The 72089-nt window shown below is 36.8% G+C and overlaps 1 protein-coding gene and 1 pseudogene across 6 annotated transcripts; one reads left to right on the top strand and one right to left on the bottom strand.

Moving 5' to 3' along the window:
- The first annotated feature begins 15447 nt into the window (after nt 1–15447).
- On the top strand, nt 15448–29758 carry LOC149793508 (uncharacterized). 6 transcript variants are annotated; one of them, XM_089967491.1, is made up of 4 exons: nt 15448–15565; nt 24224–24321; nt 24715–24831; nt 28217–29758. In XM_089967491.1, exons 2-4 carry the CDS (start codon nt 24303–24305, stop codon nt 28423–28425), a joined length of 345 nt encoding a protein of 114 aa, XP_089823617.1. In that variant the 5' UTR covers nt 15448–15565; nt 24224–24302; the 3' UTR covers nt 28426–29758. The 6 variants fall into 6 exon arrangements, with proteins under 6 accessions (XP_089823617.1, XP_089823618.1, XP_089823619.1 ...); XM_089967492.1 differs by lacking the exon at nt 15448–15565 and adding an exon at nt 15581–15726; XM_089967490.1 differs by lacking the exon at nt 15448–15565 and adding an exon at nt 22841–23049.
- LOC149793509 (uncharacterized) lies at nt 17046–21855 on the bottom strand (annotated as a pseudogene).
- Nucleotides 29759–72089: the final 42331 nt, after the last annotated feature.

The following is a 72089-nucleotide window of genomic DNA, read 5'->3' as shown; positions in this document are numbered from 1 at the left end:
TCACAGGAAAAAGTAAAGGGATAAACAATGAAACCCTCACTGCCAGACTCAAAGACAGTGGTACCCCCATAAATAGGGAGTATAAACTCAAAAATCATTTAGGATAGGAAACCAATACAGCGATGCTAGAATCAAACTCTCCACTCTCAACCATGATAAGACTAGGTCACTCTGGGGCACGCCGCCACCTTGAGACCTACATAAACAAACCCAGGTTCTGCAGCAACTGCCAACACTGGGGACATTTCTCTAACAGATGTATATATACCCAAATATGCTACAAATGCGGGGGAAACCACAAAGGTGTATGTCATAGAACCACACCCAAATGTACCAACTGAAGGGGCCTCCACCTACCTAAATCCCACAAATGCCCCAATACTATCAAGGAATATCAAACCATAGATATCATGAACAACAAGCAAATCCCGTATCATGTGGCGAAAAACCTAACCCCCAGTATTAAAAATCACTAACATATCATGACCCCAAACAAACCAGCAACTGAAGTAACCACAGCCCAAACACCCAACCAACCAAGGTCAAACAAGGTCAACCAAGACCAAACAAGATTAAATAAACAAGATACATTCTTGATCAAATCCCACAAAGACTCACAACTCCACCCCGACGAATCAGATAACACTAACACCAAAAACAAATCACTGTCAATCCCGACAATAGAAAAGTTACTCGTAGAGATCAAAACAGAACTTAACAACAATCACCACTCCATCGTGGATAAAATAACACAGATAATAAACAAAATCGAATCAAATTTAAAGTTAACATCATAACCATCAACACAAAACAATCAATAAAGGACCACCCCAATAATGGATTATACAACAAACCGCAACATTATAATATGGCAATGGAATGCTAGACGGCTAATAAGTAATATCAGTGAACTCAAAGCCAAATTACAAAACTTAGAACACAAACCAGATAGTATATGCATTCAAAAAAAAAAAATAACGAGTAGAACCAAACAAATACCCAAACTCCCAGGATACGCCCCAGGTCACTTCAAAAATCGAACCACGTGACAAGGAGGTGGGGGTTTAGCCATCTATATAGCAGATAACATCCCGAATGCAACAACAATAACCATAACACCAACCCCAGGTAGCAACGAAGCATTCGAAATTCAGTCCCTCATAATTCATACAGGCAAGGGTCAGATACAAATATTCAACATTTATGACCCAGGAGGAACATCAGGCACAGCCAACTTAATTACTTACAAACAAATAAATGATCACAGACTAGTAGATCAGATTGTCATCTGTGGAGATTTCAATGCTCATAACGAGCTGGGGGGGGGGCGGGGGGGCGGTGTGACGGACAAAAGAGGCAAATTGATTAAAGAGTGGACCGCAGAATCTAACTTAACCATTTTAAATGACGGTACAAAAACACGCCTAAACCCAGAAAACGGTCTCATGTCCGCCATCGACCTCACCATTTGCTCGCCATCAATAACCCAGATGGCGGACTGGACAGTGGATCAAACTGACCCCTTGGGCAGTGACCACTTTCCAGTAATAGTCACCCTGCAGATGACGGTCCAATACAACTCGCTAAAAAGAACCCCTAGATGGATATATTCAAAAGCAGATTGGACCACATTTAATGAAACACTAAGCAAAGTAGACACCAAAAACCTAGAAAATGATAATATTAATAAATATTACGAAAACCTAATTGATACCATACTAAAGGCAGCCACCACCAACATACCCAAAACTAGTGGTAACCCAAATAACATGCAGTCCCATGGTGGAATGATGAATGCAAACAAGCCATCACTGATAAGAAAAAAGCCCTCAATAAATTCAAACGCACTAAAAACTCTATTGATTTCACTATATATAAACAAAAGGAGAAAAACCTTGAAAACATAATTAAACAGGCAAAGGAATCAACCTGGCATATTTACTGCACGAATATCAATATCACAACTAGTACCAATCAAGTCGGGGCCCCGAGTGGCCGAGTGGTCTAAAGCGCTCTTCGTTACGGATCACTGCCGTCTCACCTCTGTCTGCGGCGGTTCGAGTCTAAGATTCAGCCAATGTGGGCATGTGAGAAAGCTTGCCAGTAGCTTCTCGTGGGTCGGTGGTTCTTTCCGGGGTTTTCCGGGTTCTTCCTCCACCATTAATACTGGCCGCCATGTATAGCCTATCGTGCTGAAAAATGGCGTTAAACCCCACAACAACAACAACAACCAAACAAGTCTGGGATAAGATTAGATCAATTAGAGGGAAGACAACTAACACCACCCCAAAAATAACTGGAGCCATTACTAATAAAGAAAAAGCTGACCGACTAGCTCAGCATTTCTCAGATAGGAGTAGCAACACCAACTACACCCCAGCATTTCAATTACATAGGGACAAAGTAGAAAGAACCCATAGTAATCTCTTTAAAGACCTTGGTCCCAAAGTTTCGAACCTAAATAAAGGCATTACAACTTACGAATGGAACTATGCATTGAAAACCAAAAACGAAACTAGCCATGGGGAAGATCAAATAGGATACACAATATACAAAAATATCCCAAATAACATTAAACAAACAATTATTAAATTACTAAACCAAATATGGACCTCAGGCAAACTACCCGATAAATGGAAGCATGCAATAGTAATTCCAATACCCAAGCAAGGAAAAGACCCTAACGATATTAGCTCCTACAGACCCATTTCCCTAACAAACAACATTTGTAAGATCATGGAAACCATAGTCACCAACCGACTCAAACACCACCTAGAGAGCAATAATTTAATCTCCGATAATCAATGCGGATTTAGAAACAAAAGATCCACCACGATCAACTAATACGATTCGAAAACGCAATCAAATTAGCTTTCAACTCCAAACGCAAAGCTGATAGGAATTTAATTGCAGTATTTATTGACCACGAAAAGGCATTCGACCTTGTATGGACCAAAGGCTTATTAGCCAAACTCAACCACTATGCCATCACAGGTCGAGTGTTTAAATTCATTGAAAACTTCCTCGCTGACCGTAAAATATCAACCAGAGTCGGCGACACCTACTCTGAACCAAACACACTTGAAAACGGTACACCACAAGGGAGCGTACTCAGCCCAACCCTTTTCAACATCATGATTAATGACTTGGACACCAACTTAACATCAAAACTAATTGAACTCTCACAATTTGCTGATGATAGTGGATTATGGAGAGAGGAAACCCCTCCAAACACAAAGTAATCAGCGATATTCAAACAAGTTTAAACAAAATAGGGAAATGGGCTGATAAATGGTGTTTCAAATTATCCCATGAAAAAACCATAGCAGTATTATTCACCACCAAACGTAAATTACAAAATCAGTTTCCAAAACTCACCATCCAAAATCAAGAAATTAAATTCGTAAAAGTAGCACGATTTTTAGGAATGCATTATGACTCCAAGCTAAACTGGGGACACCACATAAACGAACTAGTCAAAAGGTGCAATAAAGACCTTAACCTCCTTACAAACCTTAAAGGAACCACCTGGGGATCCAATCAAGAAATCTTACTAGCATTATATAAATCGTTAATTAGATCTAAACTAGACTACGGATGCCAAATTTACAACTCGGCACCCCAAAATAACCTCAAGAAACTAGATAGCATACAAAGAAAGGCCCTAATTATTAGCACTGGAGCACTACCATCCACATCACTAGTGGAGCTTCAAATCTTAACTGGAGAACTGCCGCTCCACCTTAGAAGACAAGAACTCACCCTCAGATATGCAGCCAGGCTAACAACACACCCCGACACACACCCCACCCGGCCAGCTATAAATAAATACAACATACCTTTTAGAACTAAATTAACACAAAACATACCAGCAGGGAAATTAGTCCATCAATTAGTTGAACAACTTCCTATAGACAACCCCCAAGCAGAAATTGCTGATCACTATGACAAAGAACCATGGATAAATATCAACCCCTCAGTTAACACCCTCATTACGAAATATGGCAATAAAAACGAACAGGAATTCAAACTAAGCACAATCTGTCCAGAAGAAATCAACTCAAAATATTGCAACTACATTAAGATTTACGCTGATGGATCCAAAATAACAGAACCACCCAGAACAGCAGCAGCTTACGTAATCCCCGAACTTAACATTAAAGTAGGATGAAGACTACCTAACCTCTGCTCCATATACACAGCTGAATTCTGGGCCATACCTGAAGCACTCAAATGGATCAAAGAGAACAAAATACCCCAAGCGGTAATAATAAGTGACCCGCTAAGTGTCATAAACTCAATACTTAATAACAACACCAAATCAAGAGAAAACTATCTTAGGCAAACCAATTTATTGTTAAAAATACTGAACAATAATAGCTTACAAGTAGAATTTCTGTGGATACCATCCCATATTAACATACCAGGTAACGATATGGCAGATATAACAGCTAAACAGAAACTAAACGAAACCACTCACATCAACCTAGATTATAGCATATGCGAACTCAATAGCATATCTAAAACCCTCATTGACAATAAATGGCAGGAATTATGGAACACAAGCACTCAAGGCAGGAAACTAAAAACCATCATTAAAGAAGTCTTTAGAAATAGGTAACCACCCGAAACAAAAGGCAATGAACAAAAATTCATAAATAGAATACTCACGGGCAAAACCAAGATGGCTAACAGCTTCGGACAGTACATAGGACCACAACCAGATAACCCTAACTGCTAACACTGCAGGGTCCCAGAAGACCTAGAGCATATTTTTAACAACTGCCACACACTTGAAAAAGAAAGGGCTAAGTTTAAAGTTAAACAGCATAATATTGGATTCCCTGCAACATACCCAGAATTCTTGATGAACACAAACGCCAATATTAATCTAACTTTCGAAAATATATGTTTTATACACGAATCCAATCTAATCAAAAATATCTAAGAAAGTAAATCAAAGACCAGTCAAAGATATTACAAATCACTCGTGGGTTCACAGACTGACACAGACGTCCATAGCCCAAATAATAAAAACCAGTTAAGGACGAATATTACAAAATCACTGTTTGGGAATTATGACGGCCTGCTAGGTCTCGTGGGGACACAGCCGTTCATAGCCCGAATAATAACAACCAAGTAAGGCCACAAAAATTAAAATAGGAAAATAGGAATCAATTAAAACAGGACTACATAATAACATACAAACAACCATAAAACAAGTTTTCACTCCAAACCAAAAGGATAAGGAATCAAAATAAATAAGGAATTCAAGACGAAATTTAAAAAAAAAAAAAAACAACAAAAAAAGTTTTTAAAAAACAACAATTTTTTATTTTATTTTTATCTATACTGCCTTCCTGATCTACTCTTAACCGTCTCCTTGTCTCTTAAACAACATCTGACATGAAAACTAACACCTCTACGAACTCACTCATGGAGCGAAAGCAGACCCAGTTACCACGTGACTCCAGTATTGCGACTCAAAAAGAGAACAAACTACAACAGTCTACCTCTCTACCTCTCACACAACTACAACACAATGGGCCGGGATTGAGAATAAGACTGTCTATACCAATACGAACCAAGATCCGTTAGTAACTCAACAACAACTGGCTGAAATTTTAAATCAAGCTTCACAAACTATTTCTACTAACATACTCAGCCAAATCCAGGCAATGTTGGCAGACGACCCCGAAGAATTTGAAACTTCCACGCTGGCAGCGGCCCTGGAAGTATCATCATCCAGCAGCGATGAAGCTGAGGAACCTGCACCACCTAAACAGAGTGGAAAAAAGGAAGGCTCTATCTACCGGAATATGGGACTGGGGAAGGCAATTGATGATATCAAAAAAGCAGGCCACTTCGTCAATGCAATCCAATACATTAATTGGCGCTCTCTTGGTACACAGAAACCACGACCGGCACAATGGCATTATGGAGTCAGAATTTTGAGCCAATTCTATTATGAAGCTTACTCAGAGTTCTCCTTGCGCCAGCTGACCGAGGCGGCTAAATACATCGCTAAACTTCATGGTTATGCCTTTCCTGGGGAAACTAACGAAGAAAGAGAAACAGCCCAGCTATGCAGGGAAGCAGAGGACAGACAGGGAACGTTTGCCTAAAAACAAAAAGCACCTCTTAGGGCTACTAAAATTGTCTGTAAATACCTAATAGAGATCCATTTTGGCTTGATATCCCTCCTAGATCAACTAATCTTACATCTGAATTGATCTGTTTTGGTACCGCCGTTTAAATTCTCACACTTACTCTTTTACCATGCATTACTCAACTGCTCTCAGTCGTTTAGACTTTACCGATTGGTTTTTAATTTCAATAAGTATGTACACTATGTACACTAAATTCAAACTTGTTCGGAAAATTTATTCAAAATTTATAACTCTTATGATTTGATTAATTGCAGAGGTGGTATTGTACACATTATTGGTATATTTTGTCCATTAGTAACACTGGACATGATTTGGAATAAGTACGGGCTGACGTTTTGGGGAGTACATGACATCCATGGCTGGCTTTCTGAGTACCTTTCCTCCTTTACCACGCTCGGACAACGTACACGTGGCAGTATGTGGAACGATTTCCACCTGCCACAAGACCAGGTGTTCTAATGTGACGTCATCGCTGCCGACCAATCGTAGCGGGCGTCACATACTGCTTGGGTTGACACCTGGGGCATTTCAATCCAACTAAGAAACACGAGTGTGTGGTGTGACTATTCCCACTCATGTTTATTCGCCTTTCATTCAGGTTGTTAAGGACTAGTTAGACCTACACCTGAGTGGCTAAATTAAAAAGTACTCTGTGAGTACATAAAAGCCTGGGCGCATGAGGCTCTTTTTCCTTCCCCCAGGAGTAATTAAAAATCACGCAGTGCATGAATAAACAAGTGGTACATGTTCAAAAGAACGAAAACCACTATAATCCAACTAACCAACCAACCATATCAAGCTAATCCAGCTGGTTACCGTATGGCCTCACCACCCAGACAATATACAATCCGACACATAAACACAATCTTTCCAGTAAACGGGATGCTCTGCAGCTGCGGATAGATGTATCCGCCGCTGTATTGGTCCCAACAATGCATGTATTATGCGTGTATTGTCAGCTAGTGACTCTAATAACTAAAACATCCAATTTGATAAGTTACAATAAACCTTAGTGGAGGGGTCTTACGTGTGGGGAGGTCACATGATGACACCCTAATGGACCCCAGCGTGGATCTGTCTGCTAATTCTTAACTACTAATAAACAAAACAGACACGATTTCATATTCAAATTAAATATTCCAATAAAAACAAATTATTCGTAAAAGACATACATAATATTTAAAATTCAAATGCTGGCGGGCCGGGGAGAGGGAAGTCATACTTTGACACCTATAGAGAACCCTATCCCTGGCTCTCCATTATAAAAGATATGTAAACACAGCTGTAACTCAAATATTTTAGTACAGAATCAATCATAACTAACCTTTTGGAATTAAAATAATATATATATATATATATATATATATATATATATATATATATATATAGTGGCGGGCTTTTGGATAGAGATGTCAAACTTGACCCCTTTTAAGGACTCTGCCCGAGAGCTCTCCACAACAATTAAAATGTATAATAAAAAATTACAATTCAAAACAATAAAAAGAAAAATCTTTTAAAAAATTATACAGAATCAAACATTCAAATTTTCAGAACTTTGACAAAACTATTACAAAATATTTTTTTTATTATTATACAAGTGTCCTCATAATTTAGGACAACACAAGCCCTAATACTTAAATAGCGACGGGCTCTTGGATAGTGATGTCAAATACTGACCCCTATTAAGGACACTAGCTGGGAGCTCTCCGCTATAACTATATAGCTAATAATATGCTAAACGTATGGTACAGAACATTAAACAAACTTCGTTCACTTTGGCTTATACACCATTACAAATGAGTAAAATAAAATGAGTGCAGGCACTGGAGAGAGAGGTCACTCCGTGACACATATAGAGGACTCTATCCAACTGCTCTCCATTATAACCATATATTTAAAAAAACTTACAAGATGAAATTTATTTAATGAAAATAATGTATCTGTACTGAAGAGAGAATTCTGGTGTACAACCAGCGACACCCCCGTGCATTAAGATACACACCATCAAAGTCCATGTAAAGTACTCTATATCCCTTAATCCAACACAAAATTATTCTTGTACTCCCTGCCAGAACCCTCGCCAGCTCCACATTCAGCTCCCAGGCCCTCCGACTGTATTGTGATCTTGTCAGTTCCCTGGGATAGAGACGTGATACCATCGATCCCACATACACATAATGGACACCCTGCTCTAATAACAGACGACTCAGTTGAAGAATCTGTCTCACAGTTGCATTCGGCTCCAATATACCAATATCGTTATCCCCCACTGTTAAGAACACTACATCTGGCAACGGATCCAAAATTACAGGATTAGAAATATAACTGGGCACACGTGCCCCAATGCGACCCTCCATTGTGACAGTAATATTATTTGGTTGCTGACAAATTTAAGGCAACCAGGTATATCTCATTAAACGAACAACAAAGCTGTGGCTAATAATGTGGATGAGCATCTTCACACGTCCAAGGTAAAAACTCAAATAAACCAATACCACTATGCCCAAACATTATCCCATGTACCAAAACCAATCCTAAAACAGGATACTCACAAACAGCAAGATTTTGGCGCTAAGGCACCATCAGGTAAAACAAAATACCTATATTTACAATAATTTGAAACAATCATCCTGTGCTAAGGCACAATCAATTAAAACCAAAATACCTGAATGTTTTCCATCACGTCCGCATGATGGAGAATTTCAATCCCGTTCAATCCATCAAATGTGAACATACTATGTGCCACGGCACAGGAAATCAGATAGTTAACTTCATGTGGATACCATCGCATATAGGGATAAAATCGCAAAAACCAAATTAGGAGACCCCAGCCCTATCCCATTAAAATATAGCACAACCGAAGCACAGAGCTTCGCTGTGAACTGTATAAACCAAAAATGGCAGGAACATGGAATACCTCCACCAAAGGAAGGAAACTATACTTTCTCCTACCAGAAGCTGACCCACCAATCGGACCACCTAAGGGCTCCATTGTAGACCAAAAACAGAATTATGATGGGGAAAAACAAGGCTAGCAGGGAGCTTCGGCAAATATATCAGCCCCAAACCAGCAAACATAAACTGTCATAACTGTCATACTGTAGAAGACATAAACCATACATTCAATGATTGCACAAAATACAGGAAATACAAGGAACAACTTCCAGAAAGCTCAGAAAGAAATCAGATCACCCTATAAATACCCAGACTTCCTACATACATCTAATCCAAATAAGCACTTAATTACTCAAAATATATTAAGATTTCTAGGAATAACAGGACTAAAAATTAAGATATAATCAATAATCAACAACTTAATTAAATAATCAGTTAAAACCCATATCAAACTCGGGTAAATAATTATGACGGCCAACTAGCTCTCATGGGTTCACAGACCGACACAGCTGTTCACATCAGACGGACACCGCTCTTCACATAGGTTCAATGACAAGCACTCCACTTCACATTGGTTCATTGAAATCGCCCACTCAAAACAATCTAGTAAAAAACACAAACAAAAATAATATTCAAATTTAGGAAAAAAAAAAAGAAAAATTTTTTTTTAAAACTATTATCTAATTCCCACCCTCTTAACCCCATTATATATCTCTCTTTTTAAATTAATAAAAAAACAGCACATGATATCCTTTCCATCTTTGGCAACAATAATTATCTAAATTGAAAATTCGACGCAACCATCAACCTGGATCCACAACAAGACATAATAATAATGGAGCTAGCGACGGATGTCATTCCTGCCCAAGCCTTAAATGCATATAGGGGCTTTGGCCTCTTAGGTGTAACAGGTTGGAGCCTCAGAGCACAGAAGAATAGAACGACTTTGTTACTAATATGGGCAAATAACGACGCAAACAAAATATTCGACCCATGAGACAACGTACGGGTGGAAGAACGTAACAGCAGAGGGAGCGTAATACAAATAAGCAGACCCAGCCAGCTAGCAGCCAACCCACTACACTCACCCAAGTGAATAAACTACAGCAGCCGGATAGACCACCACTACCAGCACCGATGGATAGGACTAAATCTCTGGCTGTCCAGGAGAAGGCGGACCACGCTCCAGCCCCGCAGAAAAAGGATAAAGAGACATTTGCCAACGTTGTCTCTAAACCTCCACCACCACCACCACAAAAACCTCCGACAGTGAAGAGCAGGACCCTTCCTAGAACAAGCACTCCAATTGCAGCTTCTAGAATGCAACAGGTACTACCAGGTCAAGTTCTAGCTGATATCAGATATCAGAGAAATCCTGCTATCACCACAATTCCCGTTAGACCCACCACCGGACAAAACCTTCAAAGTCACCGTACAGGAAGCAGAGGTAGTAGCAGCACAGGATGAAAGTGACCCAGTGACCCAGACATAACGCGACTAAAGGTACTGGGACTTCAAATGGTTCCAGCTGACATCAGGTTAGCTCATGATTTTATCAAATCCACTATATTTATAGTCTGGAGGTCAATTAAGGACAGAAAACCCACGTCGCAGCAGTGGCACACAGGACGTCGCATCCTTAAGAAAAGATTCAACGTTGCCTTCACTCAACAGCCGGTGAATACCCTGATAGAAGCCGCCGAACTTTTAATTGGGTTCCATGGCTTTGAAGGTTTTCCAGCCAGAAAGCGAAGGAAACACGGACAGCGGAAGCAGTATGCGAGCAATAAGATAACCGCAGCACCTTCCCGCCTGAGGAGAAATAACAGCCCTTCTTAGGGCTACAAATCGCCTGGCCATTTATCTAAAGGGACCAATTTGGCTTGGTTTCCCAATTCAATAAAACCACACAAAACTGACTTGATCTTTTCGGTTGCCTGCATCAAAATGTAAACCCAATTACCTGACAGTGACTAAACTTTTATTTGTCGCTTAGACAATTAGAAAATCAAAATTTTAGGGCATTTGATTAAGTACACTATGTACTAGTACTATTTCAATTGTTAGGAGTTAGGAAAATTATCAGACTTATTTGAATTTGACTCAATTGCACAGGTGGCTTACACAATATTGTTTGTTAGGATCCACTTACAAACAACGGGATAACATTTGATTAAGTACGGGCGGGTTGTACAGTTGTTCCATGCAGATAGCCTGCTACCGGAAATTCCCTTAACTTTCTACGTCCGGACATTTGTACAAAGGGCTGAGATGTGGAACAATTTCCACCCGCCTAAAATTGGTGTCCCAGTGTGACGTCATTGTGACTGATGTTACAACTGCATTGGTCGACACCACAGTGATTCGTAAACAGAAAATTTAATTTAGTATCATGAGTGCGTGGGTCCATTCCCACTCATGAAACAGCCCTTGAGTCGGACCGCAATGGATCCAAAAAGGACCCGCGGCTGAAGGCTATAATTACCAGTGTACCTTGTACACATAAAAGCCTGGGGGATGAGGCTCTTTTTCCTTCCCTCCAGGAACAATTATCAGGTCGCTGTGCGACCATTAAACAGTGGTACATGCACAACGTGCGCACACCACTATAATGAAATTAACCAATCAATCAATCAAGCAAACAAAACTTAAACTAAATAGGATGTTTTCCATCATGTCAGCGTGATGGATAATTTCAATCCTACTTTACTAGCAAAGAGTATCCAACACCCATTCATGTATGCTACGGCATACCTATTTTACAGACGCACAACATACACGCATATACAGAACATGCACGTAGACACATTACTGTTGTAATTAAAGGGATCTTATTGATAGGATAAATAAGGAATGATAACTCAAAGCATTTGATCTGAAAGGCCGTCCAACACAAACATGCGCACAACAACAAAGCATCAAACATATACATGCATGGGCAGTTGACTTTGGCAAAGTCACACAATACTAGAACAAAATCATTTTGGGAAATGGAAGGAACTTGTTCCAAAGCCGTAACTAGCTTATGGAATAACAGTACAACCCTATATCCAAGCTACCATGATGGAACACAGGCCCATTGTAAGCGCTGACATAGGGACGATAGTTCAGGTAGCTTTGTGGGATAAGAAAAGTCAATGACTTGATGGATAAAAAAATAAAGCAACCCTGCAAATTTTTTTACCGCATTATTGAGCTTAATACACTTCCAGTTACACATAAAAGGAAGGACAGGGGAAACCCACACCAAAAACAGAGTGTCTCTTCTAAGTTCTAGCCAGCTTTATATGTTGGGATGGAGCTAAGAGGTGTCAACAAATTATATGAGGGTACGAATATTTATAGTTCTTTAATCAAATTCTAGACATATATTTACATCGTTACATAGTTCATTAAGCAGGGTTTAAAATGTGTTTATATTGCTAAACATTGCTTTACAGTTTGCACTTTTACAGAAGCATACGATCACCTGAGTTGGAATGTTTGCAAGAACACATAAGTGGGGCAGAGTCCCTAGGGATCTATTCGGACTTTAGTAAACATGTTATTTTAAGCCAAACCTTCAGAAGAAAAGCACAAGTTTATTTGCACCTGTAGACGCTTTCAAAGTACTGAACCCAAATCTGCAATTCTCACTTATATGTTAGGCTTCTTTGCCAGTGTAAAAATGTTACTTGTTAACCATTATAAAGTTGCTGCACAGTTTGTTCTACAATGTAAGACTCGTCACATTTTTGTTTTGGTGTTACAGAAACATAAATAGCATGTGATATGTCTTACATTGTAAGACTACTGTACAGTGAATGTCACACATAGTTTTAATGCTTGACACCTTTTGCAGCAAATTAAAGAAGAAAGCAAGAAGAAGCTATTGATGAGACAGTGGAATCTGCTGGTAAAAAGGGTATTTACTTTCTTTGCACCGTCGCTACTATTTTATTATTCTATTTTCAGTTATAGTAAAAGTCGTACTGGTCATGTAGGCGTTCAACACCAAACTTTTCAGTAGTGAGTGTAATTATTTTAGAATTTTATTAAAGTACATTTAGATACAAGTTATTCACTATATTTGGAATGTTACAACCATATTCCTTTGAAAGGTCATTATTTAACGCCCCGAGAAGTACATATGGAAATATCACTGGTCAAGTACATCAACATATCTGGACAAGATCAAACTAAAGGTGTAATCAATTTATATCCTAATTGAATGGCACGTGCTTTGATGTCACAGTGAGAGCTATGCGTGTTGATCAACAAATACATACTACCCTATATTGTGATGATCTGTCTCGACATTCTCTTTTATTGTACCAGTTTACTACCTGGTCGACATAAAAGTCAAATTGTCAGCAAAATCAGCTTTTACTCTTCTGGCCTTCACGAACTAATCAAACGATTTTATATTCTCCAAATCTATACACATTCTGGTATGGGTGCATAAATTACATAACGAAAGTTCCTGCACATAGTTTGTCTTTAATAAATCGCTGATGAATAATACATTTTAACAGTACAATGTAAGTTTCTTTCATTTTCTTATCGAATATGCATTTTGTGTATCTATCTTATTGCAACATGCGGTGGGTGGGGCGAGCAAAAAATTCACCACAAATTTATTTTGTTTCTTAAATTTTGGGATATATGACCTAGTTGAAAAAAAGTTTCACCATACTTTCTAGGACAGGAAAAAAAATATTTTATTGTGTCCGAAGATATATGGTAAATACATTAGCAAGGAAGTACTTTTGGACCGTTTATCTTAAGCTTTTGTTACATAGAGTCTCGAGAGCATTTGTGTGTGTGTATGTGTTTGTGTGATTTAGATTTTTAACGTAGCTTTAACAATTTTCATTGTATTTACTTCAAGAGATGAATGGTAATAATAAATGATGCCAATGGAATTGAAACAAGAACTGCTTTTATCAGATCTCGTATTTTTTCCTTACCTAGGCTGATGCATGCTTCAAAGAATGTGAACAGCCACCAAATTTTTTCATGATGGTTTTACGAGGTGATAGAGTGGAATGGAAAGGTGATTTTATTTTATGCATTTCATATTCATCCCTCCTTAATAAGCCATTTCTGTCAAAAATTTCACTGTTAATAAACACCTTCATTCAGTAAAACTGCTTCTAATTATACTTCTTTGGCTTTTCTTAAGTGAATTGCTTTCGTGTCCCATGAGTTGATGTTTTAGCCAGGATGTGTCCATACATGGTTTACATAAAGTAGACACCAAGACGTGTAATAGAGTCATTTAAAAGCTGGCAGAAACCAATACATAATGTGTTTCATTACCTTGAATCAAATATAGGTGCATCAAGCACTCATTTAATCTCCATATGCTCAATTGTTGTTTTTATGGAGATAAACACAATCCATCATGCATTCTGTTTTGTATTGCACTGGTTGCCATGTTCTGACTATTTTCATATTTTCCTAATAACAAATATGGCAAGCATTGGATTACCTGAAAATAATCCTATACTCAGTAAATATCTCATAATATTTCTTAATTGCAAGGTTAAGAATAATTTAACACATTTCTGTAACATCAACTCCTGTTCTGTTTTCATATTTGACTACAAGTAAAATGTGCAAAGGTTCCAGTTACATATGTAGCTCCATTTATCATTTGTAAACTCTGTAAAGTTTCACAAAATATAGATACATAACAAATGATGACATTTTTTTACCCCAGTAAAAATAACTGTAGACATCATAACTATTGCACAGGATGGTAGCTAAAAGTACAGTAACTGAGAAAAAGGTAAAACCTAAGTAAATCTTCCAACAACAAAGAATTGTACAAAACATTATCACACCTTCAAGGTATCCAGTGAAAGCTGAAACGTTTGAAAGACTAATGATTGGCAGCATCATAGAGAGACTATTCCTATGGTAAATTTGTATGTTTATTTGGATTGTCATGAAATTATCATTTGAAAATGGTCCTAATGAATGATATCCCATTTTATTTTAAGGTTGGCACATGTCTCATCCATTTTGCCTACTTTATCAAACGAAGGGTACCATTTCTTGCTTTTTTGTCGCTCTAACTGTAACTGTCGCGTTTGCATATCGCTTTATAAACAGTTCATTAAATATTTTTGTTGTAATAAATTGTCAAAAAGTTATTTTATATAAAGCAGACCTGCCAAGCCTACATAAAAGATTGGGAAAATCCCGATTATGGACTTATCTCCCGATTACCCAATTTTTAAGATGAAATCCTGATTTTTTCCACTCCCTGAGAAAAAAATATCTTATATGTTTATACAAAAACATTATACTCCATTTCCCTGTTTCTGTTTCTGGCTTATCTGCATCTGGTATGTTTCTTAGTGCTTTACCATATCCGGCTTGATTTCGGTTTTCATCCGTCAATACCAAGAGATCGTTTCACAATGTGGTTCTCTTTATCCAACGTTATCAGCAAATCTCAGCATAATAACGGATAAATTTCTCAGCAAGAAGTGACAAAAGATGGAAAGGAAGTAACTGATGACGTTTAACCAGCTAAGAAAAAGAAATTGGATAAAAAATATAGGAGTGATTGGGAGAAGCAGTTTTGTAACATGCAACCCGGTCTAGATGTTCCAATCACAGGCACTTGATTCTGTGGAAACTAATGCGTATACTCGCTATATAACACAAGGTACCTAACTCTCGCCGGTCAAAATCTGACCCCTCGATGACTCCGATCTAAATTTCCAATACTATCTACGCATTCAGTCATTCATAACGTACACCACAGTAAAGAAGACAATCCCTACCTTTCATCCATTACCATTTAAGCAACCTTACTGATTCGGAAGGGCCAATTTTGCGAAAAGTGTATCCGTTGCTTCGTTTATTCCACACACAGACACAACTGCCTTGGCCCAACTTACGGTCTACTTCGGAGTGAATGTGACTATTGGGTATTACGTATACAAGCAATGAATTCCGAAAATAAGAACCATCCATATTAAAATTAAACTTTAGCTTTTATTTTCTTTAACGCTCATTGGAAAATAAAATTACGTACATTATCTCAACTAATCTACTAATTTACTATATTGTACGCGTATCGTAGCGGTCATGACCCTTATGCATTTACATAAAATAAGAAACATTCCAAATGAGATATTTCACGACAGGAGGGAAATTCGAAATAATTATTCTTGGCACAGACTTGACAATCCACTTAGCACCAATAAATTATAAGAAAAAAGAACAGTGTAATACTATCAAAAATGGCAGAAATTACAATTACTACGTGGTATGTTCTGGCTAGACATTTATATTTAGGTTCACCCCTCACCCATCCCTGCCAATGCCTATGGTACTTGATTCAGGAGGAAATGATAACACACTTAACCACTTAATTGGCTAATCTTTATCTCCCCCACCCCCAAATCTAATGCCAGTATACAAATGTTATTAATTTTGTGTTTAAAAATGGGTGGGGATAAGGTCCTCACATTTTTGTGAACGAAATATCAAGTTTTCTAACAGATTTAAAAAATATTTCTTGCCATGATATATAAACAATTTAATCTTCATTTCATTACTTTTGGACTGGGCCCTTTTTTTATACAAAGTATAATTATCATGATTGTGATAAAGTACATATTTGATATGGCTATTTCTATGTTTGCACTTGTGTTTTTCTTGAATAAATGCACTGTGTCCTTAATTTGGAATCACAAAAATGTATTTACATAAAACAACTGAATCATTATATCCATGGGTAAGTATAAAAATGTCTTAGTAATATTTAAAATAAATAGTTAATATTTGTAAAACATCACTAGAGTATTTCCATTACCCAAATATATATATATATATATATATATATATATATATATATATATATATATATATATATATATATATATATATATATATATATATATATATAACACCTATGTGACTTCATAATCAAAAATATTGTAAAATTAAAAGTAAATGTATGGGTCATGGAACCCTTGCTCTATTTTATACTGAATACAAGAGTGAGGTTTTGATGGTGGTAAGGATACCAAAAGTAACTGTCTCGGTCCAACAATATAAAATTAATCAAGACAAAAATTGACAAGAGGCTAAATTGTTTTGATACCATATTTTTAATTATTTACAAAGAATAAAAAACTAAGACACTGAGCTATATTCTACAAAATACTAACGTGGGAGGTTAATATAGAAAATCATTAATATTACAAAAATATATGGCATTGGATAACTGATTTTAAACTTCATGTTCACAATATGTAGTCATTCATCATACTACTGACTACTATCTTGTCATTTAAAAATGTCATATCCAAATAAGACAAATTCATTGGAAAATATATTTGTGTTTTTGTTATTTTCCTGAGATAGTGCAGTAGGGATTGGAAATATTTATAGCTTATGACAGATACAATGGGTGTCATTCTGACAAACTATTACACATAGGAGAGATATGATCATCTGTTTTTGTACCACTTCAGTAATCTTTCTCTTTCTCAATCTCATTTAATCTTTGTCGTATACCATGCATTGCTGGATTGTTACTTTTGAAAGGTAATGTCATTCTTCTATCATCTGTCCATGTACAACTCTTAATATTTGTAAAATATCACTAGAGTATTTGCATTAAACATAAACTAAAACAACTTAATATATTAGTACACTTAAGTCAATTCACAATCTCATCTTGTAAAATATATGAGAAAATACTATAAAGAAATGTATGAGCCAGGCAACCTTGCCCTATTCAATATGGAATAGAGGAGTGTGTCAATAATGGTGGTAAGGACAGCAAAAGTAATTAGCATGCTCAAATAATGTAAAAGGAATAAAGACACAAATTTAGGACAATATTGCCAAAACCTATGGTTTGGGCAAAATAAGAAGCACAAAAAATGATTTTCCTCTGACAAGTTATAGCTAACATTGATTCAACCAGTATCAGTTATAATTTTGTTATGAGGTATGGTATTCAAATAAATTAGTGAGCTAAGAAAAGCTGAATTGTGCACTTGGAACAAAGAAAATGCCATATTTAATTTGTTAATTACAGGGCTAATTTCAAACTTGGTAACAGTATACAGAACACCTAGCTTTCAAAATCCACATAGATATATCTATGTTTTATCACTGAACCATATATAATCGCTTAGATGTCGAGTCAAACTGCAAATAACTGCAGACCAGGGTCAATGTGGTTCTACTTACTATTCCTAATAAACTGCAAAAACCCAGATCTGACTGTATATTATGTGAAGGCATATATGGGTCAGTGAACTTAACATTTGGGCTCATCTTGTAAGCAAGTAAATGCAATGTTCATAAATATTCCAAAACATAAGAGTTACAAATAGCTGTATAATCATCTTAACTGATGCTATCTTTGTTATTGGGAGCAAATCTAGAGACATGAGACAAGGCAATCCTTACCATCACTGATCTATATGCTCCTACTGAAATCTAAAATCTGAATAATTATATGATGTAAACAAATTTACCTATGATCTGAAAAAATATTAATTGCAGATAATGTCGTGTTATATATTGGAAACATAAATACAGAAGTACAAAATTCTGTAAATGTGAGTTGGAAATGTGAAACTAAATCTGCCCTATAAATTGTTCCATTATTATGCCATCATCATTAGATAACCTGGTATTATCCCAGATCAGTTTTATAGGTGTGCAATAAGACAGTCCTTACAATAACCATTATATACCAGTCAAACCATTCATCACACAAATCACACTGAATCCACAACTCACCCTCTGCATAATGACGTTTACATACAGAGCAAATTGAATTATCAGTGTTACTTTTCTCATATTTTTCCATTTTCTTCTTTACTTTACCCTTTCCTTTTCCCATAATAGTTCCTTTTTCTGGTACATGGCTGACTTTTGCTGGAAGTGTCTTGATTAATGCTAGCTTTCGAAGAACTGGCAACAGGATTATTCTGTACTAAAAAATATGGCATTGGCATTTCGTTCAAAGTAGGTATTACTGTACATAGTTTATTAACTAGACCACTCTTCTGTACATTTCCTGCTTCTATGCCATAGGCTTTACATAGCAAAATCAGATCCGATTTCAAGAAGCTAGTAAATACTACAGCGTTCAGATCATAAATCTGTGATTTCAGTTTTAAGTGAGAATACAGTTTATTTTCTGACTGATCTTCCAAGATATATTTCATGTCCAAGGCTAATGCATCACTACTGTGTTTGTGCTTTGATCTCATGACCACCCTCTTTCTCAAACTGTCTGATTTCAATTTTCCAAGACTGGAAATGGTGTCTTTTCTGAATTGACTGTCACCTATTCTACTGTAACAACCTATCAAATCTTCATATAGATCTCTGATACATGAAGCAATCATGGTGTCGTCCACTTGTGTGACACTTATACTGGGATCAAACTTTATGTACAGCAGCTTCCAGTTTTCAAACAGTGTCTCGTCCTTAAGTAGTACAGTCTTACAATACTGTAAACTCCCTGCACCATGCCAGTGTAATGCATCTGCATGTTGATACTGCCTCCTTTTATAGTCAACATGCAAGAAAAAGTCAAATACAGAGTCCTTGATGTTAGTAAGACCATGGTTGATATTCTGTCTTCTTTGTGTCTCGTGCAAGGTCTGTTTATACTTGCTATTGTTTTCCAAATCAACAGCTGAAGTTGTAAGGTGATCTAACATTTTTACTTGTAAGAAACATTGGCTGACCAAGTTAAATTTGTCCTTTGTGTACAAGCTGTTCTGTCCTTTCTTCATATTATGGTATCTACTCTTTGCAATACATCTACCTGCAATATACCTTAATTTCCCTTGTCCTGGCTCTGATACAAGTATGGAAGGTGCACATGTAACTTGTGTGGTACTGAAAATGTCAGCAGTATTTTTGTCCAAAACAATTTCACAAATTCTGTCAAAAATCTTTCCAAATGCAAAAAAGTATCATCATTTGGCACAGAATTCAAGAAATTTTCAAGAATTTTGATGCATTCTTGAGACACTGAAAACTGGTAAACTTCAGAATAATATTCAGTCCATGTCTTTGAATCTGGTTTTCTGACCTGTATATTACCATATATTTTATTAAAGATGCTTTGAATTTTTTGGTACAATATTCCAAAAAATGTATTCAACTCTTCCAGTGGCTTTTTGAAGATTTCTGTTAGAGTTACTTTTAATCTCATTTGCTCTGGTGTTATTGCATCATATGGGATAAGTTGGGTCATTTTTGTATGCTCTAAAATGTCAGAGTCAACTGTGGTTAACCTACACTCTTGGTCACTAGATGAAGCAGGCATGTCTTCCCCAGTGGACAACATTTCATCAACTTCTAAAATTTCTCCATCAGAAAAGTCAGAGTTATCAGAATCAGAACATGTTTCAAAATCAATGTCCACACTGAGGTTTTCTAATAAAGAAACAGAATATCTACAGCATTCTAAACTTGAATCAAACTGTATAAACTTGTATTGTAAAATTCACATATGCAAGAGCTATGTGGAATCACAGAGTTGGAATTGAAACTGATAACCCTAAGTCCCTTTTTATTTCTTGTTCTCCCTATTGCCACACCTAACTGACCTGGTGCAAAAATATTTGAGGCATCAACTTCAACTCTGTCTAAAGTCAGTCCTTGTGCCTTGTGAATGGTAATGCTGAAAGACAGAATGAGTGGAATTTGATGCCTTGTGGCTACAATCTTTTTATCAATGGTACTGTAAACAGTAAATGTTTCTCTTCCCAACTGAATTAAATTATTTTCAAAATCAACTGTCACAGAGTCTTCTTTCATTGCCACATTTCCCTGTAAACCATTTACTAGTGCTGAGTTTAAGTTTTTGACCAGCATAACTGGACAGCCAATTTGCAAGTGTAACAGTTTTGGAACACACATCTTATTGCACCGATTATTGTCACCCTCGTCTGTTGACTGATAACACTTTGATACACCATCCATTTCCATAAGTTTGTATACATTGTATATTTTACAACCAAAGTTCCGTCCACAAAGTCTTATTGGGTCATCTCCAGGTGGGAGAGGTCTCTACAGCCTCAAGATCAAGTTTTTGGTATCATCAGGGATTTCTCCCTTTGAAACATCATTGATAGCTTTTATGAAATCCAATTCATCTTGTCTTATGACCTCATCAAGGACAATTTTATGCCCAAATACCATTGTGAAAATGGTGGATTTGAAACAATATTCACCCGAATCAGATGTCAATGGGTCAGGTACAGGTAGAAGCTGAAAAAAGTCCCCACTTGCGATAACCTGTATACCTCCAAAATATAAATCTGGATGTTTAATCATTCTACATACATATTCAATTTGTTCAAAAAGTTTCAGTGAAAGCATAGAAATTTCATCAATTATCAGACAGTCTGCTTTCAAACTATTTTGTTTATAGGAATCAAAATGTTCATCAGTGAGAAGTTTTCTACATAGTTCATCATTGTCATATCTGCCATCACCAATCCCAGACCAGGAATGTACTGTGCATCCTTTCACATTCAGTGCTGCAATGCCTGTTGTGCCTGTTACACTGACATTTTTACCTGCTGCTGACAATTTCTTTTGTATTTCCTTAACCACAAAACTTTTGCCAGTCCCACTTTGGCCTAACAAAATGATATTGTGGCCCTCAACAGCCTTTTCAACAGCAAATAGTTGTGCTTTATTCATTTTACATTCAAAACACATATACAGTGCTTAAACAAGTGAAGTTTACCAAAATAAAATAGCTTTCATTTACAAAGAGTAAGTTGTTACAGCACAGATCCACAATAAAAGTTTGATTAAGACACTCAAAATCCATTTTCTGTACATTTGAAAATCCAGAAGTGAAACTCAACATTTATTGTCTGTACCTTTGAAAATCCAGAGAAGTGAAACTCAATATTGTCTGTACATTTGATAAACCAGAGAAGTGTCACATGGTACTCCATATGATCATGCAATGTTACATAATATTATCTAATTTGGTTGGCTCTTTGAATTATACTGCCAATGCCAACGAACTAGAATAGTTCTGCTCTGCCCCCCCCCCCCAATCCTCCAACAAGCCCCATGAAGACAGCAAGTAAGAGTCTAATGACAGTCTCTTGCATAATTCCCTGTTTGCCTCTCAATTTCAGGGTACATATACAACAATCCTTTCCAAGTGTTAGCCAATGACTAAGCCTTATAATTTGGCATTACATCATCTTACCACTCCACCAATTCCTCCCTCAATGGTCATTAACAGACAAACCCCATTTGAACAATGGCAATATGCACCTACAATAACTCAAGATCATCAAGTTTTGCATAAACTAAAATTTAATAAATTATCATTTAATGCACACACAAAAAAATATACGAGAAATGCCTGTGAGTTAATCCTTTTTGTTTCTTCTTGACAATTTAAATTCTATATGATATTCAATTTTGTGTTTGGGTATGCAAATTAGTGACAAATAACTACACAAGAACTAACCAAGTTAATCCATGTCAGTTGAAATTCGGGTAATTACTTAACTATCAATTAAATAAGTCTACAATTATAAAGATAAAAAAATATTTCTTCAATTATAAAGATAATTTTTTTTTCTTAATTACAACCAGAGATCACCTTTATAGCTATTCTGAAAGCGCTATGAAAAAATTCAACACGTCAAGAAATATTGTTAAATATTTTCCTGGCAAGTGTCACATAGTTTTGAGCACATGTAAAGATCGGAACAGCGAAACGACTTAACATAAAATACCGTGGATATTCCGATTACATATTTGCCGGGTTAAGCCGAGATGTAGCGATTGACAGCGATGTTTGAAAAGACTCATTGAGTGAAAGAACCAATCACTGAAGCAATCACGATCATTTCGCATTTACTCCGAAGTGGACCGGAAGTTGGACCAAGGCAGTTGTGTCTGTGTGTGGAATAAACGAAGCAACGGATACACTTTTCGCAAAATTGGCCCTTCCGAATCAGTAAGGTTGCTTAAATGGTAATGGATGAAAGGTGGGGATTGTCTTCTTTACTGTTGTGTACGTTATGAATGACTGAATGCGTAGATAGTATTGGAAATTTAGATCTGAGTCATCGAGGGGTCAGATTTTGACCGGCGAGAGTTAGGTACCTTGTGTTATATAGTGAGTATACGCATTAGTTTCCACAGAATCAAGTGCCTGTGGTTACAATGGACTCTCTTATACTAACTTAACTTCTAGATTTTCTCAGATTTTTCTATCCACCCTATCACTGTTCATGACAGTGACATATTACAATCTTTTCCAAGATCACAAGGTCATTAACCTTACATCTGAAGCCTATAACAATATTACTGCCTAGAGAACACGCACCAGCCAGCCTCTGTCCTTATCAGATCACCTTTATAGCTATTCTATACGGCACCATTAGACAAACACACTGACCTAGTGTGACCTCTATCAATTGACAGGCTAGCTTTGGGAACTATTTACAAAGTCAGCAAAGATACCTTGCTACAGTTTGCTTTCATTCGTCCAATGACTTGCAGGGCCTCTCATGCATTCTTCCACTGATGATCGGCTCTTTCCACATTCAATTCTGCGTCAGAATTGTAGATTTGGTAAAGATGAAACTATCTATGCAGATTATCAGTATTGATCCTTCCATTCGGTTGGAGAAAAAGGCCAGGTCCTTAAATGAAAGTAAAGATTGTTCAGACACATCTGCAGTGTTCACATGAATACGTAAGTCATCCTCTAGTGGGTTGCTGTCAGGGAAATAAAGGATGGATCTGGCCAACTGTTGTTCCAACCCTTGGGAGAGTACTGCAGCAACAACAATGCCGAGGGAGCATTCTCAATGGTCAGAAAAAAACAACCAGCCAAAGAGCCAGCCTGTCGGCATTAACCCTGGAAAGTATTCTTGTTTGCAAAATTTGGCACCCAAGGACAAATAAATGATAAACTTTTGCAGAAATGCAAATCTGCAGCATACAATGGGTCGAAATAACACAAGTAAACATCTTTATCGTTTATTGAGTTTTGATTTAAATACATGATGTGATGCATTGTTTTCAATTTAGAAAAGATGCTAAAAGTACTTCAGTATAAAATCTAGCTTGAGATTTATATTATCATTTTTTTTTTTTTAAATTGATGATAAATTTTATTTCAGCACCTGATCACATGAGTGCTTTTGCTGATAGTCCTATCGTGGTGGACAAAGTCGAGGAGTTTCTTTGGGTCGGCTGTACATGCCCAGTCAACGAAATGGTTAGTTACCATAAATATTTTTACCATGCACAGTTATTTTAAAGATGTAAGAAAATCATGAAAATGATCTTTTAAATGTTGGTTGTAATTTAGTTTTTTTCATAAAATTTTTAGAAATTTGATTGCTCTGCACTAGGCATGACTGCAATTTAATCCATCATAGAGATGTAACTATTTTTATACTCCGTAAGTTTAAGAGTTTCATATTTTTTTAATGTGGTATTGGTGCAGATGTTTTTTGCTGGTTATTGTCAAAGCCGAGTACAGAGACTGTTGCTGAACAAGTTTAACAGTACTTAAATGTTCCTGTTGTTCAATCATGTTAACAGTATTTAATAGAGTGAGAATTGTCGGGTACAGCACTTATCAAACTTTTTTAATATATTTTCATAGATGTTGCAAGACAAACAGTGGAGCCTCTTGCATTGCCATATGCTGATTCAGTAATGTACAGGTGGGACATGACTGTTTTCCTAATACCAGCAATACTCAGGAGGAATGGAATTTATGGTGAGTATAAGGATATGTATTTTAACTTCCTGGAATAAATTTGTGTGCGATTGGTCCCCTTTTTGGCCATAAGAAATCATTTGTTTCTGTCATTCATAAGTTATTAATGACAAATACAGTAGTCCCCCTCTTATAAGGCCACCCCTAATGCAGCAGGGAAGTGGCCTTATAATGCGGGTGGCCTTTCTAGAGGGGGATGACAAATGCAAATAGTAAATACATATGAAGAAAGTCACAATTACATTTAATTTTAAATATTTAATATTTTCATTAAAAAATCAAAAAATGCATGATGTGAAATAAATGTAAAACAAACTGCGTCATCATTTTCAAAAGAATGTTATGTATAACCATGGATATAGTTTTAAAACTGTCTTTATAATTATGTTACAGATCACATCATCTGTCACTTTGTTGGTAACAGTCTAAAAAACAAACCAGTCTCGTCACATTAAAAATATCCTTGCTGTCATATCCCCTGCATATATCGTTTAGTCTTTTGTTCCAATCTTCTTCAACTTCATTATTAACATCAGCTGATTCTCCACTAAGGACAGAACACTTAATATTGTGTCGCACTTGAAATCTGTGCAACCATCCGTTACTTGCAGTAAAGTCGTCATATCCTAATTCAACTGACAAAATTGTTGTTTTTTCTTGTCATTCAAATCATGATGCAAATGCCTCCTGGCTCAAACAATCTTCCTTTCTCTGTCCATTTCACCTTCCCACTTCTGCAGAATTGTTTCATTATCTTTCACGATATTGTTTATTTGAGTCTTCCTGACATTAGTTTTCTGCAAGGATCCTTGACACCCCCCCCCCCCCCGTCAGTTGAATTACTTTCACTTTCTCTTCTAAACTGAGAACTTTTATTTTCCTGAATGACATGTTGATCTTTTTGCAGTAAGTTATTCATGTTGCCAACTACAATACTGATAAAACAATTTTGTATGCATCTAAACAAATTGCCGTGTGTTTCTAAAGGAAGTGATCTTATCACATGATTTGTTAGTCGCAGTCTGGTACCCTATTGTTTTTATACATTTCTTTACACTAAGTGAGAGAAGCCAAAACGGCTGCGATATGTACCATTAACATCACGCAGATTTGACCTCGCAGTCGTTAGGATTCATAATTTTGACAATTATTGTCAGTAGTAATAGCCGCTGATTATCAAAGTGAACAAGCTCAACATCTTACTAATGGAAGCCATAAAGGCTATCAAACCATTTTCCTGCTGACTTGGGTATTGTACATTGATACTGCCACTTCTCAGCTGTTACTACTGTTCAATAATTGTAATCTTAACAATTATCAGAGTGACTAATCCGGGCATCTTATGATAACACAACAGTAAGGCTAATTGGATTAAATGTACGTACCCTTTTGTATGGATTAAAATTTGAGTCTTTCTCGGTTTTTATGGAATAAATTTGGCTTCTCGTGAGGCATAAATGATATAATATTAACCTTAGTGGTAAATGTACTTCACTCAGCACTTCTTTCAGTAACGAAAACCTGAAATTGGAGAAACAGAAATCAGATTACTTAACACACGTTATGAATAAAATACTGGTTCTGGATACATATTCAAATAAAATGCGGCCGCTTGTGAGGGGCATATTTTATATGATTGCACTAATATGCTGGTCGTGTTAGCCGGGTGGCCTTTCGCGAGGGGTACTTTTGAACAAACTCGTCAGTGCCAACGGATTCTGGCCGTAAAGAGCAGGGGGCCGCTGGTCAGGGGGCCGTTCAAGAGGGGGACTCCTGTACATTGTCATATTGCAAACATGGATATCAAACCTTGACTATCTTCCACCTTGAATTTCCAGACTTTTTTCCACAGTTGGTTGAAAAATGAAGAGTGCATTCTTTTTTGTCAACATGCAAGAAAAAAAATTCTGTTCCATTATCAATGGCAATAGCTAGCAGGCTGTAACAGCATTGACTCTGATTTATCTACTACAGTTACCATGCTTACATGTTTACAGTATGCATATACATTAGGATGATGGTTTATTAAAGAATTTGTAATTAAAAGTTTGGTGTGATATGCAGGTGTTAATATTATAGGAGCAGCTGAATATATATGACATAATTTTGTATATATATTTTGTCTGCATCATAAAAAATATTATATATACTAGTGGTAGGTAAAGGATTTTCCCATATAACTTATTGGACCCGGTCTGTGTGTATGTTATGAACTTATTCAAGCTCAAAGTTCCTTCACATTTATATTACTGATGCCACCATTAGGAAAAAAAAGAAAGACCATTACACAACTTTATCAGAAAAAAATTGCAATGAATATTCAATCAAAAGCATTTAAAAGAGTATATACTGAAAGCATTTCATGAACTCCAGTTTGTTGCTTGTTACTATGGTAATATCAAGTCAGTGATGACCAGTCCGCTTTAGCCATTTTCTTTAACGTTTGCAACATATTTAAATGCCATGTAGGGTATCAGACTATCCAACCCTTACAATTTTGCCATAAGTCTTATGAAAATTGCCCTTAAAATACGGACTTAGAGCATCAAAGCAAAAATTATAGAAATATGATCAATGCTGAAAAATCCGGAAGATTTGTTCATCTGTATTTGATTTGGATCCAGGTTTTATATTAGAATTAGTGAAATTATTCAGCGAAACCGACTAACAGATGCTTTAAACTGTGTCATCATGATTAAACTGTTGATTTTATAATTTTTTTTAAAAATTGCATCCAGCAAGAGATGCATGTTTAAGACAAATCGGGAAAATAAGTCTCTTGAAAAGTGTTAATAATCAACACATATGAATAAAAAGGACTATTCAGATTCTTATGAATATAAAGCTGGAATGGACACAATTACGTTTATTGGACATCACATGCCAATTTGAGTATCACTTGTGCCAGAGATATGTTTGCTGTCGTCATGTGAAATGGAAAAAGATAAGAATTAGGTAAAGTTGAGAGATGGCCGCAAGCCATCGAGCTGCATAGGGTTTGGAATGTGCATTTGTGCAACTGTACTAGTAGCAATAAGGTCTATGTTTACTTTACAAACTTTTCAGTTGAACATAATGTTTATTTTTGCTGCAGGTTTCGAATACTGAACTTTTAATTATGTTTTCAAGCTTTACAATAACGGCTTTTGATATTTTTTTTACACTGTACTGAAAACTGGTTAAACTTATGGAAAAATCGACTGCCTTACTGAGGCGGACTCGTCAGGGCTGGCAGGTCTGGGGTATTGACTTTTATTATTTTCTTTCTTTTATATTAAAGTAATCTGTAATTATTTCCAGTTATGGCTCATAAGTTGACAAAGTCTAAAAATTTATTATTTTGTTTAAATAGTATATTGACAATCAGCTATTCTTTTATTTATAGTGTTCATGAATGGTAATGAGGCTGCCACTTGTCAGGGTGACATGGTGGAAGAGGATGGAGAGATGGAGCATCCAGCTCTCTCCCATCATATCCACACGGAGAAAGATCCAGTTGAGCTGTTAGGTACACCCTGTCAGGACCACCAGGAGGAAGAATCATCAGGTGGAATAGGTCAATCAGCTACCATCATATGCTGTCCTAGTATCTGACAATGGAATTTTTAAATTTCAGTAACTGTCAGCGTACAGAATTCAGGATGTATAATGAGAACATGTCAGTTCCATAAATTAATATTGATATCAATTTTCATTTTTACTGGACCTTTTCAGATAGTGTCTAATGCACATTTGCTATTTCCTTTATAATGCTGATATTTTTCAAACAATACAAGACTTTAAGATGTTTTCAGTATTTTTGGACTGAATGTTATGAATCTTGATGTGTACAAGTTAGTTGGTATTTTATCTGATTTTGTACATCTTTTCAGATTGGTTGTTATCAGTGTGGAGACTTCTGGATTCATTACCAGTGCATGAGAACCAATGATTCTTATAAAGCTGTATCTGCAAACAGATATGTTTGTGTATTTTGTCAGATTTAATTTAACAGACTTAAAAGTTTAATTTTGTTGTTGAGTATATTGTGGTATAAGCTGTCAGTGGCAACATCACATAGCAAACAATATCCAGATGTCATAGAGTAAGCCGTGTGATTTGGCAGCTGACATTTTTTATGCCACTGAAGACTTAAAAACAGTGCTTCATGCATTTAAGCTAGTTTCTTCATCAGTTTATTACAAGCAGTAAAGCACTGCTGTTGACTGCAAGCTAAGATTTAATTTCATTGTGTGCAAGAAGGTTTTCTTCCAAATTATTCACAATAGTTGATGAACCAAATACATTGTATGCTTTACTGTGGAAACTGATAAATGCTCTTGCTATAAAAAGTAAAGCTTGGTTGCTGACTTCATTGTTCTCATAATGGACTGCTTGTCGGACAATGTCATTGGTTATTTGAAAACCACCTGTCACTGAAAAGATGCTCATATCGACCCGATGTACACAATGTCAGATTTCATAACATGGATATGGGGTGGTCTGAATTTTTCACATCAAATAATTAATTCTTAAGCCTTACGAGTTATTTTTATTAAAACAAGTATAAGCTTTCTTTATTATATCAATAGGAAATGTGTATATCATTGTTTTAATTTATTTGTAGGTTCAGTGTGTTATAAATTTGAACTGTAATATTATAGTAATAAAGATGTAGTCCAGTTAGTATGCATGTTACACTAATAGCTATCATTGTGAATTTTTTATTTAGCCACATTACAAAGAGGCTTAACATTTATACAGAAAATATGTAGAATTTTTTTTTGAAGTATGACGTTTTCAACAGTTGTAGTTACATGCTTCAAAAGTATTATATTAAAAGGTACGGTGCTTAAAAATGTTCACATTATTTTGTTTTGTTTTTCTATTTAGTATAGTATCTAAATGCCCATATGAAGTCTTGATGCAAATAAACTTTAGTTAGAAATCTTTTTTTATTATCTGTTTCATGTTGTGTTACTTGTTCAAGAAAAGAAAATATGAAGTAATAAAATGCAGTAAAGGCATCTTTCTTTCCTCTTTGTTTTTTCTCTGCCACAAATGTGGAAGGTGCATACATTACTCAATTCCATATTTCAGTCCATTACACACTGCTAAGTGGTATATTTTAGGTCAGTCAGCTTCTTGAGTTATGCCACTTTGTGTTCCATTAACATCCAGCAAAATACATAGGCAGAATCTAGTTGTATACATATAGAAATCTGCTTTCTTCTACAGCATGTTCTTCATTGGCATCTTCGCTCTCAGCGTCAGCTACTATTCTGATGCATACACCTGCAAATGGTTTTGTTCACTCGACTTTGTTTCCAAGCAATGTTTAATATCATTTTCATTATAAGCATCTTACAACTGGAAAAGTAGATAATGAACTACTTTTCATTCTTAAGTCAAAAATTTTTACATCGACAGGTTTTCACTTTGCATTGATAATGAAGAATACAGCACAAAACTAATTCCAGACTCGATTTGGTTGCTCTGTTTAACCAAACACCATTGATGCATCATAAGAATATGGTATCACTGACCCTATTACACAGTAGGCAGAAACCACAAGTTGGATCATCATGTACATCAAAGCAAATGAGGGTTGACGGCCTTGAAGCAAAAATATACGATTTAGTTGTATGACCAAAATGTACCAGATGTAAACATAATATAGCAATGTATATCGAGTGCTCATAAAATCCTTGCATGTTCCTCAAACCACATGACTGCTACAACCTGTTGTCTGTTTTACATTTCTCCAGGTGGGCCCCGAGTGGCCAAGTGGTCTAAAGCACTCTCCGTTATGGATCACTGCCATCTCACCTCTGTCGGCGTGGGTTCGAGTCTCAGATTTGGCCAATGTGGGTATGTGAGATTGCCTGCCAGTAGTTTCTCATGGGTCGGTGGTTCTTTCTGGGGGTTTTCCCGGTGTAGCAGGCCAAATTAACCCTTGCCCAGATTAAACCCGGGTATAGTTTGGCCCTAAGCCAGAGTATACTCCGGGGGATAAAGTGTCCTAGGCTAAACTATGCCCGAGGGTGTAAAATAGCCTGGGCCAGACCATACCCCTTCAGGCCAGAATATGCCCCACTTGTATATTAAATTAATATTTACTTTTCAGTTTTCAACCATGGAAGAATGCCAAGTTTCAGTTCATTTCTACTGAGGCATCCAAAACTGATATTTGTAACCATGCCTTTTCTTCTGCTTTTATTTTTATTGGGGGGGAGGTGTGTGTTTTTTTTTGTTTTTTTGCTTTGGTTTTTTTTTTGGGGGGGGGGCATTTTTGCTCATATTCGGATGATTGTTTAATGTAAGTGCAAATTAGCAAAACAGAAGTCTCTTCAACTAAAATCTTTAGAAAAAATACGAGACTTTAGGAATATTATGTTGTTACTTCTTAGTTGTTACCGTCTGAAGATATAAATGTTTTGCCACTAACTGGGTGCTACCGTCAGAAGATATAAATATTTGCCACTAACTGGGTACTACCATCTGAAGATAAAAATGTTTTGCCACTAACTGGGCACTACCATCAGAAGTTAAAAATATTTTGCCACTAACTGGATATGACCATCAAAAGTTATGAATGTTTTGCCACTAACTGAAGATATAAATATTTTGCAGCTGATGTTGTACTTTTGCAAATAAATACACACTTCTATTTATGTGAAATGTCTAATTCATTTTTTAGCTATGCAGGATAATAAAAGCTTGATCTTTTTCAAATTATTAGATAATAGTATACAACTGGTGTATGTAAATTCACCGATGACACTTTGCATGCATTGTGGGTATGTTAATTAAGTGAAGACATTAAGTTTAAAACTTTGGGTATCCAAATTAAGTTAGTGAAAATATTATGTAAGCGACCTGTAAATGTAAATTAATCGAGGACATTAAGTATACAACGTGTGGACATGCAGATTGATATTATGTAGGTGATGTGGGACTGTAAATTAAGAGAGGATATTGTGTAGTCGATGTAGGTATGTAAAATAGGCAAGGACATTGATTGATTGATTGATTTTATTTTTAATGGCGCATCAGCACTGTTAGGCTATTTAGCGCCAAACAAAGTGTTATTTGTATAATCTTTTAAAAATTATAAAAGGTCCTATATCGACCAGCGATATAAAAGAACAAATGTTTGAAATTAAATCGGTAAGATGGTAACGGTGCAAAATAAAGCTTCCCGATCAACGGGGGATGTAAATGTTACTGAAAAATGATGAAAAGGTATTAAAATGGGACGGTATATATATTGCATAAAACTGCACAAGGTGATAGCATAAAAGTTAGAGTTTAGAGTAAATATTTACTGCTTTCAGGAACTCTATAATACGAGTGATGTTTATAGTATCTAAAAGTTCTTTCACGTCATTCACTATGTAATAACGATCGCGCGTAGGTTGCAGGTCAAAACACTCTATCATAAAGTGCTTAACAGTGAATGGTTCATTGCAAGAAATGCACTCTGGTGGGTCTTCACCTTTTAGTATGTGGGAGTGGGTGATATAAGTATGACCAATTCGGATTCTTGCAATGACTACCTCCTCCCTTCGCATGGTTCTGTAGGAAGGAGTCCATTCTCCTAGAGTTGGCTTGATTGCATGAAGTTTGTTATTCATGGCATCATTCCATGATGCCTGTCACTTCTGACGAAAGGACTTTCTGATACAGGTTTAAAATCAGTATACGGTATTTTAAAATCAGATGGTTCTTGAGTAAGGGCCATTTTAGCAGTGCGATCCGCTTTTCCGTTACCTTTAATACCAATATGGCTAGGTAACCAACAGTATATTATATTGTGGGAGACACTCAGTTCAGTATTTTTGATGAGTATGTTTTTCAACAATGGATTATCCAGTTTTCTATTGTGTAGTGACTGAAGTACTGATAGTGAGTTGGAAAAGATGAAGCTGTTTAAAATACGTTTGTTTTCGATATGTTGCAGAGCAAGGTCTATTGTTCTGATTTCAGTTAAAAAATTGATGTTCCATTTGTTAAGCGAACTTGCGTTGTGTTATTTCCACAAATGATGGCTGCAGCAACCTTTTCCTCATCCTTTGATCCATCCGTGTAAATTCTTGTGTAATTTTTAAATTCGGAGAGGAGTTCATGATAAGAGTTGTGGAAGACAGAAGTACTTGTCTCTGATTTTTCCCATTGTGCAGCGTAAAAAAGTACTTTTGGTTGTTTAATTAGCCAGGGTGGTGTTTCGGAGATGGACATTTTTTGAATTTTAGAAAGATCTATTTTTGTACTGTCAAGGCTGGATGATATTCTAATGCCAAAGGAAGGTATGGCGTTTGGTTTATTTTTGTACAAGGTTATGTATTTAGGTTGAAAAACAGCCGAAAAAGCACGATTAAGAGGGTTTGATTTTAATTTGAGAGCATACTGTGCGGAAAGCATTTCTCTACGATGCGATAATGGTGGTTAGTTCGCTTCAGCTAGTAGGCTTTCACAAAAGGATGTTTTAAATGCTCCCAGAGCCAGTCTTATTTCCTGATGATGAATTGGATCAATCATTTTCAAATATGATTTTCTGGCTGAACCATACACAACGCAACCATAGTCCAGTTTGGAGCGTATAAATGTTCTATATAAATTGAGTATGACTTTTCTATCAGCACCCCAGTCAGTGTGCGCTACTACTTTAAGTAGGTCAAGTGCTTTTAAGCATTTAGCTTTCAAGTTCTTTAGGTGTGGAATAAAAGTCAGTTTTCTGTCAAAGATAATACCTAAAAATTTTGTTTCCTCAACAACTGTAATAGGTGTTCCATCCAGCGTGAGGTGAGGTTCATCGTGATGTCTTTGTAACTGACAGAAATACATACATACTCTTTTGGACTAAGAGAATTTGAAACCGTTTGCACTGGCCCAATTTTGAATCTTGTTTATATTTTGCTGAAGTTGTCTTTCAATTGTATGCATGTGTTTCGATCGATAACATATGAGAAAATCATCGACATATAGCGAGCAATCCACACCAGGAGTCAAACACTTGGTTATGCTATTAATTTTGATATTGAAAGGTGTCACAGATAAAATACTGCCCTGGGGCACACCCATCTCTTGCTCGTGCAGATGTGAGAGGGTAGAGCCCACTCGTACCTTGAATTCTCTGTCTGAGAGAAAGTTGGATATGAAAGAGGGCAGATGGCCTTTTAGACCTAGATCGTGCAGGTCATTTAGTATCCCGTACTTCCATGTCGTGTCATAGGCCTTTTCTAATTCAAAGAAAACCGCTACTAAGTGTTCTTTCTTGAAAAATGCATCGCGAATGAATGTTTCTAGTCTAACCAGATGATCGTTGGTGCTCCGGCCATATCGAGAGCCACTTTGGAAAGGAGATATCAAATTGTTAGTTTCCAAGTACCAGACAAGCCGAGAATTGATCATTCATTCCATCGTTTTGCACACACAGCTTGTGAGTGCAATTGGTTGATAGCTGTTAGGATCTGCACTATCTTTACCGGGTTTGGGAACTGGTAATACTGTTGCCTCTTTCCAAATTTTTGGTATATTACCAATAATCCATAAATTATTGAAAATTTCCAGAAGGACTGTTAATGAAGGTTCTGGGAGGTGTTTCAAAAACTGGTAATGTATTTCGTCAGGCCCTGTGGATGTATCATGGGCCTTATTCAGAGATTCCATCAGCTCAAACAGTGTAAACGGTTGATTATAACTTTCTGAGTTATTTGATGTGAATTTCAACCGTGTCTTTTCTTTATGAGTTTTTAATCTTCTGAATGCTTCTGAATAATTAGAGGATGATGAATTTTTGGAGAAGCTATCAGCAAGTATATTAACTATGTCATGTTTGGAATTGATATTCTTGTTGTTTAGTTTGAGATGTCGAAACGAATTGTATTTTCCCTTTCCATTTATTTTGCGGATCGTGTCCCAAACTTTCTTTATAAAGGAACGAGAATTTAGAGTGGAAACATACTTTTTCCATGATGCTCTTTTACTTTCTTTAATCGTGCAGCAGACTTTGGCCCGAACAATATAGTACTTAGTTAAATTTTCGGGCGTTGGACGATTATTAAAAGTTTTCAGTGCTTCTCTGCGCTGTCTAATGGCCTCTTTACATTCTTTTGTGAACCACGCTTTTGAGAGTTTTTTACTGTTTGGTGAGGACTTGGGAATGGATTCTTCTGCAATGTCGATTAAAACAAAAGTAAAATACTGAAAAGGGTTATTGTTGTTTAAAACAGTATCCCTGTTAAGTCTAGTTGTACAAAGTGTTTCAAATTTGGCCCAGTCGGCTTTCTTTAAATTCCAGTGTGGAATTGCTTCGTCAATTGTAACGTCGGTGTTGTTAAGAGAGATTGGAAAGAGATCACTGCTGTGGAGGTCATCAGCGACCTTCCATTCATAGTCCAAAAGCAGCGATGGGGAACAAATTGCCAAATCGATACATGTGTGTGTACCCATTCCTGGGTGTAAATATGTCGTTGATTTGGTATTATATAGACACAAATCTTGTCTGGAAATGAAGTCTTCTATTTTGTGATCTCTATCACTTATGTGATTTGAACCCCATAAAATGTTATGGGCATTAAAATCCCTGAGTAAAACAAAGGCTGCGGGGAGTTGTTGAACAAGGTTGTCTAATTCGTTTGGTACTAGGTTGGTGTTTGGTGGTATGTAAATAGAACAAAAGGTAATCACTCAATGTAGAGTGACGCTCACAGCAATGTCTTGTAAATTTGTGTCTAAAGGGATGACACTATGAGGAGCTCTGTTGTTCACAATAACAGAGACTCCTCCTGAGGCCCTGTCAACATTTTGAGAGTAGTTTTTAAACGGAGAGTAGTTTTTAAGTGTGATGTTATTCGTATCTTTCAAAAATGTTTCCTGAAGACATAAGTACTGCAGGATCATGTTCGTTTAAAAGCAGAAGAATATCATGGTAGTTGGCTTTAAGTCCTCTACAGTTCCATTGTATGATGGTGTTCTTCATTACACGTTTATATTGAAGATTCTGGAGCTAGGTTAGACCTTTCGCGGAGGCAATCTGTTTGGTTATTTATCTGGAGGAAGTACGGGGGTGTATTTTTTGTTGTTAGGTCTGGAGCCTCCTTGAGGACATGGAGCAGATTCTTCTGCATCCATATCCTCAAAGTCTCCAAACCTATTGTGCAGCTTTATGGGGTGTGTGCAAAACAAGTTACTGGAACGTCATGAAAGATCTTAATTTTGTAATGTTCAAAGTATGTGCTTTACGTTTGCACTCCACAAGCAGACCACCCGATTTGATCTTTATAACGCTTTTTGGTTTGCCGACTAATCCAAGTATAGTCTTTTCGATTATAAATGGCGATAGTGCGGCTAGGGATTTGGTTTCATCTTTTGATTGGATGACCATGAAGCGAGGAAAGGATTCCACAGTACATGGTTCATCATCTGAGTCAGTTCCAGTTTTGGTATGCTCGTTTTGATTTTTTTGATTTTCCATGTTGGTGTATTGAAAAATTCAACACCCGTGCCCCCCGCCCACCATGGAGCCCAACAAGGGGACACTTTTCAAGTGCCAGGGATACACAGATGCCATACTCAGATGAAAAAATTACCTTTGATTGACCCGTGAAATCACCACCCTCTAGGAAGTCTTCTAAGACTTGGAAAAGGGAAAAATAAAGGAATAGACTATAGGGGCAATGGTGGTATCAAGAGAGATACAAGGAGAAAGATAAAGAAGGCGAGAGTGTAGATAAAGACTTCCTAGGGCTCGGTGTGACCAGCCGATTTGTTGGGACCGGGCCCATCCCAACCACCCGTCTAAGAGAAGTAGAGGCCAAAGTAGTGTATTGCATCGGAAAGCCTCTGCTCAACTACCAGGATCCTTTCCTCCCCCGACACAGGACGCAACCCATATTCTACAACCCCGGACCTGCGGGGTGGGGGGGACATTATGTAGGTACGTAAAATAGGTGAGGACATTATGTAGGTAATGTAGGTATGTGCAATAAGTGAGGACATTATGTGGGTGATGTAAGTATGTTCTATAAATGAGGACATTATGTAAGCGATGTATATTTGTAAAACAAGGACATCACGTAGGCGATAATCCATATGAGCAGCTAGTATCAACCCTTACATTCTAGTATGTAACCGGTTAGGGGTTCAAACACTGGGGAGGATATCAAAACATGTAAGCCCAGGAATACATAATTTTTTTGCAGTTTTCTGTATAGTATTGCTGGTAATTTCTTATCGTTCTGGTCTTTACTTGTAGCAGAAAAATGTGAACAACAATCATCACCGCCTTTTCTGAGTTTATTGAGGTATGTTTTAGCATCAGCTTAAAGAAATAAGAATACCATTGTGATTTAAAAACTAGAACATATTGATGGGAGTGTTGGAAATATAATAGTTAATCAATAAAAATGGACTGGAAGAATGTGAGGTATATATTGTATCATGATTCTTGATTCCTTCTTCAAGTTTTCCACAAAAAGCTCAAATTATTGTGCATTGACACTAACACGATAGTGTACCACAGGATTACCACTGTATGTATGTATGTATGCATGCATTCCTTCTTCAAGGTTTCCACGAATAGCGATTAATGGCTATGTATTGACACTACCCTATCGTGTACCACATGATTAACACTGTCTCTGGACATGAAGGGTATATATATATATATATATATATATATATATATATATATATATATATATATATATATATATATATATATATATATATATATATATATATATATATATATATATATATATATATATATATATATATATATATATATATATATATAATCTTATCGTGTATGTATATACCTTGACAGACTATGAGTACGACTGAAACGTGTCACTAAACTTGCTACGCTGTTCATGTGTAATATACAGCATATGAGAAACAATGATTGATTAAAGAATTAAACTGGCAAGTCACTAACCCAAAATTATTACAATTTTAAGTTAATGTACGTGGAATGGCGCGTGCGCTACTGAAACTATCCTCCTTAAGATTTATTTCTAAATTTTGGCCTATACACACATTTTTGGTCATGTGACTTTTAATGAGCAAAAACTGCATATTTTAATTAATTCTAGCCACTTGATTATTGTTGCTTCTAGTTGGTACAAATATTTAACAAATTAACTCAATTATTGTCGTTGCTAATAGGTAAAACATATTTAATAATAATTTACTTTTTGTTAGCTTCTAAATCCTCACCAAACATTTATTAAATCCAAAGTATTCACATAGATGTTTTAATTGAACCTTTAAACATATGGCTACAAAAGGTAAGATTACTCACCTGTAACATCAGCGATCACAATGATTTGAATACATGACCACTGGTTTACAAATTTTGTCATTGAGTTCTCATTTACAGTTATAGTGGTTGTAAAAGCTATTAAACGTTTATGACTTAGTCAAATTTAGTGAATTTCTTGAAAATAACAATAAATAAACTGTTTGTTCTAGTGACAGCTTAAGAAATATTTGATCTATTAGCATCTGCCATAATGTAATCTGCGTATTACTGTCCGTCAGACATAAAAACAGTCTATGGGATTTTGTCGTGTTCATTTTAAGTCATAAAAGCTTTACTTGACAGTGGTGTAAAGACCAAAGCATCAAAACAAAACCTCAACCAGTCTACTATAAACAAGCTACTATATTTAAAAGAGGTATTTTTTATGGCTGAAATGTATTAAGGAAAGCATATCCTACATAATCGTGACATGACGAAAATATTTACAACCCCGATACCTATGACTAGAATGCATATTACAATACATAAAACCCTTGGAGGTAATTTGACCAGTTGTTTAATCTAACGGATGTATGCGACTTTATTGATTTGCAGCGAACTTTATTATCATCTTTAGAATGAGAGTCTTATAATTTATGTGCATCTGATATTGGTAGGTTTAAGTTATAGCTTTTCGTTTGTTTTTTTTTTAAACGAAGAGGGGTACGGACAGGTAAATTTAATACAATTTCAAGAAAGTGAGACATCGATCTTAGATAAAAATGTGTACCTTACAGTTGACTGATTGATATTGATCAATGGTTGTCTATTTTGATGCAAATGCTGATATTTAATAGCTATATATTGGTCCATAACTGTGATATACGAGTGTTTAAAATGACATCACCAAGTAGATATAACCACGTCCACTAATTATCACAAAAATACTTCTATTCGAAAAATTCTCCAGTATAAATAATAAATAGTCCCAGATCTATAGCTGAACTAACCTCATTGTAATAAAACAAATGATATTTAAGGAGGCCCCACTTGTATATTAAATTAATATTTACTTTCCAGTTTTCAACCATGGAAAACCAACTGTATGACCAGCTTTTGAGATTCTACACTGCAACACAACAAAAGTACCCCCAGTGGATTTATGATCTACCTCCAGAGAAACGTGTGAATGCCAAGTCTCAGTTCAGACAAACAGCTAAACCTTATTGAGCAGAAGGAGGGATTCTTTAATTTGGGGAAAAGGAAGTTCTCACTAAAAGCCGACTGCCCAATATTTTGAAGGCCTGTCATGACAACTTAATTTCTGGTCGTCATTTTGGCAGAGACAAGACGTTAGCCAAAATCTCTTACCGTTATTACTGGAAAGGAATGAAGAACGAAGTTCACCAACATGTCAAAGCCTGTCAAAAATGTTTTGTCATAAATCCCAAAATCAGCAAGGAGGCTCCACCACTCAACAGTATACCTGCCTGGAAAAATATGGAGCCTAGTCGGGATTGATATCATCGGTCCCTTTCAGGAAACATCAAACGGCAACAAATATATAGTTGCTACCACCGATCATTTCTCCAAGTGGACTGAAGCAACAGCTGTTCCAAATAAGAGTGCAAAGTCAGTAGCAATTTTTTTGTACTCAGTTATTTGCCGCCTTGGCTGTATGGAAACTCTGATTAGCGACCAGGGACGAGAGTTTGTGAACTCGATCATTGACAACCTGATGGAGCATTCTCAAACATCACCGCATTTCATCTGCCTACCACCCACAAACAAATGGCCAGCGGGAACATGACAATCGAACACTCAAAGAATCTCTTAGTAAGCTTGTCAGTAACTAAGGAAACAACTGGGCCCAGTTCATCCCCAGTGTTCTGTTTGCATATCACACATCTGTGCATGCCTCAACCAAGTGCACTCCATTTGAGGTCATGTATGGACGGAAGGCCAAGCTTCCTATAGACCTCAGACCCTCAGAAGATGACAATGTGGGCCCCATGCTCCTTTCAGATGATGCCAACCCTGATGTGCTGGATACGTTGACAATCATCCATAAAAAGCTCGATTCAACAGGCAGTACCAACATCCACTCTGCCCAGGAACACCATAAGCATGCCTTTGATGGCCGACACAACAGCAACAAAGACATCACTGCTGGTTCCACCGTTTATATCAAGAATCAGCATCATATTCATCGCATGGGTTCAAAGATGGAACCACGCTGGATTGGACCCTACACAGTTGTGGAATCCTTGACCAAGGGACGAGTAAAATTTAAGAACAATAAGACTGACAAGATACTGAGCAACACCTACCATGCCAGCAACCTTAAGATTTACCAGTATGAAGAGGCTTCTCCACCACCCCAGTCCCCCGATGATTGTCCCAGTGACTCTGCCAATGACTGCCCAAAGTAAAAGACACTCAAAAGACCACTTGAAGAACCAGACAATGATGACATCTACATCTCACTGAAACACAAGCAGACCAAGACTTTCAACCCACTACCAAGTTCAGGAAGAAAGTATCTTAGCACCCCTCTTGGCCTTACGTTTGGTAAGGTTGTATACTATGGATGAACAAGGGACCTTGGACAACCACAGCATATATATAAAACCAAAGGTGATGGGAACTGCTACTTCCGGGCCATCAGCTACATCTTGACAGGATCAGAAAACAACCACTCCCTTCTCAGAGATAAAGTCATTCACCACATGAATACTGACTTGACAAAAGAACTACAGGACTACTTGAACCAAAATGTGAATGAATATGTAAACACCTCTTGCATCTCTCATGATGGAGACTGGGCAACAGATGCAGAGATCATGGCCACAGCGAATCTATTGAGTTGCGACATTGTCATCCACACAAAAGTCGGTGACTCCATGGATTGGTTGACCTATCCCGCAAGCTTCAATCTACAGTCAACAACAGAACATGCACTTTATCTCGAAAACAAGCATGATCATTTTGATGTTGTTATCAGTGTTTAACTTTGAACATTTATATTATAGCGAGGACTTGCCAGTCTTTGTAGTTGAAGTTTCAGGACGTCATGACTTTTATTATATTATGAATAGTCAAATTAATTGAACATTATGTTACAATTGCATTATAATGTTTTAGATATGTGGTTTTATTTAATGTGTAAACACTACTGAGAAGTGTGGAAGTAATCTTTGATCTTTGTGGAAGTCTAATATTTTTACTGATCAAAGTTTTTCTGGTTGACGTAATAAAAGTCTATGTGTTTAGAGTTTTAAGATTTTAGTTCAGTTACCTTCTCAATTAACTTACCTGACAAAGCTGAATCCTCAATAACATGTTGAAAAATTAAGTAATTCTTGTGTATATCACTCAACACTGTTGATATCATGGGGGTATAATTTGGTCTGAGGGGTATGAATTAGCCTAGGCCATAATATACCCCAGCGTATGAATTGGCCCAGGCCATAATATACTCAGGTATAATCTAGCCTAGGCCGCTTTAACCCCAGGTATACTCCGGACTGGGGGTATACTATTGCCGGTTACTCCGGGTTCTTCCTCCACCATTAATACTGGCCGCCATGTATAGCCTATCATGTGCTGAAAAATGGCGTTAAACCCTACAACAACAACATTTCTCCAAGGGGCCCAGAGTGGTAGAGTGGTCTAAAGCACTCACCATTCCGGATCACTGCCATCTCACCTCTGTCTGCGTGGGTTCGAGTCCAAGGCTCGGCTAGCCTGGGTACGTGGGAAACGCCTGCCAGTAGCTTCTTGTAGGTAGGTGGTTCTTTCCTGGGTTTTCCAGGGTTCTTCCTCCACCAGTTATACTGGCCGCCATGTATAGCCTATCTTGTTCTGAAAAATGGCATTAAACCCTAAAACAACAACAACAACCACATTTCTCCAAGTTTGTTTTTGCTACTACTTCTAAACTACATTGATTGCCATAAAACTTGACACATATTCACCAGATGGTCCAGTTGGTCCTCAATGAAAATGGTGCTACTCTGACATCCATAATAGCAATCTTGAAAATCTGATTGCCGTTCATCCTGAAATGAGAGGTTGACATGGGTTTTTTCAGCGAAGACTTTTTACGATGTCTCACTGGTCCAAATGGTCATGGTTCTGATTTGTTCAATATGGCCAACACATTGAAAATCCTGTTATCACTATTTCCCCTGGTTGACTGGTCATATTGATCTTGTGCTTTCACCAAAATGCTTTTTAAGATACTAAATGAAAATGGTGTCAATCTGACATGCATTATGGCACCCATCTTGAAAATCTTATCATCGCTCTGCAAATGGTGCAAAATTGATATCTAGTACATCTACCACAGCAGCTAATTTGAAAAACTTGTTATCACTAAAAAATATCAGAAATGGTTTCAACAATGGACAGTCAAAAGGAAGAAATGGTCTTGAATTCCTGACAATATTTTGCAGCCAGTAGAGTGTCAGTCCCTTCGCTGGAATAATGTGTAATAGAAGTTGTTGTTATTGTAGGGTTTAACGACATTTTTCAGCACATGATAGGCTATACATGGTGGCCAGTATTAATGGTGGAGGAAGAACCCGGTGTAACAGGCAATAGTACACCCCCAGGCAAGCTTTCTCTCATTCCCACATTAGCTGAATCCGAGACATGAACCCACGCAGACAGAGGTGAGATGGCAGTGATCTGTAACGGAGAGCGCTTTAGACCACTTGGCCACTCAGGGCACCTGTAATAGAAGTAAAAGCTTGTATCACAGACTCGAGAATTTTGAACAGATTGCTTATGGAAATAATTGCTGACCACTGATGTGGCTGGATACCTGTGTTATGTATTTACAACCCAATATAGTTGAAAATGGCTTGTTTTATTTACACATTGGAACCAAGTTCTGTTACGTGGGTTGGTTGTCATGATGTATAACTTGTACAATTACCATCCTTCACATGAGTGAGATTTATGAATGTATGTGAAGTAACATAGAATGTCAAGATCATTTAAGTATTGCAGCCACTGCTCAAAATAACAAAAGAGGCCATGTCGTCTATCTGTTAACACATCTGTTATCACGTCTACTTTACTACTTAAATGATCACCATGGAATATCTGGAGGTCTTGTTTGTCATGAATGAACTTAGTGCTGCTTAAGATTGCATTTCGTCCGAGATCAGTTAGAACAAATTTGTTATTGCTACTATCCCTAAATTCCTTGGAGGATTGCCACGAAACTTTACACATAATGAAAATGGTGCAGTTCGAAGATCCAATATAACCACAGTGGCCAATTTGAAAATCTTGTTACTGCTCCCTGCCTGAAGAAATAGTCATATCAACACGATTTCATAAATCTTGTTTATCCTAAATGATAAAACCTTCAATATTACCAGTGTGGCAGCCATTTTAAAAAATCTTGTCACTGCTACCCCGCCTAAAGAAATGGTCATATCAAAACGATTTCATAAATCTTGTTTATCCTAATGGATAAAACCTTCAATATTACCACTGTGGCAGCCATTTAAAAAAATCTTGTTACTGCTACTCTGCCTAAAGAAATGGTCATATCAAAACAATTTCATAAATCTTGTTTATGCTAAATGATATAACCTTCAATATTACCACTGTGGTGGCCATTAAAAAAAATCTTCTTACTGCTACCCCACCTGAAGAAATGGTCATATCAACATGACTTCATAAATCTTGTTTATCCTAAACGATAAAACCTTCAATATTACCACTGTGGCGGCCAATTTAAAAAATCTTGTCACTGCTACCCCGCCTAAGAAATGGTCATATCAATATGATTTCATAAATCTTGTTTATCCTAAATGATAAAACCTTCAATATTACCACTGTGGCGGCCATTTTAAAAAATCTTGTTACTGCTACCCCGCAAGAAGAAATGGTCATATCAACAAGATTTCATATGAGTGAGATGGCAGTGATTCGTAATGGAGAGTGCTTTAGACCACTCGGCCACTCGTGGCCCCAAACTATGTTGGTTCATATGGACCTTGACACAAACATATTGAAGAAAAAGAGTGTCCAGAGACTGGCATTAAAAGTTAAGTAAGGAAGACTGAACATTCCAAAAGAGCTTGATGCATCACATTTCTACCACAATAGTTTGTGTCAATGTTGATATAAAACCTCATTCCATCAACAGCAATAGGCAGTCCTGCAAAGATTACTGGGCATGGTGACTTTCTAGACTGCATGATAAAGCTGAAATTGTGAAATGGAATATTACAGGTATTACCTGTATCATGATACGTCCTGTACACCCACCCACATCCATATCAAATCATATTTGGCTTACTGCTTTCATGGATCAAATATAGATTATTGATTGATGGCATGCATGCAAGTATGGATGATTTGTGTTGAATAAGAAGGATAGAAGAAAGAGGGTGTTCTTTATTTACTAGAACATACTGGTATGACAGCTGTCTTAAATACATTCCTTCAGTCAGTGAGTCATTTCATTTTAGAATATTTTTTAGATTTATTTCCTTTTTAATTTCTTTACCTCTTCATATTCAGAGAAAATTGTTTTGACCTCTCCATAGGTCTCATCAGGTGGTGGTAAATAATACAAGTGCACATAACATGCATTGTGTTACCTACGGATTTCCCCATGACAGTTTTCCATTCTGTATCATGTTCTTCACGATGTCTTTGAGCACTATCATTTTGCACATGGACAAAGATCTTCATTTCTGCCTGCAGTGTCCACTGGCTCCTGATAAACCTTCAGTACTTTGCAATAGTCAGACTTCTTCTTGCCTTGCTGAGTTTTGTACCGCAGATGAGCCTGTATCATATATACTCATCTTGTCAGAATATGTTGCCTGGTTTGTGGATGCTTTTCATACAACTTGTGGTAAGTACAGTATTTATCCATTGTTTCCAGTGATCTCAGAGTCCTTGGTGAAAGTATACCTCCCAAGTGTTTTACTTTGGTTTTCCATGATTTTCCCAGTCTGTTATTGAATCTGTGACTTGTTGAATGCACTCTTGCCTCAAAGTTTCTTGAATGGTTGAAATTTTCAGGTAATGAAACAATGACTGATCTGTTCACAGCCTCATATTTCTGTGTCACTGTTTAGCTGCAATCATTCTACAACATCACATTCCATTTTCGTGACTTCTAGTAAGATATTCTTATCATTTTCTATCATGTTCGGATGAATCACTTGATGAGGGCCCAGGTATGCTGATCAGATTTTTGAATAATGCTGACATTTCTTGCAGTCCCCAGAATAACAGCACAGAGGGGCATCCAGTATTTGAAGTTGACATTTAATATTCCTAACATCACCACCATAACTGTCTTCCATCATTCATTTGAAGATCAAACTGAAGATTACTTAAATATCTTGGCTGAAAAACTCTGCTGTTTGAGCCTTTTCTCTTCTCTTGTTCTTATTCAGAGAACTATATTTTCAATAAACATTGCAGAATTACACAGTTTGAACTGTGAACGACCCAAATGAATAGGGTCTGACACTCATTCTACTTCCCATACTGGATGTAGAATGTTGTAAGCATCTTGAAAGCCAGCAGCAGCCTGTGCATCTCCATTTGTTGTCGCATGACTAATGAGAATTTCTTGCAGCATAAACGTTTTACTTATTTCTCTTGCCATTTCATACTCTGAATGTGGTACAACTGGTGATAGATTTGCTGTGCAGTCAATTGCACATCTAAAACTTTCCCTTTTAGCCATGCTCCAGTCCATCACAGCTTGTATTCTACTGTATTCCCCACAATGTATTGCTTCGCTTCTCTGAACAGTTTCACAGGCAATTTCAACAGTTTGAGATAAACTTTGACCAGGTTTCTTTTCACGTCCAAAGCTAAAGGCATTGCATCTTGCATCAAAAGCAACCTTTATTTGTGTAGGAACCTGCACACCACGCATGACATTAACTTGTCTGACTAGTTTCAGCTTGTCTGCCATAAGAATTTTGTATTTAAATCTACAGTAGCTTTGCTAACAATGTTGGTGGGCCTTTGCATAGATGTTCTCGTAGGTAGTGGAATGTCAGTGGCTGCAAGCAAATATCTAGCTCTGGTGTTGCCCACTGGTGTATCTTGTATTCCAGCTTGAAGCATCATATTTAAAGCAGCAGGATTTGGCCCAGGTTTTTTGCTTTTATCTCCTTGTACAACTTATACTCTGGTGAATTAAAGTTGCAGTTCTTAAACATCAGTATATGCTTCCAAGCAAGTCTCCATTTTCTTTCATCAGCAATCTGCAACTCAGGTCTCTCACATATCTTGTCTTGATTGCCAAGACATGCCGATGAATGATTTTGTTCCAGTTTTCAACATTTTTTTTTCACTACAGATCATATGTGCCCCATTATACTGATTTAATTCCATCTATTTCAGGTCCAGTTTTTTTATGGATGATGGCCATATAATTCTAGAAGACCCAGACCATTACAGTCTGGCACCACAACTGAATGAAGATACTCATTTGTCAGCTTTGCCCCTGCTATTCTTCTGGTCACTTGAACTGATGCAGTACTGGAACTTTGTATTTCCAGGTTTAAAATAAAGTTTTCTTCCTCTTGTTGTACACTTTAATGGTTTCAGTTACAATAACTGCATGTAAAGTACAAGTATCCTTTATCTCACTTATATAACTAGGAAGAGGCATGATACCTTGGTTTTCAAAGAACTCCACCAACTCTTCAATACTACTGGAAGCTTAACATCTGAGAGCTCCTCCCCTTCATCAGTGGAAATGACATCACTTCCTTGGTTAGTACCCCTAACTAGTGTATTTTGATGATACGAGATTTCAGGTGTTGCCTATTACTGACAGGCCCAAGTTTAATTACTTCACACCCGGTAAGGAAAACCATTGATGTTCATGATAAAGGAATGGAGACATTTTGCCAAAGAACAAAATTTGTCTTCAGGTTTTAAATTTTCATGAAAATTTAATTTGAATTAAAGTTGCCATACAAAAATGTGTATCAGTTTTTAAAATTGAATTTTCTAGCAAAGTTTAACAGACAAATTTAATTTCTAGCAATTTCTCAATTTGTGTTATTACTCAAAACTAATTACAGTTTATTTCAAGTGTTTATCATGATTAACAAAATCACATTTAAACTTTTAAGTTTTATGCATTTTTGACAGTCGGCCACATTGAACTTCTTGTGTTTCTTTTACAATGGTATCACATAAAAACCTCTGTTATATTCATGGATCAAATTCCTTAAACTTTGCAGCTTTATTTCAGACACATTGTATTACAGATGGAAGTTTTTCCATTGAGGTGAAATTTTCTAACCCTGTTAGGAATCAGGTCACAATTAGTACTTACAGTTCAGTACCCACGAATGTAGTCCTAGTCTATTTTTAGAGCATTTTTTCCTCTCTCATTTTGTTGGCGATACAAGAGTTAAATTTAGTCAATCTTGGTATGGATTTAAATGTATTTTATTTGTTCTTCAGAATATGAGCTTATGGCATGGTCTCTGTGTATTTTGGCAACATTATTGTACAGTGAGTAATAAGGCCTCGGTGATGATCGGGAAGTGAACTCTGTCCCATTGCATGCTGGTTGTTTACAATCCAGCCTCTCAAAGAAATTCCGGTGAGCCTATGACAAGAATTTCACTGTGAAGTCTACTCTGAAGGTATTTTAGATTCATTTTTGATTTGTATTGATTGGTTCCCAGTGGAAATTTCAGTAATGATAAACAAATCCATTGGCTCCAGCTTGGAACAGTGGTACAAATACAGCAATGGATTCTGATCATATAAAACTTCATTATGCCAGGTCATTGCCGACATGGTCAAACCCCATCTGTAAAGAGGACACACATTTTGCATTGCGATTTGTCTCATGTTTTAACCCCAGGTACAGCTCAACAATAAACTTGACCAGATGAGATCAATTTGGTAATCTTCATATCTGGTGTTTGTGATGGACAACCAGGTAGAAGCTAACCTAAAATCGGAAGACAAAATTCTGTAATGAACAAATTTTGGGGTGTATATCTCTATAAATATCTAAGATATTTAAAGTCTGAGCTCAGCATCAAATTCCCAAGACCACAAATATGTAGTACAGTAAATATTGATATAATATGAGAAATTAAAGGCATCTGAAAACCCTTCATTGTAAGATGATGACTTTGCAAGTAAAAACACTATGCTACCCCATGTCCTTTCAGCTGGCTAGAACTTTATAAGTAACTGGAAATTTTTTACTGAAAATTTGCATGCTGCCATCATTTACATAGATGTACACCTGGAAAAAATTTCATGGTAATCAGAGATCATAGCCCGGGGATCTCTGGGTAACTTTTCATGGAATAACCATCCTGCTTGATGCCAACAACAACTGCCGTCTTTAGGGTCGTGTGCTGCATCATCTGTTTTTAGAAAGCATCTCTTGATTTTGACCCCACAAGTAAAATTTACATTGTTTCATGAAATTATTTTGTGTCATGTAAGACACTGATCCCTTTAATCTCTGCAATCTGAGTTGGACTGTTCAACCACTTAGGAATTTAATTTACAATACTGTGGATATGCCTTCAACTCGTAACTTGGACCACATGCTGTAAATATAGAGAAAAACAAATCCTTAAATTAAGTAAACTCCAGATTATAAAATATAGAATGGACCCCAAAGTTAAGATTACAGTCTTTTCTCTCTGTTTTCATATAAAAACAATAGTACAACTTTGGAAAAAGATGAACAGAATTTTCTGCAAAATCAGAGTAGTTTGAGTGTGTGATTTGGATATTTAACGTAGCTTTAACAATTTTTGTCAGAATGCTATGATGTTGATAGTGTATCAGCTTATAGTGATGTCTGACACTGGGTCATCATGCCACAGACATAGCATTATGTCCCACCCAGTCACATTATCTTGACACCAGGCTGACCAATACTAACAATAACCTCTTACTGCTGAGTGCTAAGTGAGGCAGCTACTGATACCATTTTTGTAAGTCTTTAATATGATGTGTAGTTTGCAATGTACATACAAAAATAATGTTATAACAGGATGGATAGCACAGAATATTGTATAGGAATTAAATAAACCAAACTTCATATAAATACTTGTACCTGTATGATTTCTAAAATACAAACTGTCCACTTGGAATGTGTCCTTGAAAAATACTGGATCCCTATTATGGCTTTAAACATAGGGAGAGCAGGTATTATTGTACACTACCAGTTTTGGAGCTGAAAAAAGAAAACACTCATATACTATTTCTGAATGATGGCTTCAAAAATTATAATTGCTAATTTGTATATAAAAGTATATGAATCTCAAGCATTTCTTTCTTTACTGCTTACCTATGAATGGTAACTAAAAAGTCAGAATATTATAACCTTTGACAATGATCCATATTACATGGTATAAAAGATCAAGGAACTTATCCACAACGCCATCTATATTTCCGAATGCCAAATTTGTTTCAATCTATAATTAATAGTTTCAACAAAGAAAAGATTATTGAATGGTTGTTGTTAAAGGTATTATTAAAATATAGCCATCAACTGAATAATGATTGAAAATATACATTTATATCTTGTCACATGCTCAAAGAAGAAACAAAAGATCTAAGTTTATAACAGCCAATCATGCAACTAACCTTTCCTAAATCTGGTCCTCAGGAGGGTGAATGGAAGGAACATCTGGTGATACATGCACTTTCATAACCTGGAACCCATAGCAAATTCCTATAAATTAAAATAAGACACTTAAATATTTTCTTGACAAAATCATGGGGTAACAGTACATAAACAAACTAAAACGTGTACATAGAAGTGATTAGGTTTTAAAATATCTGCAATAATACAATAACGATTTTGAAGAACTGTTGGCTAAAACAATTAAGGATTAACTGAAACAGTGATAGACAAACTTGGTAGCCCTTTGAGCAAATAAGACCTCATCAAACTGGAATTCGGTGACACTAGTGTGTAGTTAATTTAATGCCATTAAGACAATCTTTGGGCAAAATATACTCTGTTACATGAATAAATGTTTTTCTGACAATATCTTACTTATGCTTACCATGTGGGCAAAACAGTGTAAACACTCTTGGCAGCAGATGCGGATGTCTCTTGACAAATTTGGAGCAAACGTCCTTCAGTCTAGACCCTTTATCATCTGCAACAAATGTTCCTCTCTTTCTAGTCTGTGGAAGCTGAGGACAAAATGCCAGGTCATCTTCTTCATTTGTTAATTCTGATGGGCAGGTTGTTTTAATGAACGGAAGAAAAACATTTTGTTTAAAATATGGAAGGCTGTCTTTTAGAATGTCAAATGGAAGTTTCTCCTTCAAATTTGAAAGAAGGCTAAAAAATACTGGTACTTCTTTCTGAATTCTGGAAAGAGTGGTGTCATCTTCAAAGTTAGAAACATGTTTTGCCAAAGAACAATTCAGAAAATCAAATAAGTCTTCCAATGGAGATAAAAAACTACATGAAGGGTTTGAGGAAGCCAAAGCTTTGATCAGCTCCCTCCAATATCCTTTAGCTACAATTCTGTCCCCTCTGTTGATGCAGTCTTCTAGTATAACTTTTAAGAAAGACAATAATTCAGAACTTTGATTTTCTTCTTGAACAGTTTGAAGGAGTTTGCCTTTCTGCTCTAAACTTATTCCCCTTGATGTAAAGTCAAGCAGGAAAGATCTCACTGTCCTCTAAAAAAGTGTCCGCTCCTTGACTCTGTTAAATAAAGAAACATTAATATACTGGCCCCATTTCTGTGACAAAATGAAGGGGCAGGACACAGAACCACCAATGATATCATTAGATTTAAAATATATTTTACTACCACAAAACTTTCTTTGCTATTAGAGGTACATAATGATTCTCAACCCCCTAAAGTCTTATCTACTTGTATACTGAGATGTGCACAAATATAATCAAGCTTCATTTGTCTTGTATAGTGATAATCATGAACTTGCAGTGCAAATCAATATTGGCTATTAAAACATTAGTGTCAATGAAACCATACAAAATCTTCATTATTAAAAATTATAAGAACTGATACTCATTCACTTGGCTAAAGTGAAGTGACCAAACAAAAATCATATGTGGGATAATATTTGTTACATTTTTTATTATAATCTTCGTATGTTATAATATGTAGCTGACACTATCGTTCAATACTGGGTTGCAAAAAACCATGCCAATTATTTACTCTGACAATGACCACAAATAACTTATTAATAATTATTTTCAGATGATTATTTGTGGAGACAATGTTAATCAATGATAAGTGAATGAGTGCTCAAATGTTGAAATCTTTGACATCCAATCATACTGACCTAATATGTTTCCTACTTACCTCAAATGGTATTTTGCCAGGCCTAATATAACACACTTTCACCAATAACAATGCAAGATGTTTTTCACAGATGGGGTAAAAGCCAATATGTCCCTTCCCAAATGTCTGGCAGATGAATAAACACCAATAAATGGAAAAATACTCTCATATTACTACCTGTGTGCATCTCTTGCACCATATGGTTTGTCCAAGGTGTTATTTAACGACAGTATATTTTGCCAAGGCACAAGTTCCTTCCAGAATGACACTGGCGTTGCATCTATTACTACAGTGTCTGCATCTGGGCCACAGTGGGGGTATACAAAGGCACTGGAATAATCTACTTCAGGCAGATCCAAAAAGCTTTACCATGCTGATTTAAAATCACCATAACTGAGTTTTCCCTGAATGTCATGTCCAGCATCTGTGTGCATCTTACACATGACTGTGTATTCTGTGAAGATTGTTGACCTGTGCAAAATAAAATTATAAACAAATATTCCAGTATTCAATTAAAGAGGAATGATTAAAATAGTTTTTGATATCATTAATTATAAAGAGAGAGCAAAGGACAAGATTTGAGCACATCATTTTCCTTTCATCCAGTTTGCAATTTTTGCAATTCCTCAATTGCGATATTAAAAATAATCCAAATGCATCTTCACTAGCCAAAGTTCCACTGTGATATCCCTACACCTTGGCAGATCGAACAGATATATTGGTGCTTTGTCCCAGCAACATCTATTGGATTTCATGAGTTGCCTCCCTTAGCATGTAATGCAAACTAACCAAAAGTGTTGTGTACTTCAACCAAAAATGGCAGGGACAACTGACCTAAAAAGGATACTTTGTAAGTTTAACATTGAAATTATGACTGTACCAGAGAGAAGACACTACAGATGCATTTGAGTGAAAGGTATTTGTGCAAACACGGACCGGCACTGGAAAATTGCTTATTTATCAGCCAATGCAAGTTGTGTGCTCCCGTTGTCTCGGTCATGTAGGAACAGTGTTAAAATTTTAACAAGTTAATTTTGATTGGATACAGTGGCTTGCTGCCACATCCAACAAAATTCACAGATCCAAAGCACAGAAATATTTGCTCAATATGCCAAGTTGTAGATAGGGCTATCCTATAGAAACCTTGGCTAACTCAGATGAATCCCAGGGTTACAACTATGATATTGTACAATTTAAATGTATCTGTGTGTGTGTGATTTGGATTTTTAATGTTGCTTTAACAATTTTTCAGTCATATCGCTATGATGTCTGCAGTGTGGCAGTTTATAGTGATGTCTAGCACTGGGGCATCATGCCACAGACATGTAGCATGAGGTCCCACGCAATCACATTATCGTGACACCAGACTGACCAGTCCTAACACTAACTCTTAATGCTGAGTGCCAAGTGAGGAAGCTGTTAGTGCCATTTTTTTAAAGTCTTTGGTATGACTCGGCCAGGGATCGATACCATGACCTCCCGCATCCGAGACAGTCGCTCTAACCACCGGAGTGGTACTGCACTTTTGTAATAATTGCAAATATTACTACAGAATATTGAGACAAATGCAAGCAGAAGGCTAATTTCCCCCCCCCCCCCCAAGAATGGTCTTTAAACTGGATACTTCAAAAATACTTTTTGTTATTCATCTGATTCAGAAATGAACATGGAATCGAAACAATTTTTGGCACAAAGCATGAGCTGTACCTAAAATTTTATGGATATGCCAACGATTAAAGATTATATCAGACATGGCAAAGAACAGAGGTAGTTAATAACAATGATAATATGTTAAGCATACACATGCAGTTCAATAAAGCAAATGATTAAGAGGGCTTTCATAAACTTTAATACAGTAACATGACCTCATTAACAATGCTGCTGTGACTGAAAAAGAAAAACCTAATTACAAGGGATAAAAACCCCAATAAAGTGAATATTTTAAATTAATACTCAGAGAATACAATATGCTTACTTTCCAGTTAAAAAGTAATACATGAATCTTCTAAAGACTTCATGATGCATGATTTATCTACCCATATTTAGCACCCACTGCTCCAGGCGATCCAAATGGAAAGTTTTCTCACATTCCATGCATGTTTTGAAGAAGACTGAAAATTAAATATCACATAACTACAGATCAATAAATACAGGAGTCATCATTTACAGTGGTACTGGAAAATAGGCTTAAGGACTATATCAGTAGCTAATGATAACATGTTCTCAATTTTTACTCTTAATGAAGTACACCTATTATCTTTCCATATATATGTGCTCACATTTCATATTATATTACAAACTTTCTTGGAAAATTTGAACTGTTGCACATGACACACCATTCATTTTCCTGCTCAAAATCATAAGAATTTAATTTGTGTGTATAAGAAGCTTTTTTCATCAAAACAGATAGAAACCATTCAAGTAGTTCAGAGTAACAGGCTAATTATTCAGTTTTATATTATGCTGTACTGAAAGCAGCTAATTCAAGCATCATGATTGCATTTGTGATTGGCTTAATTTAGGCACTGTCAAGCTGGGAAAAAAATGGAGGCTAATCAGGAGGAACGAGCAAAACAAAGGGTGGGGTGGGGAGTCTGGTCATAGTTTTGTCCTGTCAATGTGCCATAAAAGCCTGAAGCAGAACAAAAGTAACTGATTATGCATATGTATCACACTCATTTGTGTCTACTTCATTGTCATCTGAAAATTGTGAAGTGACTTAAAAGCAAATACATACTCTGACCAATGCAATCATTTTTATCTTTTCTACATATTACCAGACAGTCCAACATGCAATAATTGGGCATGGTGGCAGACAGAAATTTTCTCTGGAAATGTTCATAAAACTGAAAATACTACAGTGAAGAACTTTGTAAACGAAAAATTCAAAAGTAAATAAGCAAATAGTCTAGATAATGGGTTAACATATATTACAACATTTACTGAATATCCAAGTAAAACAGAAACATTATGCTGAAAAATTAACCATTTACAACAAATTCATGCTGTTGGTGATTATCATATAAATGTCAATTTTGTCAGCTTTAAATTTTGCCTATTTACTTGTTATTCATATTTGAATTTGTAATTGTCGTGAGTTTCGTTAATGTAATGTTAATGTTGTACATATATATCATCAACAACAGAAAACAATGTAAAAACTTCACTTTCTTACAAAAATCAGATTACCAGAAGTTATTATATCAGTCAGTTATTAATGATAATGTCTAGGATGAAATGCAAATACATGTGCAACACTGAAATGAACATAGAGTAAGGATGGACTGACAATTCTGGTCATGACATGACTTATTTATAATATCATTCTCTTCTGTCTGACCCTTACAACTTAGGTTTCACAGTAATTTGCAATACTGATTGGCACTTGGAATATTATTTATATACCTGTTGAAAGAGTTGAAAAAATCTGGTTTACTGCATCAAAGATCAAAGTGGTCTAAAATAGTTGTCAACTTGCTAATGTGGATGCATCCAGGCAATCTCATAAAATCTGAAATAAAAAATGTGTCATTGCATTAACAAGTGGACATAAGTTTTTACAATAATCCAAGCTACTGACCTGCTGAATAATTAATAATGGATGAAACAATTTAACCATGATCACTTAAGTGGGCAATAATAATAAAAAAAACCTGTCTGTAATTACATAAATAGGTAATTATAATATTAGATTAAATATTTATAATTCAGAAACAACAAATAGTGTTGGACAAATAAAACTTTCCATATCAAGTACGAGTCATTGTGCATGGGATAAAACCTGTACTATTAAGAAAGAACAAATGCAGAAACACTGCTTACATAACCAAACAGTATTGGTACATCACTGTTCCAAGTCATGAGCACTGACATCAGTAATGCACATAGAATTGATTTATATGAGGTTTTTCCAAAGCTGAACAAAAGTGACATAGCCCAATAGTATTTTGATTGTATAGCTACAATTCCTCATCACACAGTGGTCTTGACTTTGGTGTAGAACACTGTTTCCGATTGTGATGTGTTATTTTAGTAAAATTCTATGAAACTGCATGCATAACTCAAGAAATAGTTTAGTCAGAAACTGGAAACAAAGAAATAAAAGGGACCATGTAACTGGGCAAAGTTATTGCTATATCTCACTTTCTTGTGACAATATCAGAACTGGAATATGCATCTTTAAAGTGGATGATTTGATTGAGATTGCAGAGAAGTCATTTTTATTTTTTTACCACTGTATGGCACATGCATCCTATCTTCACAGCATTCTATCAATTCTGATCTAGTGACATTGCATTTATAGATCCAATACATATCTTTATTGAAAGACATCTCCCTTCTTGTTGCAGAAGAAACTTCCCTGTCTGTGAAAAAAAGAGACAGAAGATCTTTGATAACAGTATAAACTTATATAAATGAATATACATTATAATGAACAGAATAACAAACAAAAATCTTATTGTAACAAATCATGATCACAATTTCTTTGTGTCCTCTGTCTTGACTTTGATACCAAGATCAAAGCAGTGAGCAGTTGGTAAAGCTCTACAAGAAGGATGTGGCATTAAATCTTCATTATAACATATATTAGGGTCCTGAGAAAATGGTATGCACGTTGTGTATGCTGGATGTAAACAAGGTAATTTTTATATATCATGCAGGTATGATGCCTGTACATAAACAATATTTTGTTAGGGAACAATGTTCACATAAATATAGAACAATTATATACAAAGGACACATAATGTGATTAAACATACATACATTATTATATAATGTTTTGAATACATGTATAATTGACAAAGTATCACTAGTTTAAAGTAGCCTATCTCCTACTAGCAAAACTCGGATTATTCCAGTTATAAATTCTTTTAGAAAGATGTCCATCATAATTACCCTAATGTAGAGGCTGTGGAAGCAGGAACTTGGAGTTTGGAGCGCTAGGCTACATAAATCTAGAAAGACTTAAAATTTAAAGAAAACTTTACCTTAAGGGCCATCCTATCTTTGTCAAAGTCCTGCAACATAAATGTTTGGTAGGTCTTGTCAATCATGAAAAGACCATCAGACTCCTTAAACGATTACTATAAATTTCTTGCGATGTAAGTAATCTCTCAGTAGTTGAATCCTCCACTACTGTCTGCAATAGACATTCAACACAGAAAATAAGACAGAAGGAAATAAAATAAAGAAAAAACTGGGTAATACAAGTCATCTACTGATATAACAGTACACATTTACATTTTGATGAGATTCTGCAAAGAAACATTTACTGCTTATATGGTTCATGCACACAGTGCAAACGCATATGGGATCGGGACACTTTTATATGTGTATTTAATTTTTTAAAAGAAAATGTACAGCAGCAGACATTATTCAAATAGATTTAAACTGATACGAGTTAAATATAATTTTACAATCCTAAAGCACGTTCGGCAATGACAGATTCAAATACGTTTTGGACTAGATATTGTTGGCTTAAAATATGAACAAGGTTTGAAAACAGAGACCTGTAATAAAGTTAACCTCACCATGCAAGATTCAAATCTAACATTGTGCAAACAAGCAATATGCTTTCTGCCCTTAAAACTGAACACAAAAAAGCTAGTATCTTACCTTGATTTCACATGGTACTGCATCTGGTAGTGTCAATGTAACAGGTTTGACTGCTATCCTTGATGGCATGCCTGATGTAATACCTGGTGGTCTACCCTTCTTTGTTGCATCTCAACCACTGCCTCCCTTTAGATAAATTTTGCTGAAGCCGTACTTTTCCTCACCGACACAACAACATTTCTTCAACAAATCTGATTCTTTTCTGCAAATAATAAAGATAATATTTACATACCAAAAAAAAAAAAATGTGCCACATGATTTTAAACTGCCAAACAGACTGACATAATTATTTTTTTGGAAACAAATTCCAAAATATCCAATTATGTCAAACGGATGTGAGTAGGTAAGTAGTAGGAAATTGCTGAGCACTGATGCAATATAGTATCTGAAGGATCTTTTTGTTGTTGTTGTTGTTGTTGTGGGGTTTAATGCCATTTTTCAGCACATGATAGGCTATACATGGCGGCCAGTATTAATGGTGGAGGAAGAACCCAGGAAAATACCGGAAAGAACCACCAACCCACGAGAAGCTACTGGCAAGCTTTCTTACATACCCACATTGGCCAATTCCGAGACTCGAACCCATGCAGACAGGTGAGATGGCAGTGATCCGTAACAGAGAGCGCTTTAGACCACTCGGCCACTCGGGGCCCCATATTTGAAGGAAACATTGTGATTTGGGAAAACATTTAGAGGTTATCACTGACTTCTGAAAGGATCAACAATCAATAACAGACTTTATTGTCCATAAAACTGATACTTGCATAATTCAGGACTGTTCTATAAAGACAAATTTTATCGATATAACAGATGCACAATTCACAAAGCTGGTACTGTTCTATCGAGACAAATTATGTCTAGAAAGCAGATATATATATAATTATTATTATTTTTATTTTTTTTATTTATTATTTATTTTTATTTTTTGGTGATTTTTGTGTGTTTGTGTGCATGTATGCAGTTTACTTTGTTGTGCATACTTATCTGCTTATTGTTGGGTTCCTATATATAAAAATGGTGTGTGTGGGGGGGATGGGTTTAGGTTACTGTATTGCTGTTTTCGATGGGATTATGTACAGACAGGACCTGCGTGGACTCTATCAAGACAGTCTCTTCCCTCGACTTTATCCAGCAGGCCATATCCGTTTAGCGAGCTTTGCATATTCTGGTGGGTCTATGTTTATTTTGTGTTCTGTGTGTGTGGGGGGGGGGGTATCAGTTACAGAAGTGTTGACTGAGATTCCCTTGGGATAAAATCTTGAAGAGAGTTAATTCTCTATCCCCCACATCTGTTTCTGTTATATTCCTATAGCTATATTCGCTAGTCGGGATGAAATAGTTGTGTTATAACCGGAGCAGACATTTTGTCGTGGAATACGTCACTATTCTGTGCCATTGTATGGTGGAATATGTCACTGTTCTGTGCGTTCCGTTCCAAGACATTTTTTGTCCAGTAATATACCTCCATTGTAGGACTAGCACAACAAGAACTTACGTACAAAGGTTTGCCAGGATGAAAGCATGCGATGAAGAGACTAGAAAATATATCATTGCTATTTGTTATCCATACTTTGCAAAAATAAATAAATGTTTCCAAAGGAAATGATATGTATCATTATGAAAGCTTTACATTTATGAAAACTTAAAAGTTCTTAAGTGCGTCAAAAGCGATGACTCCGATAAACATACTTCATCAATGATGTATTATGCATACTGATGTACAAACTATTACTTTTAATCCTATTTGGTTACAAGCGGGTCCATTTTTTTCATGTATTTAGAACCCTATTTACACATGTAAACTTACTGACAGTTTTAATTTCGTTTGCAACGTACCCGTTTGATTGTATAGGACACACGGTACTAATTCAACTCCAATAGTAAACAAGTGGAAACACCATCATATTCAAAATTACATAACTTAAAATTTCTGGATGCTGATGAAGAGACCTATAATTTTCCATGCACATCTAACCTTGGTGCAAGCTTATGTGTGGAGAACACCATCTGACCCGCGGCATTTTGTTAACATACATGTACATGAAACACATGTTATTGATTCTGCACCAAATGAACCAGGCGCTACTTTCATTATCGAGTACTCCTGAGTCAAGCCTGTAAGAATAATAAAATTGCTTCAGTAGAAATGTGTCTATATTTTTTTAAAAATTACATATAGGATAAGCTCGCAAAAGATATTTTTACTAAAATTTTAATTTTCATTATTAACCAATTATGGACCACCAAACCCGTAAATATTCTATTATTTGTTCAACCATTTCTTCCGTATAATTAGTACCGTGTGTCATATAGGCAAAAGCTTTCTCATAACTGACCGGATATTTGATAGAAAATGACGCACATGCGTAAGAGCAGTCCAAGTGGCAGTTAACCATGTTAATCCTTAAGGGCATATGACGTATACTGTACAGTATAAAAGTATACATTATTAACACCTGAGAGCCTTAACAGTGTTAACAGATTTAGCCTTGAAGGCTTTAACAATGTAGGGATCGGGTGCTTTACCTATATTAGCATGGTAAATGTGAAACACACACACACCCGCCCATTATAGACCTACATATTCTTAAGTTAAACAATGCATACCTGTTTGATTGATTGATTACTTGGCATGTGCGACGGGTTTTTTCCCGCACAGCGGGATGCTAAATGTTCTTGAGGGAAGGAATTCGTGCCACATTCCCAGGCGTTTATGTGCTCAAGGAGCACTGCTAATTTAGCCGTCAGGTCGTAGGACTATATGTCCCTAACGACCTGAATGAAGGGCTTTCATGAGTGGGAATGGGCCCAACACACACTCATGTTAACAAAGAGTTGATTTCAGTCCGTTATTGACTGTACTAAGTGTCGACCCAAGCATTATATAATGCCCGTTGCAATTGGTCGCAACGATGACGTCACATCGGGACGCCTAGTTCTAGGCAGGTGGAAATTGTTCCACATCTCCGCCGTTATACGATGTCCGAGAGAGGGAAGAGGGCAAGGAATTCGGCAAGCTAGCCATGGATGTCGTGCACTCCCAAGAACGCCAGCCCGTACTTAGTCAGATTTAGTCTAGTTGTATTAATGGACAATAACAAATGCCAATAATGTGTTAGCATAGGCCTACTGTGCAAATCAGAGCAAGCTGTACAATTTTCCTACGTCCTAACAATCGGAAAAATTCTAGTACATAGTGTACGTTGTAGATGCCCATCACATTTTTAATAACTAATATGTCTGAGCGACATATACAAACGTTTGGTCACTGTTAGGTCATAAAAGGTTTGAATTTTGAAGTGGTGGATTGAAGGATCAAGTTAGTGTACATAATAGTTTTATCGAAACGGGATACCAAGCCAAACTGGTTCCCTGGATAAGAGACAATATTGGTAGCCCTTAGAAGGGCTTTTTAGGTAAAAGTTCCCCGTTTTTCTTCTGCTTCTTTACATTTCTCCGCAGTCCTTTTTCCTCTCAGGTAATTTAGGGGAAATGGTAGCTGTATAGCGCAGAAATATAGTTAGCTGCTTCTACTAGCTGCTGGACTGGGTAGTTATTGTAGCCCTCTTGATAGAATCGTGTGAACATTCTGACACCATAGTGCCACTCGCTACTCATTTATTTTTGCTTTTATTTATGTCAGGTGTTTCATACGCGCGTTGCACGCTTATTTGTGTCTGACTGAGGCAAGGGAGGAAGTGACCAGGAAGGCAGGCGACCATCTGCAGACAGGAGTCCGTTCATTCCAGGATACTGATCTAAATGGATGTACTTGCACGAATTTTGAGTTTTGGTTCTTGTGTTCAAAATTGTTCTAAGGATGAGCTAGGTTGGATTGGATAGAAAACTATGTGCTGCTTTAGTGTTAGTATGGCCTGTATCACAGAATTAGGCCGCAGTATTACATTGGCTGTCTTAAATGTTAGGGCTAGGTAGAGAGCAGATAAGAAGAGTTTGTTTTTCAATTAATTTTGTTTAATTAAAACTTTTTTTAAAAAATATTATTTTTGTTTGATTTTTAAGGATATGTTTGGGATTTAAGAAGACGGGAACCTTTGCTGAGTATTCAGGTCCCTAGGGACGTATCAAAAGCGCCTGTCTGTCTATGTATATTGATCTGGCTTTAGAGAGTATTTGGGTGGGTTATGTATGTTTTACAGGTTGTTATTTTTGAGCTAGAGTACTTAGGTCTCTCAGGGCATGTCAAGGGTGCCCATCTGCTAGTGAAAATGTATTTTTAAGTGAGGTCGGGTTGTTTATGTTTTTAGGGTGTTTTATATTTTTACTTTTTGCTTGGATGTGTCTAGGAATTTAAGTATGTTTTGGTAGGTCAGATTTATGTTGGGGTTTCTTTTTTAAAAGGAAATCTGGGTAAGTGGTAGGGGATCCTATTTCTTTGTGCTTTTTGAAATTCCATTCTAGCTACCTGATAGTTTGAGCAACTATTGGATATATGTGGCAGGTCTTCAATGATTTTGCAGATATTAGCCAAAATTTCCTGATAATTGTGTTTTTCCGGTTACGATGCAGTTAATAATATTTTGGTCCAGGCTGTTCACTTTGGGTGGTTTGATAGACCTATTGGTTTCTTTAATAAAGGAGTAGAATATCCTACCTTTGGTATTGGAGTTCCAGTGATCCTGCCATTTCTGGTTAATATACTTTCTTGTTATGCTTTGGGCTTCTGTTATGCTATAGCTGAGTGGGACAGGGTTAGGGTTCCCTAACATGTTTTGCGACTGTGTCAGCTAGTTCATTACCAGGGATTCCTATATGCAGGGGTATCCACATGCATTCAACTATCTGATCCAATGTGGATAATTCCTTAAGCATATAGAAAGCTTTAGCCAGGAATTGCTCTCTTGATTTAGTGCTGTGAGATTTGATGGATTCTAATACACTAAGTGAGTCGCTGATTATAACTGCGTTTGGAACTTTTTGGTCTTTAATCCATTTTAATGATTCTATTATTGCCCAGAACTCTGTGGTAAAAGTAAAGCAGTGGTCTGGTAATCAGGATGGTGAATTCGGGAATAACCACTGCAACTGATGTTCGGGGTGGGGGTGGTGGGGGTTCTGTTGTTTTGGACCGGTCAGTGAAACCTTTTACGAAGCCAGAGTAGGTGTCTTGTAATTCCATTGCTACGATAGTTCTGAGTTTAGATTCTTGTTCCAATTTGTTTCCATAATTGGTGACTCTAGTGTTGATCCTAGGGATAGGTGTTGTCCAAGGGGCGGGGTCAGGGGAATGAGTGTACTCTTCTTGTAGAGCAAGTGTTGGCAGCTTTTCCCTGAGTTCTAGGATGTGTTTGCCACCTGGTGGGTTAGGAACAAGTTTGTGGCTAAACGGTTTGTTACATTTGCTAATGGTTACTTTTGTAGGATGCGAGTCGGGGTGATTTCTTAATCGATTGGAGTATCGGAGGAGCATTTCCTGTCTTCTTATTTTTAATGGCAGTTTACCGGTGAGGACTTGAAGTTTTTCCAATGATGTTGATGGTAGAGTGCCAGTGCAAACAGATAGTGCTTTCCTTTGGATGGTATCCAGTTTGTTCAGTAACGTTTGTTTCGATAAGTTGTAAACTTGGCATCCATAATCTAGGTTCGACCTTATAAGCGATCCATAGATTGTTAATAAGGTTTCTTGATTGGATCCCCAGGTTGTCACTTTAAGATTTCTTAAGAGATTAATATCTTTATTGCAATTTTGAATTAGTTGTTCAATCTGGTGTTTCAAAGTTAGATGATTATCGAAGAACATACCTAGGAATTTTACTACCTTAACATATTTGATTAACTGGTTTTGAATATAGAAGTTGGGGTAAATTATCTGGTTGTTGCGTTTAGGGGAGAAGATTATTGCTACCGTTTTTTCATGTGAGATCTTAAAACCCCATTTATCTGCCCATTTCCATAAATTATCTAGACTTTTCTGGGTTTCTTTGACTACTTGATTGCTAGCGGGGTTTCCTGCCCACCAGATGCCGCTGTCATCAGCGAATTGGAAAATGTTAACCCGTTTTGTCGCTAGGTTGATGTCAAGGTCATTAATCATGATGTTGAATAGCGTAGGACTGAGTACACTCCCTTGTGGGGTACCGTTTTCAAGGGGGTATTCTTCTGAGGTGGTGCTTCCTACTCTAATGATTATTATGCGACCTGTTATGAAGTTTTTGATCCAGTTAAACATGCATCCAGTAAATCCGAAGTGGTTGAGTTCTGCAGTCAGTACTTTGGTCGAGACAAGATCAAACGCTGTTTCAAGGTCAAGGAAGACTGCTATAAGTTGTCTGTCTGATTTTCTTTTGGAATTAAAAGCTAGTTTGATATCCGCTTCTAGTCTTAAAAGTTGATCTGTGGTGGAGTGCCTGTTACAGGAGCCACATTGGTTTTCAGATAGGAGTTTGTTACTTTCTAGGTGGTGTTTTAGTCTGTTGGCTAGGATTGTTTCCATCATTTTACATATGATATTAGTGAGGGAGATGGGTCGATACGAGTTAATATAATTAGGGTCTTTACCTGGTTTAGGGATTGGGATGACAATTGCTTGTTGTAGCAGAGTGGTAGTTTTCCACTTTGCCAAATTTAGTTTAGCAGTTTTATAATGGTTGTTGTAATATTGTTTGGAATATATTTGTATACAATATAACCAATGTGATCTTTCCCAAGTGATGTTTCTCTTTTAAACCCTAGCGCTATTTTCCATTTGTATAGGGTGATTTCGGAATTTAAATCTGAGTTCTTGAACGCTAGGTCTTTAAAGATGTTAGTAAGTTTGGTTTCATCTTTCTGTCTGTGTTCTTGGAAGTTCCTAGTGTGGTTGGTATTACTGCTCATGGTCGAGAAATGGTTAGCAAGTAGGTCAGCTTTGTCATGGTTGGTTGTAGCATTTTTCAGCTTAGGTGTTAAGTTAATAGCTTTCCACTCGATGGATTGTATTTTGTCCCATACTTGTTTAGAGTTAGATTTGAGGTTCAATTTGGAGCAGAAGTGTTGCCATGCTTTTTCTTTGGCTAGTTTTATGATCCCTTCAAGGTGTTTTTCTTTGTCTTTATATTGGATGAAATCTATTGAGTCTCTTGTTCGCTTATATTTGTTAAGTTCTTTTTATAATCTATATGTGCTTTTTGACATTGATCATCCCACCATGGTACTGATTGTTAATTTGAGTGTTTGCATTTTTTGGAACTATTTAGGGTAGCTGCATTAAGTATAGTATTAATTACGTTGTCATGGAATATTGTTATATCTGGGTCTTTGACCCGTTTTGCAGATTCTTTGGGCAAGATATCTACTAGTACTAATATGAGTAGCCCTACTTAGTGGACGTTGTGGCTACAATATTGAAACGATATTTAGTGACTATCTTATCTCAAACTGCCAATCTGCGTTGTTACTGCAGGTCACCAAGGACAACCAAGAATGCCAAAGTCGGTTAAACAATTGAAAAGTATCTTTAACGAAACGAAACTATCTGATCGCTTTCTTCGATATTAATATATATTTATTCGTTTCTTTAAAGAAACATACTTCAGCTTCAACCAAGATAAGCATTCATCGGCTCTCATTTCATTTCAGCCAGCTGAAACTAATGTCAACGGAACCCTAAAAACGAGTCCATTTGCTTGTGTCGGAATTTGAATCCATCAGGAAAAAGAAATTAGAGTAAGTATAGCAATTAGACTTTCATATTTGGAAGAGTGTCGATATGGACTGCCAAGTGTGTGAGATGTTCATGAAAATTAGACCTTTGGTTCTTCAGTCAGTCGACCGGGGAACAGGCTTCACAACATTGTTTATTTAGGCAGTAAGACAAACATCATAAAAATCAGGGTAGTAATCTATCATTGTTGGAATAATAATCCTAAACTGCTCTTCACACAACGTGCATCCTCGATATTAAGGTTAACTTTGCGAATGTTATGTAATAAGCATATCGTAACACAAGAAAATCATTTCCTATTCTTATTTTGCATTTGAGAGTATGCATTTCTATATAATTGATACAATTTATTAGCATTAATTTAATAAAAATCATAACCGTCAATAAAAAAAAATTGTTTTGTAAGAAAATATAATATCTGAGTTTATCTGAAGCCTCTGTTTGCCCTTCAGAGTATGCCCTTCAGAGTACTCCAACGACCCAGCCGATCACGAATGTTACACGTGGCTTATCTTATCTACTGCACATTTTTCTTTGTTCGTATTTTCCTATCTGACCTGCTAACAAAAGTGGGCCAACATGTCCGTCTCTCTTGCTTAACTTGTCACCATGGTGCTCTTGTTGTGATCTTAGTAATTGATGGAATTTAACGATCTTTTGACGTCACTGCTGTTTTAATAGTCTCGGAATAGAACGAATGTACCTAACGGGAGACTTCGGCGATTGAAGTAAGATGTGCCACCACTTAATTCCAAACTGGATATTTGAACTGTGTTGAGATCTAGCATACTGATTATTACAAAGAACCATACAGTTTGGAGATTTTAAAAAAATTCTTTTTTTTCCAAAATTTAGTTACATGGGAAGAATGGCAAAATTCATTTATAAAACAAGAAACCGCGCTATTGTGTCTTTAATAGTTTCTCTAAACAATTGATGGATCATATAATGAATAGAAAGAGGTTGACAATGTGATTCACATGAAGAAAAAAAAAAGAATTATTAGCGTGAAAAGAAAAAAGAATGAATAGGTCAGACGTATCAAAGTTAAAACAAACGTGTACGCTGGGCACGCACTAAGGGCAAGATGTCGTAACATATATGGCCTGAATACTTAAAATTGTTGCTGTATTAAAATTACTCGGAAACAAGCACAGTTTTGATTATATGACTGAAACTGAAAATGATATTTAACTTGAAGTTCTCAAAATGTCAAAATCAGGAACGTCAGATGGACCGGATAGAATTATAGCCGAAATAATATAAAGCACTATGTTAAGCATATGCCGTTATTTAGTCAGATTACATAAAGAACGTTTTGATACTTTTGATTCCGGACATTTCCCTATACATTTCCCGAAATTATTATCTGAGTAAAATAAACCAAGCCACTTGTATTGTCTGTTTGAAGACGTTTGCAAGGCTTTTTACTCTATCTATCAAACATAATTTCTGATTTCTCAGTTAAGGTAGGTATCGTTAGAAAGTAGTTTGAAGGTGTAGTCTCAATATACAAGAATCTACATTCATGTGTGCATATGAAAGGGCAATATACTAAGTCTTTCACCTGCAATAGTGGTACCAATCAAGGCTGCGTATTTGTACATAATTTGGTATTTTAACCTGTATAATTTCAGCCTGTGAAATTTTGAATCATTCACACACACACACACACACGCACGTACGCACATTCACACACATACCTATATAAAATAGAATTGTGCGATTTCTTGTTTGATTATGCGAAATCGGTGTTGGGGAAATATTCCTCAGCCCGAGTAATTGGCCATTTGCAAGGGGTGAACGTTACAGAGTGCATTGTTGACGAGGTTTCATGATGGCATTGTTTGGTTTCGTGCTGAATTCAGGTGAGAACCAAGTAGTTCCTATAAAAATCTAATTGTGTTGATTGACTGTGTATCTCCATCTGGACATGTGTGATTGACACTGATGTTTTAAACAATTGCAATATGAATAATTAAAAAGGGATTATTACATTTTCTGGAATCTCCTTTTATTGTTGCTATGAAGGGAAATATGGTGTAGAGTTAGTTACATGCGAAATCATGATTTGCCTGACGTAGAGATAGAATAGGAAAACGAGTTCCCTGTATTTGGTATTTGAGTTGTATTTATATTTTCACGGCGTGAACTTTTCTGGAGCTATGTTACAGAAATGTAATAAGGAAAAACCATGCAGTTGTGATGCTGCTATGGAGATGTGTAGCTGTGATATTTGCGTCATTCTTTGATTAGAGAAAAATTAGTTACAGTCTGGGCGTGTTGGAATTTGTAGTAGACAACGATCGTTTCAGAGAACTCCATGTAATTAAGGGGACTTCCAGCAGAATTCACGCCAGAGTTGGATTCTCTCAGTAAAGAGACCCCTTTGGCAGATTACGAGAAAAACATTCTGGTGGCAGCTGATTGGAATATTTCGAATAGCTCTGTGATTGTTATATTTTATTTAGTCTGATTTTGTTGAGTACTCACTATTCTATCGCAACTGGAAAGAAAAACGCATCATATAAAATTTTAAAAATTAAATAAAAAAATGATAGTGCGCCCTTAAAAGTTTCATTTTGGCCTAACAACATTTATTGTGCGACAATATATATATTTATTTTCCTTTTCTTTTTAAAAAAAATGTTTCATTTGGTTCCAACCTGTATATTGGTGGGACATTCGCGCTAACCACTGGGCTATTATATCTAGTACGTAATGCAGAGATGACATACAAGAAAAAAAATGCGCAATCTATGCGTGGGGGTGCAGCTGGAGAAAAAAATTGGACAACTCTATATAGCGTATCTGAAACGAGATACATGGTATCATATGAAAATACTGTTTTTTTCTTAACCAACTAAGCTCGAATGAACTGAAATGATCATAATAATTTGGCGATGACATCCTCTGCATTCGTTGTTCGTGAATTTCGTGCTTTGATCTTTAATTAACCGTGTGTAAATCTTTATTAGCCCCACTCTATTTCCATTAAGATTCTATAACTACAGATTTGAGAAAAGACCGCCTTCCTCTCCTTAAAAATCCATCACTACAGTTTTGACCTCCCGCCCTGTTTTGAATAAACCTCGAATCTTATAATCTCATCCTTAAAATTCCATAACAATACTGGCCGGCTCCGCTTTTAGCAAGCAGAAAACTTGAGACCTTATTTAGTGAATCTCCAGAACTACATCTTTAGTATAAAAATATCTCTACCTGGGCTTGCAAATTAATAGCTACAACTGACAATCAAACTTTCTTTGTCAACGTACACACCTCTCCCCCGTTCTATCTAATAAGTTGATAAGCTGATTGATAATAAATTTATTAAAATCTCATTACAACAGATTTGGCAACAACAGCAACAACAACAACAGCTCTACATCTGTTTGCACATGATTTGAAAACAATCGGTGACAAGCAAATGTCTTACACAGTAACTTTTTCGTCGCGACAGGCAGATAGAAAATACTGAAGGGAAATTATTATAAATTAATATAATGGCTAATGGCAGAGACAAACATCTCCATAATCGATACGCCACTACCACAGTCTGTTCATTGCCGAATCTTATCGCCAATGTCGCCTGTTGACGTGAGGAAGATAAAGCTTGTAACATGGACAGTGATGCTAGTAGTGAAGTGGGCCACCCTAGCGTCAATGGGAATTAGCATTACAGACCCCCCCCCCGGGCCACTCTAGCGTCAAGGGAAAATTAACATGGAGAAAAATCGTGGGCCACTCTAGCGTCAAGGGAAATTTAACATGGATAAAAACCCTGGGCCACTCTAGCGTCAAGGGGAATTGAATATGGAGAAAAATCGTGGGACTGTCTAGCGTCAAGGGAAATTGAACATGGGATTTTTTTTATTTTTTTTTTAAATAATTTTTTTTTTTTTTTTTAAAAAAAGGGGTAGGCAATTGAAAGTCATTCTCTTTTCGAGAAATATGGGTGGCCCTGAAAAGGGCCTTTGCGTTTATGTTAATGTATCCATTAACATAAAGGGCATCTGCGGCATCTTCTTGTCCTCAAGCTGCGTCTTACTCGAGGGCCATAAATCAGTGTCCTCTTGAGGCAACCTTGTCTTTCTACGTACACTCTTCGTATCCACAGACTGGTGTCTGACTTGTCGACAACGGTCCACTTGGACCGGACATACATGAGCATGTCCGTCCTAAACATCATGGAAGACACAAGGGTGGATCATTCGACTGTGGTCCACATCGTGAAGCGACGAGAACAGGTGAATCAATGCAGTGAACTGCGCTTATCTATTGGGAGAGGAAGGATTGAAACGGATTGAGTTCATTCACCAATCCAAACACGCGTTACAAAATTCAGTCAGCCCTCATCCAAACCGAAGACAGTAGTCTGTGACGTCACGTGGTCTATATAGATTCGCTAGCGCTTGTGTACAGTCAATCTATGCGACAGTGATTCAACATGACGGAAACTCAGAAAACGGGGTGCACCAGCAGGGGAGACTGCCCAAGGGAACCCGGACCTACTTTCAGAAGAGGTGAATTGGGATTTTGTGGATTTTCTTACCTCGCAAGAATTTGTTCCGGAACCTTCGTTACCTTCTTCATTACCGCAAGTGGAGAATTTTAGACAGAGACAGAAAGAATTGGAGAAATTTATACAACGACAAAAGGAAGCGGAACAAGCTTTTCTCCTACAGCAGCAAGAAGAAGAGGTAAGAAAAAAAAAAACAACAGCAACAACAGCAAGAAGAAGTAGCAGCAAAGAAACAAGAGGGTGAAAATCAAACGGTCACGGTACTGTTGGACATTTTAGCGGAGTTAAGAAGTCTGAAACAAATGTATCAGACTTCTTTATTACGACCGAAGAGAATACAACCTTCCCGAGCTAAACACGTTAACCCTGTGACTAAGCCTACCGTACCACCCTTAGTGATTTCAACCCAATCATCATCAACATTACGCAGTCCAGAAGTAGGCCTTGGCCGTGCAAAGGCTTAAGGCAGTTCAAGTTGATTGCTTAAACTCACCCCTACACCAAAAAAGGCTCTTTTCAGGGCCACCCACATTTCTCGAAAAGAGATAGCCTTTCAATTTGTCAATAACTCAAAAAAAAAACCCAACCCATTTTACCCTTATAGTACGTGTCTTTGTATGAGTGCGTGAGTGTACGTTCTTATTTTAAAATCATAACTCAAAGACACTTACCTTATATAATTCATTTATTCTTTTATCCATTGTTACAACCCAATTCACAATTCACAACAGAACACTCTAATTAAAAGTTCATTTACTTCTTCTTTCTCCTTGTTTAGTCTCTCTGTTTTTTGAATTTCTTCACCGTCTTTTCTTCTTCTTCCTCCTCATTTTCTTCCCTTCTTCTTTTCTTCTTCTGTTTCTTTGCCTCTTGTAAATATAATTGTCTTCTTTCTTCCTCTTCTTCCTCTGAAGAATCCCTCTCTTCCTCTGAAGAATTCCTCTTTTCTTCTGACTCCTCTTGTTTCTTTTTTGGTCAATTTGGAGACCAATGTCCTTTTTCATGACAATAATAACAGGTATCTTGACTTCTGTCTTTTTTGGCCCTTTTTTTTTCTTTTTTGACGGTCTGGACACTCTGAAGACCAATGCCCTTTCTTCTGACAGATATAGCAAGTGTCTTGACTTTTATCTCGAAAGGAAGGAGAGTAGTCCGTGGGCTGGTCTGAAGAGAATTTTCTAATGACCCCTCGCAAAGCTCTGACGAAACGTTCGATTTGGCTAGTCTCTTCCATCGTTGTGCTCAGCTTGAGAGTGAAATGAATAGTGAAAGGACAAGACACACACCCTTTTATATACGCTGGTCTGCCAGGACTATAAATTAGTCCATGGTGTTTAAACTTGAGTCATTTGACGTTTTTCACTCAAGATGAAACGATCCTATTCATTCGAGAAGAAAGAAGAAGAAGAAAGTAAGAGGCAGAAACGTGATCTATCGCCTCGTACCAGGGCTGAAATCTTGGCACAAATTCATGCCAGTGATTTTGAAGAGGACATGAGTGAACCAGAATCCGAACCCTCTAAACCAAGTTCACCACCCTTAGTCAACCCTCAAAAATACTATTCCATTCGAGAGACGGAAAACCGCTCCTCTAGAAAATTTAGAACCACGGCTTACAAATACACGGTGAAGTTTAAAGATTTCAAGGCTGAAGTGCCGTTAGAGAAAGCAGAAGTGTTTATCACTGGGGTGTGGGATTCTTTGCTCACCACACTCAAGCGACAATGTCAACCCAAAGAAGACGATCGCTTGAGACTTTCCATACAACACGACGGTTTGAAATCCCCTGTTTGGATCGAGTTTAGCACCCCTGCAGAATTGACCGCTTCCAAACTCATGGACAAGACTCAACACGTACAACAATCTAATGACCAGTTTGACATCACCGATGGAAAAGCCACACTGGACATGACCCACGTCTCTCCTCCTCAAGGGACTGGACGCAAAAAGATGTTATTGGTGGACGACCTTCGCAACACCAAAACAAGTCTCGTCCGAATTAACAACCCTCAAGACCAGATGTGTTTAGCCCGTGCCATCGTGGTGGGACGAACCTATGCCAACAAGAACGACACGGTAGAATGGAAAAGAACCTGGAGAACTATTCAACAATCCGACCGAGCCAAACAACGAAACGAAGCAGAACTCCTGTTACAACAAGCCGGACTGTCCAAAGACATACCCTGTGGCATTCCTGAGATGCAAAAATTGCAAGATGTCCTAGCTCCTCGCTACACCTTGAAAGTGCACCCTCAAGAAGTGCATGGACTTCTGTTGTTTCGAGGCCAAGATTTTAAGGACGGAAAATACATTCATGTCTATTATCACGATGACCATTTCGATACCATTACCACTATCACCGGATTCCTGGGATACAGATATTACTGTGAGAAATGTGACCGTGGTTATAATAATCGAGAGCAACACAAACATTGTGGATCGAAATGCCCAGGATGTTTGGCCTCTCCACCCTGTCTGAGCGAAGGACCAGTGCCTTGTTCAACTTGTCTGCGCACGTTTGTCAGCCCTACCTGTTACCAACAACATTTGAAGACGCAAGGTTCACAGAAGAAATGTGCTTGTCAACTCCTGAGATTGTGCCCTACGTGTGGACAAGGCACACTTACCAATAATGCCAAGGCACACGTATGTCGAGGAAAGAAAAAATGTCACATTTGTCACCACATCATGGACTTGGAACACCAATGCTACGTGCAAAAATACATACCCCCACCAGAGAAAGAGGACGGTCACAAGACGAAAGGCAATTTCATCTTTTTCGATTTCGAATGCATGCAAGAGACAGGCATTCACATTCCTAATTTCTGCGTGGCTCATCGAGCGTGCGAGAAGTGCATTCAAGAACCTATTTTCAGTCATTGCCCTCATTGCAGCAAGATT

The sequence above is a fragment of the Sinohyriopsis cumingii genome, chromosome 8, assembly GCF_028554795.1.
Source record: "Sinohyriopsis cumingii isolate HCF-2022 chromosome 8, ASM2855479v2, whole genome shotgun sequence".
Lineage (NCBI taxonomy): Eukaryota > Metazoa > Mollusca > Bivalvia > Unionida > Unionidae > Sinohyriopsis > Sinohyriopsis cumingii.
This window is presented reverse-complemented; position numbering and strand designations above follow the sequence as displayed.

What these genes read in the sequence shown, in the direction of transcription:
- LOC149793508 (XM_089967491.1), top strand. An exon ending in CAGGAGGAATGGAATTTATG is followed by an intron (nt 24,832 to 28,216) that starts GTGAGTATAAGG and finishes TTTTATTTATAG; the next exon opens with TGTTCATGAATGGTAATGAG.